Source organism: Colius striatus, chromosome 6, assembly GCF_028858725.1.
Source record: "Colius striatus isolate bColStr4 chromosome 6, bColStr4.1.hap1, whole genome shotgun sequence".
Classification (NCBI taxonomy): domain Eukaryota; kingdom Metazoa; phylum Chordata; class Aves; order Coliiformes; family Coliidae; genus Colius; species Colius striatus.
Genome location: NC_084764.1, coordinates 22,531,701 through 22,603,374, shown reverse-complemented (window position 1 = coordinate 22,603,374; position 71,674 = coordinate 22,531,701). Strand labels below are relative to the sequence as shown.

The 71,674-nt window shown below is 44.2% G+C and overlaps 2 protein-coding genes across 2 annotated transcripts; one reads left to right on the top strand and one right to left on the bottom strand.

Moving 5' to 3' along the window:
• The first annotated feature begins 33,547 nt into the window (after positions 1–33,547).
• FAM181A (family with sequence similarity 181 member A) lies at positions 33,548–34,408 on the top strand. The gene has a single exon (XM_010203850.2). The coding sequence runs from the start codon at positions 33,548–33,550 to the stop codon at positions 34,406–34,408; it is 861 nt and encodes a 286-aa protein (XP_010202152.2).
• Positions 34,409–36,531: 2,123 nt separating this feature from the next.
• Positions 36,532–70,973, bottom strand: ASB2 (ankyrin repeat and SOCS box containing 2). The gene is made up of 10 exons (XM_061997983.1): positions 70,903–70,973; positions 64,632–64,897; positions 62,950–63,054; positions 58,094–58,260; positions 57,289–57,444; positions 55,606–55,851; positions 52,440–52,611; positions 46,288–46,849; positions 42,367–42,520; positions 36,532–40,609 (listed from the first exon to the last, which is right to left on the bottom strand). Exons 2-10 carry the CDS (start codon positions 64,874–64,876, stop codon positions 40,473–40,475), a joined length of 1,944 nt encoding a protein of 647 aa, XP_061853967.1. The 5' UTR covers positions 64,877–64,897; positions 70,903–70,973; the 3' UTR covers positions 36,532–40,472.
• Positions 70,974–71,674: the final 701 nt, after the last annotated feature.

The following is a 71,674-nucleotide window of genomic DNA, read 5'->3' as shown; positions in this document are numbered from 1 at the left end:
CAAACATTTGAACTTGCAAAGGAGCCCGTTTGCCGAGATCTAACACAGGCAAAACCAAAAAGATGGTCTATCTACATTATGATAATAAAATTTACAAGGCAAAGAGTCATGATATTGTTCTCTTTTTGCCCCATTACTATCACTGCTCCTTAACAACAGTAAGTAATACCATGTTTTACTGATGTTGCTTTGCAGACGTTTCGAGTATTTACATTTTCTCAACTCAATTGTGTTTTGAAATGTTGTGCACCTCTACAAGAGCCCAGTCAGAGGTGGGCAGAGGATTTACTTTGTAATGATTGTTCTCAATACTAAATGCCATCTCATAAAACAATCACTCATAACTTGACTTCATTAAGCATTCTTTGTTTTACATCTTTAATTTATTAACCTTGGCATTGTCAGCATGTTGCCACAATCAAATGCAACTTATTTTATGTTGTGCAATGAGACCTGAGGGCAAATCAGAGATTTGAGAGCTGGGCTGTCATCTAATGGACCTGAAGCACCTGTTCAATGTAATGAGGCACTGTCCTAAATATAAGCATCCAGCAAGGGGAGGGGTGTATGTGATGGAGCTGACCAGCTATACAACCAGGTGCTTTAATTCCAGTTTCATCAAATACCTGACAAATTTTCCAGAGCCCAGACTGTTTCCACCCTTGAGCTACAGCTAAAACTAGAATTCACCATGGAGCTGTTTCAATTTTGCTTACTTGGATGCTGTTTTCAGAGGAGGAGAGAACTGACATATAGGCTTTGCTCAACATCTGCTGTATTTTTCAAACTGCAGATAATCAGTGGATAATGCAAAAATGATATAATTTGCATCAAAAAGATAACTGAAAAACCCCTTATACATGTTAGAGGGCATAATTTAGCCCTTTGATGTGACAACAACAAAAGAATATTAAGGACAAGTTCTGCTTTGTGTAACGTGCTGATAAATAGCTGAAGCCAATGACATCCTGCAGATCTCTGGCACCTTTTTTACATCGGCCTGCCTGAGGCCACCTCCCAGAGGTCCCTGGAGAGCAACATGGGATACAATAAGCACTGGACCCAGCTGCTTGGAAAGGGCAACTGTCTCAACTCAGGGAGTCAAAAGACCTGCTAAAGCCAAGTACACTTGTTAGTGTTACACCCTGAGAAACTTCTTTTCAATCTTATTATAGGTAAGGATACTGCTCAAAGCTATCAGAAGCAATTTGTCTCTATGTTACAGACTACAGACCTGATTTTGAAGGTGATGATTACATTGGCTTCCCAGAAGAAGCTCAATCAAGTCTGTGCTTATACCGTTTCCTTCCAAACTAGACAACATGGCAGTGCTGGTGTTATCTTATAATGCTTTTATGGGTATGAACTTACCATATGCCTCCTAGCTGGACTTCTCTTCAGTGGTCATGTGAGTCCAGACTCCATCAGAAGGAAGACCCCCATCTCAACTGGACATGCTGGCTTGCTTCATTCCTGACTTTCTGCATTTGAGCAAAGCAAACACAATATGCCACAGTGTTCAGGCCACATGAATGGCTTTTAAAAGCCATCATTTCTGGTATTATCTATGTTCAGGAGACAGCATGGTGAGAGTGACATGACTTAACCCCAGCTGGCAATTAAGCAACGTGCAGCCACTTGCTCACTCCTCCCTGTCAGTGCGGTGGGGGACAGAATCAGAAAAAAATAAGACAAAACTCATGGGTTGAGATAAAGATGGTTTCATAGGACAGAAAAGGAAGTGAAGAAAAAAAGGATATATAAAACAAGTGATGCATAGTTCAATTGCTCACCAACCAATGACCAATTTACAGAATGGTAGAATGGTGTGGTACCATTCTGTAAATTGGTCATTGGTTGGTGAGCAACCAGCTAGTTCTCTTCAGTCTGTATATTGGCTATGACATCATGTGGCATGGATTACCCCTTTGACTCATTTGGATCATCTGTCCTTGCTGTGTGCCCTCCCTGCCCCTTGTGCACTCCCAGCTCTCTGCCGGGAGAGCTTCTCAGCATGAGAAGCTGAAAAGTTCTTGACTTAGTGCAAACACTTCTTAGCAACAACTAAAACATCAGTGTGTTACCAACATTATTTTCATCCTAAATCCAAAGCACAGCATTGTACCAGCTACTAGGAATAAAGTTTATTCATTCTGAAATCAGGACAGAGAGGAAACTGTTTTATCTTCGAGGCTATGAAGTGGTAAAGGAAGATCAAGTCAGCTATTGTCATGTATGTGAACAGAAGAACAACACTTAGCCCTTTCAGTTATATAAATCACGGGTTTGGTTTCAATTTCTACACCTTTTCTACAGCCCATATTCTAAGAGATAACTGAGGTTTCCACTAGCTATTAGTTTTTAAAGAAAAAAGACTAATTCTGTTTTAAAAAGTAAAAAAAGGATTTCCTAAAAAAAACCCCAAAACAATGCAAAGGTCATTGATTTTATGGATAAATATGATACAGGATAAATAATGATACAGGAATCAGCAAACCCTTCTCATATCTAAGATACTCTTTTCCAGAACTATAGCCTCTTGACAATGTAATTTTATTACTGGATCTGAAACAACATATTCTGCTACTAGCAAGGGCCTTATTGCCTTTTCAGCTTTGTACCCATCTGACACCTATTTATTGACTTCATTTTGGTGCCTGGCCAGATTTGCCCTTAGGGTATCTCCTCAAAATGTTCTTTACCTTTTAATTGCACCAATTAATATTCCAAACTATCTATCAGCTATAAAGCTTCCAGCTGGAAACCTAACAATATTTTATTGCTAGTGATTTGCCCAATTCAAGCTATAAAACAGCAATCAGTGTTTTGATGACAAATAATGTGGGGATTTATCATAGAAAATAGTGGGCCTAACTTGGACTTCATCTACTGCTTCAGATCACTGCTGAGTTACGCCAGCATGCACAAGATCAACCTGCGAGTCTTCTGGCACTGGAGACCAACATAACTTTCATGGAGCCAGTAGAAGATCTGTCTGCAAGTGTAACTTAACAGAATCAAATGACTCCTCCTGTGCTTGTTAAACTCAATGGAAAATACCCACTAAATCAACAGGATCAGGATCTGCCCAGTTGGGGAGTCTCAGTTTAAAAAGAAACCAATTCTTCTCCTATTTCATGTGTTTTGAACTCCTCAGACGACTCTGACTTCAAAAGAATTAGTCTGTATTTACAGCTGTGTAAATGAGAGAAGAATCGGACTCCAGAGGGAAAGAAAGAGAAGCCACTAAGTGGGTTTGTGATTTTCCTTTGGAGAGATAAGAAAGTAGAGAGAGTGGTGTGTGCACTTTTGCTTTTTCCTTTTTTTTTTTCCCCCCACACAAGTATTTTTTTGCATTCTATAGTTTCTTTTATTGTTGGCTTTCAACCATGACTTGGTCCCACATACTAAAAATAGACTTGTTTTTAATATTCATAGCACTAGCTTATAAAAACTTTTAAGTACAAAGCCCTAAATCAGTAACAAAAGCTCTTTCCTATCTCAAGAGGAATGACTGATGCAAATAAGACTTGAAAGTTGCACAGATGTCCTCCTGAAGCATGTGATGAAAATGTCTCCAAATAATATAATGAGGGCAAGAGAAAGCTAGAGGAGACCAAGAGAAAGCTAGAGGAGACCAAAGGTGCTGCTGTGCCTGGCTGGCTGCCTCTGCAGCTACCACACCGTAGGAGACTGAGGATAGTTTTATCTGTTGTCTGACTGAAAGAGGAAGCTGCCTCCATGGCCTGCATAGTGGCCCTGTGCACAAAGAGAAAATCCTTCTTTCTCCCCGGTCCCCAACACACCACTTCTTAAAACAAATACATATCCTTGCATCTTTTGGGTTTTTTAGCAATAATCAGGGATAAAATTTGTTTTGCAGGATAAACTCTCTTCTTATTAGAAAGAACTTGTGATAAAAGGGAATGTAGGTCTTTGGACCTCAACCACCTTCATTTTCCCTGTACTTAGAGAGAACAGTAACAGAGAAAAAAGACTCATGGGAACAATGAGCTTGGGAACTAAATGGTGTGTTTGTCATTTGTTATTTCTTTCTAATAGCTAAGATAATTTGTACAAATTGCTTCACCTCATAATGCTCATCCTCCCTATTTCTAGACTAGGAAAAATAACGTACAGAAGAGGTAATTAAGAAAAATATCAGTGCCTGGTGGTGGGTATTGCCTGTCACTACCATAGTCTGATAAACTGCAGACAAATCCTGACCTCTTTAATGGGCGTGAGCTTTACCTAGTTAGGGGATGTTGGGGTTTCTTGCTTGTTCATGCCTATGGTGTGTACTGACATATTATGATCCTGAAATGTCAGGTCCCTCTGCTGTCTTAGTACTTCATCTAATGTACTTTCACGGTCCTTTGCTGACTTGTCTCAAGTAACACTGCAGCCTGACTGCAGATACAGAGTCCGAGCAAGGGAATTTAGAGCTTGTTCAGAGCTTTCCTTTCTTGCAAGAACTAATGCGAGTAATACAAGCTGGACTGCAACTGATGTACCTCGACATGGCTTTTTTAATCACTAAGGACCTGCACTGGCTTGTCCTGGTGACAAAACTAATTTCACTTTCCCAGTAACAGCATGGTCTCTTTCTTGGGATGTAACAGTGGTAAACACAGCTCTGCTCTCAGTGAGCCGAAGCAGTACTGTGAGCCCACAGGTTTAGTAAAATGCAGAGCAAAGAGTGAAACAAATTGGTTTGGGGTTTTTATTGAGGAGGAAGAGGTTTGATTTTTGTGATTGCTTGTTCTGTTTTGTTTTGTTCCTCTGCCCCATCCTCCCACTTTATAGGGACATTGGTTTGGGACATGAGGGGACTGAGGTATTAGTTGCTATTCCAGTTAATAATTAATAGCTATTTCTGAGTTGGATTTTTCATTATTTATCAAAACCCACAGCTTCACCAAAGCTAAGGAGTCTAATGAAAACTTACTGCTTTCGAGAAAGCCTGCCCTGGTTGAATATGTTTATGGAGTGCAATGAGAACGAACACCTGAACCTGGAGTGTTTCAGAGACAGGGTTCCCAGCCAGAAGGAAGGCTATTTAACTATGTTCACCTCAGCATGGGCCTTGCGAAACAGATATTATCTAGCAAGGTTACAGGTGCTGGTTCTGTTGGAACTTCTCAGAGATGGAGAAATGTCATTGGAGGTGGTGGAACGTGGGGAGAGATACAGAGCAAACCCTTGCAGCAGTTTCAGGACACTGCCCAGGCAGCACCAGCAAAACTTGCTCAGGCTGGAGCAGTAAGGCTTTGGCAGACCCATTAGATCAGCAGAGAGCAGGTAAGCAAGGATAGGCTCCCCTCAGGCTTGTGCTCCCTGTCATTGGCCTAGAGACCCCCTGCTCGGGCACAGTCTGTGGGTGGATATTTCATCTGCTGATTTACTTGATATGCTCTCTGGAGCGTGGTCCCTGGGAGAAAGTAACTTTCTCTTTAATCTTGGAAATCCTCTACTTAGTAAGTAGAAATACATTCTACTAGGAAGAACTTTGACTAGTTGTCCTGTTCTGCTAGCTGTCTCCGACTGCAAAAGCAAAACAAGGCTGGGTGCTCCCTTCTGCCCCACTGCTTGACTCGTGTGCCAGTGTCTGGGCAACTGATGCTCTGGAAAGAGGGTCAGTGGGGATGCACAGGGCCTCACATAGGCAGGAGTGTCACTTGTCTGCCCATAACATCACATGCTCGAGGCCCTAGCAAAATCACAGCCACCAACTGAAGGTCTTAATTTACTCACTGACTTTAAGAAATGAGGGTGGAAAACACAAAAACTATCAAAAGAGATGGGAATACCACCACCTCCCTGGGCAGCCCATTCCAATATCTAACAATCCTCTCAGTGAAAAAGTTCTTCTTACTATCCAATCTAAACCTCTGCTGGTGCAACTTGAGGTCATTTGCTTTTGTCCTATCACTCCTTACCTGGAAGAAGCAAACAGTTCCCACCTCACTACAACCTCCTATGAAATAGTTATAGAGAGTGATCGTATCTCCTCTCAGGCTCTTTTTCTCCTGGCTAAACATCAGCTACCTCAGCTGCTCCTCATCAGACTTGTGCTCCAGATCATTCACCAGCTTCGTTGCCTGTCTCTGGACACACTCCAGCACCTCAATGTCCCTCTTGTAGTAAGGCTCCAGAACTGAACATAGTACACAAGGTGTGGCCTCACCAGTGCCGAGCACAGGGAGACAACCACTTCCCTGGTCCTTCTGGCCTCGCTATTTCTAGCCAGCCTGATTGGGTGCCCCTGTGCCCAATCTCTGTCACGCAGAAACTGCTGGACTGTTTTGGCTCCAGCTGGGCAACTCACTGTTGGTGGGAGGATGGGTCTCAAAGTTCTCTTAGCCCCATGCACATAGACAAAAAAGTCATATGGACTCCCAGGCTGCAAATTGGTGTAACACGCAAGGGCATCACCCCGTGTCCAGGGAGGAATGTGCTTAAAAAAATGGGATAAGCTAGCCTTTAGAACATTGCAGTCTTGTTTAACTAGCAGTATTTCTCTGCAAATAGATAAACCAGGCAGTTCTAGAGGCAGTGGTGATCCTTTAAATTGGTTACTTGTTTTTGTAGAATGGCTTGCCACTGTTTTATGGAACCAAAAATGTACTTTCTGCAGCTGGTCTCCATCAATGCTTCTGAAAGTGTCAGACTATTCCCATGAATTATTCAGGACTCTTCTCCCCATAATTTTTATTCTGAAGTCCCTAAATATTTTTTGGTTTACTTTGAGGAAATCTCTTTCTGAGGTTTCTTTCTTTTCTTGTCATTTTCTTTTGAAGCCTTGAGCACTGCTGAAATAATTCCTTCCCATGTTTTTCTGTGCACCCTGCTTTTTAAATTATTTCATACAGCTTCATAGTTGTTAAAATCCCTGGCAAGGGGTGTTGTTATCAGGGCTAATCACCCACCCACGGGGATGTGAAGTACAAAGTGTAAATGAGCACCTCAGCTCTCAGAGGTAGTGTTAGCCAGCAACAGCCACACTCCAGGAACTGGCTTAGAGGTATTGTGGAATGTCTTCTTTTTCCACATAAATCATTTAAATAAATTACCACAATGGTTGGAAACTGCTGGCTGGTACTAAAATGTCTTAAATGAAGACAGAAAGATAAATATTTTAAGCACTTACCATCATGCCATGTTCCATTAGTCCATTATTATTTAATTATAGGCAAGGGACAGTGGCAGGGAGGGAGTGCAGGGGATTGTGAAAGGACTTTTTCCTTTAGATAGGAGGTAAGCAGAGATTGGACCAAGAGGCAAGCTGAGGCAATTAACTTTGAAAAGAGGCTGAAGGATGCTGGCATGTTTGTCCTGTAGTGTAGGAGTACCCAAGGTGGCTTGCTGGGGCAAGCTTTCCACCACATGGATCTCTGTGCAAGTTGTTTTTGTTGCTGCTTTGCCAGCTCCTAGTGCTGCTGCCACAGGAGATCTCCCAATCCTGTTCCTCCTTCACAAGGCAGGTATCAGCTCAACTGCACGAGCGAGATTTTGTATGGATCCATCCACCCACAAAATGGACAGTGGCACCTGAAGTTCACACTGGCTTTAGTCTGCCTACTTTGAGAAATGCACATTTTGCTTAACAACTAGAAAAAATAGCACTGTCTTCTTCCTAGTGAGGGGGGAAAAGGGTGCTGAAATGGGAATGCTTGGATGCTGCTACTCAAAAAAAGAGCAATAGGGCACATGTAAGGAGGGATATCTGCTGTGCTTGAGATGATCTCTTCAAGCAGACTGCCGAGTGTAAAAGACCAAATTCTGGACAATGTGGCTTAGAGATTGTGTTCAAAATGCTCCAAAGCCTGGGTCTTCCAGGTGTGGATGCTGTTTGTGGGCTTGCACAAAACTCAATACTTGGCACACATGGTTATGAGTCACAATTTATGGCTGATAAAATTACATGGGAAGGCATATTCTGTGATTCATGGCCAAGCTGCATCCATTGCACTTACTCTTGCAAAACAGCTGCAGGCCTCCCTGGCAGCAGCCTGAATGGGCCCTGCTGACACTGCTCTAGAGCCACTTCTTCCACTCAGTTCACTGTCCACCATCACCTTGGCATGGGAAAGGGCAGTACTACCAGTTCTCCATCACCCACAATTGCTTTATCTGCCTTGTGGCTTACATGCTGTACAGGGACAGCCACAAAAAGCCAGTGAGGTGCCTCCTAGATCTGCTCAGGTACCTCTGGCACAGCCTGCAGCAGGCTTTCCTCCTTTTCCATTTTCTGAAGCAGCTCAGAGCAGTGTTTATGACCCCTGACTGATGACTGGCAAGCCTGGCTGAGACATGAGCAGGGCTAGCATGCTGGCTTACATGCATGCAGGGTCCTGGAGAGGAGGTGGCCACAGGCTGGCGTGTGTTGGCATACCAGAGCGGCCACAGCAGATGTGAAGAGCCAACAGTGCATCTGAAGTGCTTGTAGTTGTAATAGAAGTAAGGTCTGGTGAGGGACACTTTAAGCATCAAAAGCATCTAGAAGGCAAAGAGCTTGGCACCTGGGACCAAAGGTGGACTGGGAGCCATCAACTCCCACCACTTCCTTCCAGTGATGGGAGCACTGTTAGGTCAGTCCAGGGCTCATTCTACACATTCAGACAACTCTCTGCTATATTCCATGGCAACTAGCAATTCCTCTGGGCCAAGTATTTCTTCTCCCTGGGTTTCTTTCATTTTTTCAGTACTTTCTCTACTGGGGAGAGGTCTAGATTGGGCCAGGTCCAGATGTAAAAGGAGGAGGGAAGATCTCTGGGGTCTTATAACTATTGGACAGAGCTTCTAGCACCAAACCAAGGTCCTGCCATTGGCATTGCCATTGTCCCATTTGGTTGGGACATCCCTCTTTTCTATAGTAGATAGTAACAGGACAAGGGGTAATGGGATGAAGCTGGAACACAAAAAGTTCCACTTAAACATAAGAAAAAACTATTTCATCATGAGAGCGACGGAGCCCTGGCACAGGCTGCCCAGAGGGGTTGTGGATCTCCTTCCTTGGAGGCCTTCAAGACCCATCTAGACATGTTCCTATGCAACCTGATCTAGGTGACCCTGCTTCTGCAGGGGGGTTGGACTAGATGTTCCCTAAAAGGTCCCTTCCAACCCCTACCGTTCTATGGTTCTATGATTACAGGAAGCTCCGTGCTCCTTTGTAGGCTCCATAGAGGAGACAAGTGTTACATGGCAGAAAGCCCTCTGTTGTAACATGAGAGTGTGATCACCCCATGCTTATGGAGGTGCCCTTTTAATAACTAAGGCAGATAAAAAGCTTTGGTCTAGGTATAAGTAGGCACAGCATATATATATAGTGTGCAACTTTCATAAGGCTCCTCAGCATAGGCAGGGCCAGTTTTCCTGCCATGTAAGCCATAGAGCAGAGTGGGCCCAAAAGCCGTATGGGAGGCAGGTTAAGGTTCACTACTGGAACAAGGAGGTTATGGAGAACAAAGACTTATTTACATCAAAGAGCAGACAGAAGGGAAGCTTGTTGAAAGTAAGAGCCGTTATTTGCTGTGAATCTTATCACCTGATGCGTCTATCTATGCACACACCCTCCTCCATGCTTGCAAAAGTCCTTCTCACACCCCCAGTCTTCAAGGAGGTCCTTACACTATCCACACTGAACTGTCTGTTACCCCTTCCTCTGTTTGCCTATGGTGGATGGATGAACAAAAGGCAGCTTGGAAATTCCTCTGCCCGGCTGCAGGGCTGGGACCCCTGGGAAGCTGTGGCAGACTGGTGTGGGGGACTGGCAGGCCAAGCTGCTCCTCTAGGGTCCCCAGATTAATCTCTTGGATGCTGCTTACTGCACCAAACAATCAATCCCAAGGTGTCACTCCTGTGTGAGTTCATTGAAGCAGCAGTTATTATTCTCTCATAACAGCAATGTGAGTGATCCCAAATACTTTCCTGTTTGATGTGCATAATGAAATGGGAGAGCTCAGAATTATGCACAGAAAAATGGTGTCTCTGTGTATTTAAATGAAATAGGGTGCATGAATTCACTATGATCTGAAAGCTCTGCAAATACTAAGGTACAACAGCCTCAGATGAGCCTCAGGACTAGTTGCTAATGGGTATACTTGAGAAAGTTTCCTTGGATTTTTCCCACTGCCTCTTCACAGCTGCAGAGCTCCAGCTTGAAAAGAACATCCATGCAAAAGGAGGTACACTAAAAGAAGCCAAAAGCTGTAGAAATATCTTCAGCCTAATTTAACTCTCAGTTGTGGGTCTGCAATTCTCATGGCTTCCCCTCCACCATGTAGATAGTAAACAAGCTCTGTCTTGGCTTAGGCATTGTTAATGATAATGATTATAGCAGTGCTGTAGCAATGAGCAGACATTTTTGTGTTGCACAAAAATACTAACTTTTCTATAGCATCATAATTTTGACGCTTAAAAGGCTCACTGTGGTCACAAGATTGCTATGATCATCTTCTCTGACTCCTTGGTTTTTTTTTTTCTTAATCATTTAATAGAGGATTGTATCTTGTTTTAATTTTGATAAGGCTGCAGGCAACAATCCTGGCTTTGCTATTTCTACAAGAAACTGGAATCAGACCTCAGTTTGTCAGATATTTGTTTACCTACAGGTATATAGGAAACTAAGAAAGAGCCCTGTAGCTGTGTTTAAAACATCTCCACCCCCTCTCTCAGTTGTGTATGTTGTTTTTATAAGCTTGTGCACAGAGATAACATATATCTTAATCTAATTTTTCATCTGTGCTAAGGAAGCATTTTCACCACTTGCATCAAGCACATGGGCCCTTCCTCCCGCTGGGCACCAGTTGCAGACTGCAACGGTGTGGTGGAGGTACAAAATGTGGTTCCAGCTTTTCAAATCCTCATGGCAGCTATGAGGGTTTCAGTCCAGTAGTGAGACATGCTGGTGGCAGTGTCAGCTCTCAAACCTTCCTGGTGGGTGAAACATTGCCCACCACAAAATGCCAGCACAAGGCACACTGGGAAGACATGCAGCTATGCGCTGTCACCACCCAGATAGCACCAGGCAAGTCCTGCCCTGCAGTCCTGTGGTGGGCCCTGCACATGGGCTGTGGCAGGGCTCCTCCAGCCTGCCTGCCCTCCTGCCATCACCAGCCTGTGCTGTGGGCTGCCCTAGCCCTGGGCACAGCCAAGCAAGACAGAAAGTGCCACTGCTGACCCATGTGTTCTTTCTGGCCCTGACTAAGCAAATCCCCAACTCCCTTCCCTTTGCAGGGTAACTTCTTGGTCCTAGACCAAGACCTTGGGAAGTGAAGTTCCTTCAAGTCCTGTTTTCAAGAGCAGTTCAGCTTGCTGCACATCCCCAGACGCAGGCAGAGTGTGCTTTAAAGACTGTCCTTCACTTCTAAGAGGAAAAGGTCATGAATATCAGTCACTCTCAAATTCAAAAGGCTGCTTCTTCCTAATCAAGGAGGTGAAATGTCGCTGACTGTTCTCTGCAGTGCTTCATTCTGAGAGTGCCAGAGATGCTCAGTGCTATCACAAGCACCCACACACCCTTAAATGAACGGGGATTGCTGGCTGACCAACAGGCTCCACAACCTGAGACCAGGTCTCTTACAGTAAATCCTGCTGAGCTGGACACCAAGCAAAAGCATGCTCATGTCTGCAGTGCAATGGATGTCACTGGAGATGAAAGACCAAGAGATAGAGGAATAAGGGACATACCTCAGGCACTGTCCTTACTCACAGTGCAAGTAGTAAATCATTATTGCTGTGCTGGCAGGAGCAATATAAAGAGAGCAAACTGAACTGCCTTTGATGAAAAGCCAAGGGTTGATGAAGACCCACAACTTGTGTCTCCCAAAAAGTGTAGAGCAGATATTAAGTTTTTCTATTTGCAGTGGATGTAAGTACTTGACAGACAGGTGGTGCAACTGGATAAACTTGTGGCTTGTCCAACAGTTTCTCAAAGTTCAGTCCCTTCCTCCTGCACTTTCAGGGAGTAATCACAGCTCCAGCTTTATACTAGTCTATCTGGGAAACACAGGCAAAAGTCCAAGCATAAAGCCTACCTGTGCAACTGAGGTGGGAGTCAGAAGACTTAGAAAAAGGGAATTATGAAAATGTAGTTGTTTTCTGCTCCTTGGATTCTGAGTGCTGGGACCTTCCACAGAGCAGCTTGGTTCAACCACCGGAACTCACTCTTTCCCTACCACCATTAGGCCATTCCCTATTGCTCAGCACCTCCAGTAGCCCCTTGGAAGACAGTTTATACCCATGGGAACTAGAGAACAGATCTTTGGTTTTTCCTTTCCGGGAGGCAAAAGCAACTTCTCCCCTCTTAGATGTTAGTGTGTGTCTTGGAGAAGCAGGAGATGTGCAGCCACTTGCAGGAGACCTCACAAGTAGAAAAAGAAGTGGATCTGCCTCAGCAAGGGAAAACACACACTGTATCTTGCATATTATTAGTTGTATTATTAGTATTGTTTTATATCTTTCAAAGAGTAGGTGCAGTGCTCAGTTGTGCCCAGAAGCAGCCTTTGTTTGCCTGACCGCCCTTGCTGAGCTCAAGGCAGCCAAGCAGGTCTCCCCTCCCCAGCCTTGGCAGCATTACTGAATTTCATGCAGATGAGCTGATCTCACACAGTTGCTCCTCATATGTGAAATGTGAGCACTTTCTCTGTCCCCCACACTTTTACCTTCTCCAAGGTTGCCAGGGCACGGGCTCGGAGATGGGCAGGGTCTGTGGCAGCCAGGTCTGGGTTCTCACACTGGAGCCACTGCAGTCTGTGTCCAGCTGAGACCTTGCCCTGTTCCAGTATTGTTGCCTCAGATTGTGCAGAAAGAAAATCCAAATGGATTCCAAATGGGAAATCCATATTCAGAGTGTCCAGTTTTGGGCTCCCCAGTTCAAGAGTGATGGGGAGCTTCTGGCAAGAGTCCAGCAGAGGTCTACCAAGATGACGAAGGGACTAGAACACCACTCTTAGGAAGAAAGGCTGCAAGACCTGTGGCTGTTTAGCCTGGAGAAGACTGAGGGGGACCTTACCAACATTTATAAATACCTAAAAGGCAAGTGTCAAGAGGAGGGTGCCAGTCTTTTTTCTGTAGCACCCAGTGACAGGACAAGCGGTAAAGGGCGCAGACTGGAACACAGGAAGTTAGTCCCTTGCTGTGAGAGTGAGGGAGCCCTGGCACAGGCTGCCCAGGGAAGCTGTGGAGTCTCCTCTGGAGATTTTCAAAACCTACCTGGGTGTGTTCCTGTGTGACCTGATTGGGGTAAACCTGCTTTAGCAGGGGAGGTGGAATGGATAATCTCTAGAGATCCCTTCCAACTCCTACCTTTCTGTGATTCTCTGTGCAATAAGGCAGAGCTTAAAGATCATTGTCTCTCCTGACCTAAAGCACTCTGGACTCTGCATCTGAGCAGCCTCTTCAGCCCAAACTGCGGAGAGGTGATTGGCAGCCACAAACCTCTGTCACATTGGACTGAAGCCAAACTGCAGTGCTGGTGCAAGCCTTGGTCTAGAGACGTACACTGCCCTGCCCTGACTTAGTCCACAGATCATATTACCTCATAATCTTTCCTGCTTATGTCCATTTTCTACCACTTCAAGCTATGATGGTTGAGCTGCAACATTTCTAAGAGCCACGAGTGTTAAAATGTAAATGCTGAGCTATGGAAACTTTTAAGTTGCCCTGAAAATGTTCCTCATTGGGCTGGAGAGCAGCTGCCCTGGCATTTGGCTGCTGGCTCTGGTATATCAGCTCCCACCTGTACTGTGGCCAAAGAGCAGCAAAGGGCTCAGGCCACGGCAGGGGGCAGCTACGGTCCGTAGGCTTAAGGCCACCTTGCCACGTCAATTGGTGTTACGGATGGATTGAGATCTCTAGACTGATACTGCAGAAAGAAATCCTCTTGGTTTAACATTAGCACGACTAAATTAGGTAGGAAATTAACTTTATCTTCCCCTACATCTTTTGCAAATGTTGTAAATTTTTTGAGTCTGTGAATAAATTGTTTTGTTGGTGTAGTACCTGAGGCTGGCTTGAGCCAGATAACCCATGATAGTCAGCCAGCAACGGGGATTTCTTGTTCGAGACTGTGTCAGCCCATGACCAGGGCACCTTTACCGGTGTTTTATCTCTGCCAGATGAAGATCCCCAAAGCAGCCAAAGGGACATTGCTTTTGATGCATGAGGGAGAGGTGAACGGATATTGCAAGGGTTAGAAAAGACAGAAGTCTTTTCTGGAGGTTGTCCTAGATGCTGGGACGCCAAAGTCACCTAAGGCGTTGGCAGCAGTTTAGTGTGGCCTGGGTTTCAGCTAAGAGAAAAGGTACATGGGAAGCTACTGCTACTGAAATTAAGTGAGAGTAAGGCAGTAGCTGCAAGGATCTGGACCAGGCTTCTCTGCCAGCAACAGTGAGAGAAGGGCATCCATCAACACCCTGGTAACATGCATATCCAAGGGGTCTGAGGAGGCCCAGCAAGGCCTTATATGTGGTCTGGTGTCCCCAGGCAATGGCAAAAGGAGGGTGCTGTCAAGGGAATTGCTCTTCTCGAGCCAATCAGGGTTATGTTTGTCTTTGCCACTTAAGTTGGAGCCAGCTGTTCCCTTCACTGTCATGCTACAACCTCCTGGGCCCCAGGATGGGGTCCAGCAAGAGGTAGGCACTGAAAAGTGACCCAGTGTTTTCAGCAGGGGCACAGAGACATGCACAAGAGGAAAAAATTCTCTACCAGCTTTCACCTTACCCCACCAGACACTCAAAAATTGCAGCTGCGCTCCCTCTGGCAGAGGATCTTAAACAGATAGCTTTAGTCATGTCCTTGAGATGATCTTTGCTTACTTTCAGCTTTATCTGTTATGAACTTTGGTTCCCAATCTGCATGAGTGTAATCACTTTCATCTACGAATGGGGAAGAAGTGAATTACAAGAGAGTGAACGTAGTCTTTCTGTGCTGAGATTTTTGTTGGAATGAAACTCCGCAGTATCCTCAGTGAGACTTCTTGAACTTCTTGCATTTTCCAGGCACTTAAAGACATCATGAACCACAATGTAATTGAAAAATGAGCCTGTTTCTTAGAAATGAAATGTAACCAATAGCCTTGGTCTGCTGACTTAATAGAGAAACTTAACATCATTATATCTATATTAATAACAAGGCCAGTCAGCCATTAGCAAGAGGAGTTCATTCATTGCATCTCTCTGACACTTTCCAGCTTGCTTTTTTTTTTGTGGTAAATGAGTGTTGCTTGTGCTCATTTTCTATTCAGATAATTCCCATTGGCAGGAAAAAACATAAGGGTGAGAGATCCTACTTTCTTCTCCTTCTAAATAAGAGCTGTTAGCAAGATGATGACAGAAATAATGTCACTCTATGATAGAGGAAAATGGAGAGGAGAGGAGAGGAGAGGAGAGGAGAGGAGAGGAGAGGAGAGGAGAGGAGAGGCCTGATCCAGAGCAGTCCAAGCCTTTCTAGCAACTCACTCCAAGCTAAAAAGAGGGTCACTGATGGACAGAAGCACTGAAGGACACAGGACACAGTGACAGACAGCCGAATTCTCTGGAAGCTTACTGTGCTTAGCTTTATAGCAAATTCCAAAACAAATCAATACTAGCCACATATTTCCACTTGTTTTTCATTCTTGTTTCAATTTTGTTTTGAATAAACATCTCAACATTTGAGAGACATGTCAGACAGCTTGGATGTATTTATTGACCAGATGCACTTAATATAATCTGCTTGGTATAGCACTGTGAAGGATCTGTTACATTTTCCTTGCTGGAAGATAATGTGGACTCAATAGGTCAGCTTACCCACCTAAAAAAAATCACAGCTCTGCTGGACACCAGGTATTACCAACTGAGCAAAGGCACCAGTTTTGTGGTAAATCATAGTATCTCTTCCCTGCTGGGGATAGGTATTTCTTTCTGGGCTTGCAGGACTTGATCATGTCTCCTCTTGCATCTATTTACCTGCTCCATGGGTACCAACAAGCCTTTGCATGCAATCAGTCAGCAGTGTTGTTTAATCAATTACCATAACTAAATTAAGCTCAGCTTGTAGCTTGATGCCTGTTCCAGACCTAAAGAATGATCTCTGTGTTCAAAAGCTTACCTGTTTTTTTCCAGCTGTATCAGCTGCACCAACAAAATTGATTTCTACACCTTTTTGCTTTGCTTCCATCTGTCTGAAGCATAACAGGGTGAAATCTGGCAAGTGGCAGTTTTAAAGGGAAAGCTATTTACCTTCTGATGTGTAAAATGCAGATGCAACTAAACAATGTGCAGACTTCTTTCGTATCAAACACAGAGCAATCAGGACTTTGTTTTTTTTTCTACAGGCCTTCCTGAAAATGGATTACCTAAATCTTCTGCCTGCAATCAATATCCCCACTACCAAGCAATCTCCAGAGAGCTAACAAGCATTCAGACTCTTAATGCTCACCACTAGTTGCTAAACACCAGGCTGATACGGCTTTTGTACTAGTGATTAAGGCTGCCTGCACACTGCAAACAACCTTTGTAAATATTTGCGAGGACCTCCAAATGTTTCTGGATCCATCCATGTTCCTGATCTATACATTAGATGCTTTTTCAAATATTTCTAGAAAATCCCCTGCCCTCTTATAAATTTCAGAGAAATGGATTTAGATGACTGAAGATCAGCCAATGCAGAAGATTAAAATAAAGGACAATGAGGTCCTGATATGTTAAGGCTTCTGTGTACAGCAGTTGCAAAAATAATGCTGAGTTACCACGTGATACTCATGTTTGAGCATCCAAATACAAAAGCAATTTTAGAAAAAAAAAACCCTCCTGGATTTGTTCAATTTTCAGTTGTTCAATTTGTTCAATTTAAAATTGGTTTACCGTGTTTCTCTTTTTTCTTACTCATGTTTTTATTGGTAACAGTTACTCCTGGGAAAGGCATTCAGATAATAAAATTGGTCTCAGTCCAGTGGTGACAATAAGTGTTTAAAAGGTTTCTAAAAAGCACTGTTAATACAAAGTAGTGCTGGTCACTTTGTTGGGACAGTTAATTTTTTTCCACAAAAGCTTTGTAAAAGAGAGATGTTTCATTCAGAGCATTTGGACTAGGTTTGCAATGACATTTTCAAACTCCACTTTTTCCCTGTGCAGCTGGCGTGCTGCATTCACCCATGGTGGCTGGCTGCACTGGCCTGGATGTAATCTTGTTTGCATAGTCAGTCAGACACAAACCTAAGAATAACTCTACTGTATGAACAGGGTATTCTTTACTTGCTACATTCCAATTTAAAGGTTTCATTCACCCCATCCAGAAACAAAAATTACACAATGTGACACAAGTGAATTGACATAAAATGAATTAACCCATTAGCTGTAACCTGAGTTACTCTATATGGTCCAGGAAATCAAACCTGGACAATTAATGACTAATTCTTAGGGAAAAAAAGGGTCTTTATTTCAGTCTCAAGGAGTTTCTGACCAGTATGCTTGCATAAATACGAGCTAAAGTAATAGAAGAGAAAGAAGAGACTCATGCATCTGTAACAAGCCAGTGAGGCTACGATGACACAAATTCTTGGTAGATTCAACCAACCCTGTCCTAAAGGTGGCACACAAACCTTAAACAACAAAACTGTTCAGGGATAGTTTTGTTCCTAGCTGTTCTGGGATCACACCAGGCCAATCCAGCTGACAAAATAACCCAGGCCAGATTCTTGATAGATCTGTCATTTCCAGTTTGGTCTGACAAGCTACTTGCACTGGTACAGACCCTGCACAGAGAATAGGGCCTGGTCCAGGGCATGGCACAGTAGTCTACACCTATTTAAAGCAATCCTGGTGACAGAAGTTGGACACTCACATATCTGTGTGGCTTTTCTTAACAAGTATCTGGATGCGATGGCAACAAGACTGCACAATATACCAGGTATGCTCAAAATCTTGGGACAATCTTCTCTGTCAGAAATCCTTTTTGTCAGCTCTGCCCTTTGAGTGACATTGCAGAATGAAAGTCTTTAACATGTTTCTGAAAACCAACTAGATTAATAATAGCAAATATTAAATCAAATTCCCAAAGATCATGAGACATTTCATGGAAAACGAAGATTCTTCTGAAATAATATTTCCAGCTGCAGAATGCTTCTACCAAGCCTTAGCTACTCAGGTCTGTTCTCAGTGCTTCCCTACCTAGAATTGACAAAATTCCCTCTGTTCTGCCAGAGTCCTCTAATCTTAAATTGTACAGAGAGATGCACTATGTTTTGTTGATATTACTTATTTATGTCTCTTTTCTACCTTTTTAGTGAAAGCTGTATCATTGCATAGCCATTTCTCTCTCTCAAAACATTTCTTTCAAGAATCTGCCAAGGTGCAGCTACAGAAAAAGAAAAGTTTGCGATGATGTATGAGTGTTTAGAAGAAGATCTGACAGCCTATGAGTTATCTAGGCCTGAAAAGCTGACAATTGGGTTCTAATGTTTGAAATTAATTTTGCTGGTTTCAGTACCAAATAAATCTTTGGAAATGTTCTGGGAACTGACAGGGTACTTCTTTTTGTGGAAAATAGTTTTCATCCATTCCTCATCTTTCATTATTTTCACCTATCTGATATTGTACCCCTGATATTCACGGTGTCCATTTTTTTTAGAAAACAGGGAAAGGTTACTTTCCATAACAGTTTTTTTTTTTTTTAAATTTCATAAGGTAGAGTGAAAAATGACTGCCTTTTGGCTGGGAAAAAAGAAAAATTCTCACTGTCACAAATCACTGTCTGCATTTTATGATACTATATCTCTCTGAGCAGCTGCAGTCAAGCATAGGGATTGCCCTTCTTCAGCAATATGAACATGTCCTTAAACAGCTGGAGATAAGCACAGTCAGAGCCCTACTGAAAACACACCATCGTGTAATGAGCAAAACATCTACAGCACCTTCTGTCTGAAATGAGTTTTACTGTAAGCTAAAGATACCAGTGTCCAAGAAAAAATATGATGTGATGTGGACAGGGGCCTCCTGGAAGCCTGCTGGCTCTTGCTTTTACACATTAGCAATCAAACTCACCCCTGGGATATGTTCATTAGACACAGATGCTTCCTTCCAAGTACAAGGGAAGTTTTTCTTATTCTTGGAGCTGAAACACAGATTACTTTAAATCAGAGAAAGGTGTAGGACTGTAAACAGCAGGGGTATTGCATGATATGGAGATGTAACAATTGCACAGTTGATGTATACAGATACTTCTTTATATTTTGCTTTGCTTGCTCAAGTTGATATTCCTGTGTTTGCATAGCAAAATTTGTCAAGGACTGCACGAGACAACATACTGTGCAGCAACACTGCATGAGCACAGGCTGTGTTTGATGTTTCATCCACAGGATGTTCTTCTCCACAGGATCCTGTATACAACCTGAGAGAGCAGCTCAGGAACCTACTGATTCAGGGAGATGTTTGGATCCAGACTCTGCCATGAGCAGAATCGTATTCCTGAATTGGTGGACAGCTGTGGTGCTGCTCAGGCTCCTACAGCTCCTGCTTTGGGCAGGGAAAGGGGAGTCACCTTGGCCACAGCTGAGCTGCCAGCACAAGTCAGGCAGTCTGGGTTTGAAATTCGAGGCACTGAGAAAGCACCCCATGTTCACCTACCCCAGATTTACTCTTTATGCAGAAGAAAGGAAGGAAAAGATGTCTTGTACATGATTGTGCTTCCCTTGATCCTAGGCTGTTTTGGAATAAAAAGATCCTGAATTGGCTTTTATTTCCCATTGGCTACAGTAATGTTAGTAGCAGCCAAAGAGCCCGCTGAGCAAATGATGGCTGCTACCACTTTCTTGCTCTGACAACCTCCCATGTGGAAACAGGGCTGGCTGGAGCAGGAACAACACTGCTGAGTCAAGACCCCTCAAGTAATTATCATTAAATGGAATTCTAACATAATCCATCTTTTCATGTTTTTCCATGCTGAGGCAATACAAACCCACCCTCCCCTCAGACTCTTTTGTAAATGAACCCGTGGTGTTTGACTCATTGAGACAGATGAAGTAGACCCTACAGCCAAACTTTAGGCTACACAACCAACTCTAACAAATGTTACTGGCCATTTTTCCTTTGTTGATCCTGCAGCACCAGGGCTGGGCTGTGGGCTAACCATGCTCTTCCGGCTCTTCCATGTCAGCAGCTGTAGGAAGATGCACCATTAACCTCCTCCCTCAACAACAAAGTTCCTGAATCCCCATGGGTTGGGATCAGCCACAGAGGTGTGCAACAGAGGGAGTTGAAATGAGGAGTCTGGATGCAGTCTTTGCTTTCCCCTTTGTGTTAAATTGCCCTCAGTGCCCCACTGCCCCAGGGCCCCCAAAAGAGGAGAGGCACCCCTCAGTGCAGAGAAGACAGGTTGATGGCACATTTTTTATTTGTGAGCTAGTGAGCTGAAAGGGGAAGTAATAAAAGTGTGTCTGGATTTACATGAACAAGACACTCATTGTAATGCTTCAGCAATTTTTAAAATCCTGATTAAAAACCTGGACTTCACTTCTAGCTCCAAGCAGGCAAGGACTGCAAATAAGACATTGCCTCTCTCCTCTCACTCTTCTATTGGGAGAATTTTACATAAATTAAAATTAATGCATTTTTTCAACTAGGTCAGTGGAATGTAAATGTTCTGTTCCAGGGAGGATTACACATCGTAACTCAGTTAAGGGATGCACAGTGCAGATCAATCTTGCTGCATTTATCAAAGCTGAGCTGTTTGTAGCAGAAAGCAACGAAAGTTTTCCTACCAAGCACTTCATTGCCATATCTGAAGGCTCATGGGCCTGAGGATAGGTATGTAACTCACTCCTGGGAAATCGCAAAATCTTTGGCTCTTATCAGTGTATCAAATGTGTCCTCAAATGTGGTCATGAAATCTGCGTGAACAAAATGAGACAGCAGAAATAGCCCCATCTCAGTGATTCTTAGCTGCAGCAGGAACATATCTCCTCTGTTTTTGCAAACCAGGCAGAGCAGCTTGAGATTCAGCAGCAAGTTGAGCAAAACTAAATTTGTGCTGCCTCATGAACATGGAGTCTGGGTGCTCCTACTACAAAGCCTATATCTGACCACTGCCAGCTGTGTACTGTACTCACTAATTGCCTACTTTGTTTATGTCTTAGACCCCTTAGTCAGCCCTGGATGCGCACACTGTGCCACTGAACTAGCGCATCTAAACCCTTGATGGAGCTGGTAAACCAGTGAAAAACAAATAATACAATTATATGACTCTCTTTCCAGCTTGGTTTTTCTCTTGGGCCCCACATCTGCAAACACATACATGCTCACATGTACCAAAATGAATGATCGCTGACTTCCAGCCACACTGGAGAACAGCTTCAGAGGTAAGCAGGCATCTATCTCCTTTCAGAACTGGACTGGGGCTTTCATTTTGATGGGCTCAGTGCTGTATACTCTGGTCTAAGAAAAGGTACTGCAACTGAGACCATAACACAACAGCAACTGAAACAAAATCACAGAATCATAGAAACACAGAACGGTAGGATTGGAAGGGATCTTTAGAGATCATCTAGTCCAATCCTGAAAAAGTGATGGAATCTTTCATGATGGATGACACCAGAATTATGTTAGCTCCCCTTAGAGCAGCCTCACCTTTCTCCTAAGAAAGCATCATAAGTAAATATTTGAGTTGCAGACTTCCTTTTATGAGCACCAAAACAAAACTGCTACGAATGCAGAATAGCCCCAAACTTGCAAATAGTAGGTGGAAGGAAATGGGACTTTGTTTTTCTCATGGTTCTTAGTATACCCTTTCCCTGCCTCGCACTGCACCATCATATGCAGGATATAAGTTTCCATTCCTTCAGAAAACAAATGATCTAGTGAATTATATGGAAGGTCTCTCTAGTGCAGTATCACACCTCACATGACAGCTTATGTGGATATTTAAGGAAGGCCACAAGGACAGGGGAAGTACACAGTGATCTGTACCTGATACCCTCTACTGGCTTTTGACCATCAACATTTTCAGGAGTCCATAAGGTACAAGTTGAAGGTGGATTTTTCAGTTTAGTAATGGCCATATATAGCATGACTTTGTCTAAGTCTTTGAAAAACTCACTCACACATTGGCAACAAGTCCCACAGTTTAAAGCATTGTGCAGAAAATTCTATCCTGATAGTTTAGACCTACTGGATGATAATCCAATTTGTTATCCCTAATTCTTACATTGGACGAGCACAAATTAACCTTGTACTCTTTACCTTCTCCATGCTGTCGGTGACTTTATATACTTACATCATGTCTCCCAAGTTGTGTACTTTCCATGCTGAAAAGGTCAAATTGTCTCTCCCCAAACAGAAACTTCCAAAATTCTGACCATCCTTGCTACCTGTTCTATATCTTTTCTAAAGTTATTAGCTCAGTACTGTAATATTGTTTTCTATTTTATTGTGTTCTCTCATTCAGTAATTCCCACTCTCCAATTTGCCTTTTGTCTGTTGCAGGGCAATAAGTGATGTTTTCAGAAACCTCATACCTTGAATTTCAGTTACCCAAGATCTTTCTTAAGTGTTGCTATCTAAAGCCCATCACTGCAGATGTATAAGTAGAGTGATTTTTTCCCTAACTGCCTTACTTTGCACTTGTCAATACTGAATTTCATCTGGCATTTCACTGTCAGTTGGTATTATAAGCTCCTTCTGCAACAGTCAGCTTTAGCTTTGATTATTATGAATAATTTTTTATCATCTACAAACTTTGCCAGTATTCACCTGCTTTGACATGCTACATACAGAGATGGTGAACTGCACCGATCCTGGCACTCCCTTGGGCACTCCTGGTAAATCTGCCTCTTGTCCAGACGAAATGTTGGTTTATTTATTCTGTTATTTATACAACTACCTATTACACTACTCACTTTTGTTACTCAGAGTGGAGGCTGGTATAACCTCTGCACTGGTAGCTCAGCAATTTCGTGTTTGACCTCTTTTAGCACATCTAAATCATGCTTGTGCTTTGATCCACATAAATTTATTCAAGAAGGTCTGCTTTCCAGAGTGCTTCTCTTTGACCAAAGATATTCCACTTCACCATCAAAGCTCCACCTCTGGGAATAATGCAAGTGTAATGACTTGTTTATCAGAACACGTTAACTTTTTGTATCTTCTAACAGAGCTAATCCCTAAAAGAAAGGCCATGTACACCTATGTTAAGCTCTTAGACTGAGAGCGATTTTCCCGCCAGAGGAAAGGAGGCCTCAGGACTCCTTCAGCATCTGAAATTTTAGTTCTCTCAACTACAGCTGGAGAACTATTTTAAATATATCACATTGTAAACCTGGAGTGCTGCCATTAGCATTCTGCTGAGAACGTAACACATGAAGTAATGTCTTTCTAAGAACTATTGTCCAAGAAAAGGGAGTAGGGGAAACTGACAGCTGCTAATCAGTCAAGGGGGTTGGACTAGATCATCTCTAGAGGTCCCTTCCAACCCCCACCATTCTGTGGCTCTGTGAACCTAATTTGGCACCTACAGAAATCCAGGTCCAGCCCAAATTCAGCTTCAGTGGGAGTAATGAGCCCAGAACTGCTGTAGCAAACCCCTAAGCTCCAGCAGAGACTGATTCTGATCACTGATGCTTAATATTGTCTTTGTGACTTGTTCAGTTTCTTCACTGCAGTATGTACTGCAGATACCATTTTCCCCTGAAACTCTTCCTGATGCTCTTGTGAATGCATATTGGTCCCCAAGAGCTGGGCTTGAGCACTTGGAAGGTGCTGAGCACACCCAGGCACCATTGGACCAAATGAACTTTGAGGCTGCTCAGGGTTTTGCTCAGGCATCTTTAAACCTTTCAGTTGCACAAGGGGTTCCTGAACACCAAGGCTCACCTGCTGTTTAAGCAGCAGTAGGGTATCAGGAGAGCACCTCTCAAACACACTCCAGCATCACGGTGTAAAAAGTGAGAGAGGAGCATGTCAGTTTTCCTCACTGGATTTGCTGTCAATAACAACTCACCCATGACATCGGCCTAGCAGGCTGAGCAGCACTGCCAGGCACGGGCCAGGCGGGCTCCGCCGGGCACAGGCACGGGCCGCGCAGCCCCGCCAGGCACGGGCCGCGCAGGCCGCGGACGCAAGGCGTAACCGGCACTGAGCTGAGGGTGCGGGCGCGGCGGCGGCGGGGCCAGCGGACTCCCACAGCGCCCCCTAGCGGCGCCTCTGCCCCACGCGCCGGGCCGGGCTGCGGGGCCCCGGAGCACGGTAGCCGTGCCCAGGCTGCTGGCGCGGGCGTCGTGCTCTCAAGACAGGGTGGGAGTCAGTGCCTACTTTCTCTTCCCGAAATGCCATGATCCAGCCCTCACTCACAGCTGGTTTATCGGGACTCGAGCTCTCCTCCCTCCGGCTTCACGGTACAAATACCGTGAGCGCACCCCTGGGCAAGGCACGTGAACAGATGGCTATTCCCTGACAGACAAGCGTTTTCCCAGCTGCTGGCCATGTAGCTATGTTAGCACAGCCTTTGAATCAAATCTGAGTGATGGAGCACGGGCACAGGCTGCCCAGGGAGGTTGTGGAGTCTCTGGAGGTCTTCAAAACCCACTTGGACACATTCCTGTGTGACCTGATCTAGGTGGACCTGCTTCTGCAGGGGGGTTGGACTAGATAATCTCTAAAAGTCTCATCCAACCCCTACCATTCTGTCATTCTGTGAAATGCATCACACTGAGAGGCAGACCTTTCCAGAATTAATCCTTCTTCTGGCCTCTACAAAAACCTAATAGCTTTCCAGGAGGAATCAGACACGGTATATGAAATCTTTTCTCTAAGAAATGAGAGAACCAAATGGGCTAAAAAAGGTTTTTTGCGCTTGTTCTCTATAGTTTAAGGCCATTTAGTAATAAGTAGGAACCTTCTCTTGTTCTCTTTGAGCTAAGTTGCTGAGCAACACATATTGCTCTTAGAGCGTAAGGAAAAACCATTTGTTTCTGTTTATTAGCTGAAGGGAAACCCCAAAGATGAAAAAATCTGTGCTAAAATGCAAATCTCTACACTGCGGGGATCGTGGTAGGTTCAGAAGAATAAGCCAAAACTCTCAAATATTTTCAGCAAAATGGAATTTTAGCCATTTTTAAAATATACCTCTGTGATGTCTAAGCCAAGGGTCCCTGGGCACCTCCAAACAGGGCACATCCAAATGCCTGAGTACTTTGCACAATCTGCACTCCTCAGGTTTAGCCCTGAGGTGCTCAGCACAAGTGTTCACATTTGGGCACCATCTGGGCAGTGGGAATGACAGCAGCCAGCACTGTTTCTCCTGTCCATGTAACAATAATTGCCTCTCGTGGGGAAGTTTCTCCATCCATCCACCTTGCAGAAAAGTGGGCACCTTGTCCACAGGCTGCTCAGCACATGCAGTGTGCTGTTCACACTTTCCAGCATTCAATTCCCAGGAACCTTTCTGTGGATTCCTAAGGTGACCCTCAGCAGCAGCTGGAGCCCTTTTTGCCTTTCCACACTCCTTTGAAACATAAGGACAACTTTAGAGAAGGACATTTCCAAAATTGGGGTGGAGGGATGACACTGAATTTGGTATAGGCTAGTGCTACATCTTGGAGCAGTTGCTGCCTACAGAGTTGAATTCCCCAGGGTATGAACAGTGCTGAAGTTATGAGTCAAGACAGTGGACAGCATAGAGAAAATTTAGAAGCCACTCTAGAGTTCTTGCTTGACTTTCTGAATGGATAATTCTGCCAGCTAGGCTATACACTGAGCCTTTACTCTCGGATCCCTTTGGAAGGGGCACTTGGGGCTGGAATTGCTTCCAGGCAGTTCCTATGTTGCAGACTGCCAGAAGAGTTTGAAGATCTGGTCCAAGATGAGGGATGTAACTCATCAGCTACTTCTATCTGTGATTACAGTAATTTTCTTTGACAAAAATGGCCCATGCTATTTCTAACTTTGTTTCTTAACAGAGAGAAACTAAAATAGCAGTTAAGATTAGTTTTTACTGCCTATATCAATGTTATGTATGAAGTATCTCATATAATCATGTGTCTGAGGGTAGAGAGATCTATATAGGCTGGATGGCTGGGCCAAGGCCAGTTCCCTGAGTTTCAATAAGGCCAAGTGCTGAGCCCTGCACTTGGGCCACAACAACCCCCAGCAGCACTACAGGCTTGGGGAGGAGTGTCTGGAAAGCTTCCAGGTAGAGAGGGATCTGGCAGTGTTGGTTAACAGCAGCTGAACATGAGCCAGCAGTGTGCCCAGGTGGCCAAGAAGGCCAATGGCATCCTGGCCTGTATCAGAAACAGTGTTGTCAGCAGGAGCAGGGAGGTGATCATTCCCCTGTGTTCGGCTTTGGTGAAGCCACACCTTGAATACTGTGTCCAGTTTTGGAACTCTCTCTACACGAAGGGCATTGAGGTGCTGGAGAGGATCCAGAGGCGATCTACCAAGCTAATAAAGGATTTGCAGCATGTCTCATATGAGGAATGGCTGAGGCATCTGGGGCTGTTTAGCCTGGAGAAAAGAAGGCTCAGGGGAGACCTTACAGCTCTCTACAAGTACCTGAAAGGAAGTTGTAGCGAGGTGCAGGTCGATCTGTTCTCCCTAGTAACAAGCAACAGAACAAGAGGAAACAGTCTCAAGTTGCACCAGGGGAGGTTCCGGCTGGATATGAGGAGGAATTTCTTTACTGGAGGGTTGTCAGGCATTGGAATGGGCTGCCCAGGGAGGTGCTGGAGTCACTGTCCCTGCAGGTGTTTAAGAAACAGGTGGACGTTGCACTTAGGGAAATGGTTTAGTGGTTAATAGGGCTGGGACAAAGGCTGGACTCGATGATCTTAAAAGTCTCTTCCAGCTGAAACAATTCTATGATTCTATAATTTGTGCTGTACAGACACATTCTGAGCTGGGACTGAAATGCCACAGAGACACAGTATGTTACAGCTTCTGTAGCCCATTAACACAAGGAGAGGAAGGAGACCAAAGACACCCTTCTTGCTCAGACAATCCCTTGATCACCCTTAGAGGGAATGCAAAGGACTTGCCCTGCTCTGCACTCTGCAGGGCTTTTCAGCAGCACTGTCTGGAGATGCGACGAGAGAGGCAGGCGAAGGGAAAGGTGAGGTGTGTAACCACCTACCCGTGCCTTGCTAGGAGCTGCCTGCCTGCAGCCTGATGGCCAGAGCACTGAGGGGTTCAGCTCCAGGCAGCACTGCCTGCACCTTGTCCCGTTGCCCAGAGCTGTCACTCTGCAGGCGCAGCTCTGACCAGGCCACAGGACAGGGCCATGTCCCACTGTAAAGAAAACAAAGGTGCAGGAGTGACAGGGATATGTTTCTGGCTTCACCCGAGCTGGAGAGCCTGACACTGATTTTTCTGTAGAAGCGCCTGATTGCAGAAGTCCTCTCCAAGAAGTCAGAGCAGGGAACAGGATTGTGAGCCTGGCCAAAATGTGGGCAGGAGAAGCATTACTCTTCTGGTCTGGCCTGGCTCTTCTGTACTGTGGCCTTGAGATCCAGACTCATGCCCTGTCCAGAGATCATTGTACATGGCAGTTTTTAAGAGCAGGTCTTCACCATTTCACATACTTGTATTTATGTCTGTATTTTTTTAACCCTTTTTGCAGCACTATTTCTCATCAACAGAAGCTCCATGTAGGGTTTGGCACTGAATTCATCACTGATCTTGAAATACTTAATTACTCCAGAATTATGTAAAGAAATCTACATTTGGCCCTGCTGCTGTTTCTTAGTGCATACCTGCTGTGTGGGGAGGCAGGATTTAAACCTCCAGAAGGACCAAACCAAGGCCAGGCTAATTTTTAGACATTATCTAATTTACCAGAAAGTGAGGCAGTGAAAGCCATGATGGGCTTTGATCATACCCAACTAGGGAGTGTAATATTGGGTATATGGATACAATATTGCCATGGGTGAGGTTTTTTTCTGTCTCAAAAACCAAAATTTTCTTTAAAGAAACAGCTGTGCCCTGCCTGCAGCCTGCAGAAGAATGGCATTAGTCACGTGCAGTCCGACACGTAGCACAGTTGTAAAGTTCTCTCTGTGAGACTGACAGGAGCTATTCACGTCAGCCCCTTCCACCATCTGCCTGAATGGCAGTCTGCGGGGTAGCAGTGGCCCCCCCTCGCCACCTCTGCGCGGCCTCAGCACTTGCTGGCTGCTCAAAGTCTGTCCCCAAGTGCAGAAAATCGGGGACTGAAAGCAAAAAGAGGATGTCAGTCAGGGCAAAGCAGATTGTCAAGAGGGAAAAAGAAAAAGAGGTGGAGGGTGGGGGGGAAGAGTCAAACCTTCCTCTGATGGGAATGCCAGGTTGTGCTTCTCTTGGAAGTGAAGGTGTTGGCTTCAGTGGGGGGGACAACTGGACAGCACAAATATGGGGAAAAATCCAGTATTCTCCATCCTTCTTCCCTCCTTCAGCTCAGAGGACTCAGCTCCAGGGCAGTACCAGGCTGTGTGAGGGTCAGGGAGATATGTCCCAGGCTCATGAGTTCAGAGGACAACCTATTTGGAGGCCTGAACACAATCAGTGCCGACACTTTGAAGGTCAGACTGGATGGAGATAGATTAATTTTCATCCTATTACCTATTTTTATTTCTCATTTCTAGACAGTGATATCTTTTCTCATGGCAGAAATTTCTGCGATTAGTGCCTGAGATGCATGTCTTAAAGCTACTACAGTCCTTTCCCAATTCATTCACTCCTGAAATCATCCAGTTCTTTTAGTATGATGCTAAATAACATATTTTAATTTTATACCATTGGTGCATCATTGACATCCTTCCACTTAAGTTACTGTCCAAAAGAAATCTAAAATCAGGAGCCCAGAGGAAGAGCTTTAGTGGTCTTTCTTCAACCCAATGCTTCTCTCCAGACCAATGCTTCTGGTTTCAACATGAGCCATCATCACCTCCCCTCAGGCTCCTGCCTGTCTTTAAAACCCTTGCTCTCTGTTTTTATGAGTGTGAAGGCAGAGCAGAGGCTTAGGAAATAGCAGGTGAGTGAGAAGATATCATGCAACTGAAATAACTATACTTTTATCTGCCCTTAATGGACAAAGAAAAGGTGATTCACAGGTGAACCATCTGGGAAAGTTCTAGCTTATTTTCTTCCTATGTTTCAAAATAGTTGGCGCCCATTTTCCCTTCATTTCAAGGTGCACACTCATTAAGGTCAATGAGGAGTCACAGAACTGTGACCCAAATGGGCAAAACTAGTTGACATTTTCCACAAAACAATGGAAATGTCTGTTTTTCTTCTCCTCTAACAAGCAAAACCTCTAGGGAATTTCTAAAGAAACTATTTTGGCCATTTTTAAGATGCCTTATTTTTCAAGCCAAAATAAGAAAACTTTTGGGTTTGTTTTTTGTTTGTTTTGATTTGGGTTTTTTTTTAATGAATGGAGGTTTCCTAGTTTTAACATGCATAGAGAACAGATGATGAAAACAGTGCTTACAATACGGGCAGTGCTTACAATACATACCTCAGACAAATGGATATCAGAGGGCAAGAAGCTACCAAGAGTTGATTTCAGTCTAGACCTGACCAGAAAGTGTATTATGCAATATGCAGAGTTGTCATCCTGACAGCAGGGTGAACCCTGTAATGGAATCTGTTGCTCAGGTTAGGATGGAAAAAAAGCTCCATTTTAGTGGAGGAAAAAGAATTTTGAGTAAGTTAGTGTCAAAACAGGGGCTTTTGTATCATCTCTCTACCACTCAGCTGTTCATTGAGCTGCTCTTTGTTTTACAGACCATAACAGCAGTGATTTGGTTGTTCATGCTATTTGAACCACTCAGAGCACTTAGGTTGGAGGAATCCTCATGCCAATTAATGATGTGCATTGTAGTTAGTGGGTCTACTTGCACGAGCCGATCCAGCCTGATGCCGGAATACCTCTGCTGAATGCGCCTCTCAACCTGGAAATAAGATGTGAGAGGTTTTGGTGTACAAGTGGCTAAAAATTGACATCACTTATGATAAGTGACACTTTAAAAATATTTCCCAGGTATTTTTTCTGTAAGAAAATCTTCTCTCTGCTTTATTGAGTCTTGAAGGAACTCCTGCATGTTTAGGAGAGCCTTGGCTACAACTTTGAAGATAATGGATTTATTCTTGTGCTTTGCTTTAAAAAAAAAGGAGTTAGAAAACTTTACATACCAAAAATTCCCAAGAAGACAGCTGTCAGGGAATGACATGTTGGATATGAAGTGGCTCTCCAGCTGGTCCCTGTCTGCATGCTGGGAAGGCATGTGGAGACATTTTTTCAATTGCTGTACTAGTTTGACACGTTCACAGTGGAAAATGATGTATCATTCTTGAACCTTTGGTTGGTGGACACTTCAAAGTGCATTGGAACCTCGGAGAGGAGTGCACTATTGTTAATTGTTCCTTTCACATGTACATTGGGATGAACATGGCAAGAGCAGCGAGGAACAAAAGAGCTCCGGTGGCCTCTTAGAGAAAACTCTGTGCAGCTCAACCTGAGTCTGACCTTGAAAGGGTGGGTTGCTCTGGTTTTTAAATCCTGCTTGCTGGTTCATTCTCTTCCAGCTCCCCACCGTTACCCATCTGCAGGGGAGTGGGATGATGAAGCAGTGAAGCACAGTGAAGCCTGGGGAACCCCTCCACTGCTGCCATGTGGGGCCCACATCCTGGGCAACCGTCCTTCCAGGAGGGGACAGGCACAGCTGGAGTCTGGGGGCTTGGAGAGGGCTTTGGCAATGAATATTGGAGAAGTGCCAGGTTTCCCTTATCCTCCGGTAAGCAGACAAGCCATATCCATCCTCCTGAATCTAACTGACCCACCAGTCTCAGTCTCAGAGCACAGCCCAGGGACTCTTGAGTCCCAGTGATTTGGTATAGGGTCTCATAATACACGGCATGAGTTTCCCAGGCCTCTGAAGACACAGTTCATCAACATCCTGAGACAATTCTTTGCTCCCAGCTACCTGTCCCCTGTCTCTTTGTTTCTTCCTCTCACTCCCTTGGGCTATGTCTGTTGAGGGATTCCACTGGTGTCCAGGGTGGGTTGAAAAGCTCATGAACAGTAGGCAGTTTGTTCCTGTAAACAGAGATATGATCCCTTTTCAGCAAGCTAGACAAAACCTCTCTCTGTAGCTTCAGCTACACAGAAGGACCTGTGTCAGGTAATAGAGAGTCCAGGCCCCAACTAGTGATCCTGACATAGATGTTCAAGCAGGTGACTGGAAACTGCCTATTCCACAAATGATCTGAAAAGGAAAAAAAAAAAAGATTGCACAGAGATTTGCATGCTGGCATGAGGAAGAGGATAGAAGGTGCAGGCAGGGCTAGCTGCCCCAGGTCTCCTAGGGAATGATCTGCTTCTGAAATAGAAACTGGGAGGAAAGAGGAATGTCTCCAGTGGCAAAACAGCCACTGTGTTACAGCCCGGCGTGGTGCCAAAGGCTCTACAGCACATTCTGCTGCAGGATGTCCTGGCCCTGGGATCTGCTAAGACCTGAAACACCTGAGCTTGGGCATAAGCATTTGTGCCCAATGGGCACTCAGGCCAGAGTGGGAGAAACGATATGAAAAGGGGTGGTAGCACTGGGTGCACCAGTACAGGGACACTGAAGAGTCATCTGTGAGGACTCTGTCCAGTGTTTGGAATAATGGATGTAGTCTGAATCTTGTCCTCTTCTGAGGAAAAGCAGAACAATAGAAATATAGTAAAATAACCGCAAAATGTAGTTGTTTTCAACCCTCAGTGTTCAGGCCTTTGATGCCTCACATCAGTAAGGCAGATTTTACTTGCAAAACAGCTTGGACTTCAGTCCCTGCTTTCCCCAGGGCATGCCTGTGTTTGGTCCAGAGTTGGCAGCATCTCCCTGACAGTGGATGCACACGTCCCTCTGCACTATTCCCATCCCAGAGTGTTGCAGGCTGAAGAGCAGGAGCTGGCACACATGCTGCCACCAACTTCACATCCTCAGTGTGTCCAGTGTGTGCTGAGTGCTTCTGCTCTTCTCTTCCTCCAGCTCTCCATTTTACTGTGCTATTAAGTTATTGCCACCCCTTAGGGACAAGCCTGCGAGAAGGCGGAGGGCTTGCATAACTCTGGATCAGTAAAGGAAGCAGCTCAATTAGCATTTCACACGCCTTTTCTTCCCTCTCTTCTTACCTTCCCTGCAGCGGGCATGCTTTCCCCTTAAAGGATTGTCCTGTTTCTGCTCCTTGCCAGCGTTGGCAGGGTGACAGTAGTCGAGTGTGCAAACTTGTGCTATTGTCCCCAGGCCAGGGGGAGTCATGGAGACCCACTAATATGACACAGGAAAATGTTTGCTGATGGCAATTCTATGGGCTTTGTCTAACTCTTTCTCCATCATGACGACTCGATTTAAGTCTCTAACTGTTTGACTACAGATGCAAGAGTACTATCCAACTCCATCCTTTTGTCCTGGTAGTTTGAATGGGTAATTCAGCTTTTGTGTAACTCAATTGAGGGGGCAAACATAAAGACAAGATTCTTCAGCGCTCAAGCTCCCTTTCCATGGATATCTGCACATCTCTTTAGAGATTTGTTCCTTTCCTACCTTTTTCTGACATCATCTTCCCCTTAAAAAAAAAAAGGCTCTGATGAGGAACGGTTAAAAGTAGGCTAGCCTGGTCCCCTGTACCACATTGTCCTGTGTCAATGAAGCATGGTTAGTATCAGCCCCCAGACAGCTTTGGAGAGCGCAGAGAAAAGGGTGTCTAAACTTTCCTAACTCATCCTCAGCATTTTCACTTTGGATTGTGCCGTTTTTAAAAAGAAGGGCTTTGATAGGGGCGAAGAGGATAGGGAGAATGGTAGAAATCGTGGGGAAATGATTGTATTTATTAGCTGTCTTTCTGTAGCCGTCCCCATGGTGACAATTTGTGATGGCAAAGAATGCGAGGAGGGGAGGCTGATGCCTGATTGGGATGCTTTGTATTTGGCAAAGTGGCTTCTGATTGGCCTGGGAGAGCCCCGAACTCGCTGGAGTCGATATTCATTCAGCTTGCTCAAGTGCTTGCTAAACTACGTCCAAACAGTGGCGGGCCCTGGCTGCCTTGGCCGAGGTTGGCAGTGTGTAACCCGCCTAACAAGATTAGCGGGGAAGGGGCTCTTCTCCACAGCGACGCTGCAGCCGCCAGCACCGGTGAGAAAAGCCGCCGTGCGCCGGGTGAGTGTCCGCCCTTGCTTATAGGGAGGCGGGAGCAGCTATCCCGGCTTCTTTCCACCTAAGCACTATTTAACAAGATTAGGTGCTGGGCTGGGAGGCATTCGTGAGCCAGTCCCTGTGCTGGTGTATGCTGGGGCAGCAGTGCAGGGTGGTAGGCTACAGGTGTGCAGCCACTCTGCTGGGAGTTTGCCAGCCCGGAGGTGAAGTTGATGGACAACTTGTTTCTGTAGCTGAGAAATTTGACATGTCGCCCCACTTTCCCTCCATTTTCTCGGTGGTGTTTGATCTGAGGTTTCCCGCCCTTAAGTCCGTCTGTCGTGTTTTGCAGGTTTGCCAAGGTTTGCCCAAAGGCGGATTATAAACTTTTCATGGGAAACTCTGCACAGCATATCTGCTGAGATGGCATCAGACAGTGAGGTAAAAACCCTACTGAACTTTGTCAACTTGGCCTCCAGTGACATTAAAGCGGCTCTGGATAAATCGGCCCCTTGTCGCCGGTCAGTTGACCACAGAAAATACTTGCAGAAGCAGCTGAAGCGATTTTCGCAGAAGTACTCACGGATCCCCCGGTGCCAGCCCAGCAAGCCTGCCGAGTGTGGCTGGCGCAGGGGAGCAGAGGAACGGGGCCGTGGCCCCCAGCCCGAGGCACCTGACCCTGGCCCCCACGGCAGGGCTGCTGCTGAGAAGGTGCTGCAGGCGGGCGAGGCAGAGGAGACTCTCGCCAGGGAACGCGTTTTGCAGGAGCAAAACCCTGAGGCCTCCAGGCCAGACCAGGTGCCCATGAGGAAACGACAGCTCCCTGCCTCCTTCTGGGAAGAGCCACGGCCGGTCCAGAGCCTGCCAGCCAGGGTCTTTCCTGAAGGGCTCCCGTCCCCCAGGGACCCTCTTCTCTATGAGGGGAAGAAAAGCAAACGGAGCCCAGACATTGCCGGCCCAGAGAGCTCCCCTGAGCCTTCCTCGCATGCTGGTGAGAAGGACCCTGCTGAGGTCCTCTCAAGCCGGGTGGGCTCCTGGACCTGCTGCCCTTTCCCCTGCCCTGGGCCAGGGGTATACCAGCCCCCGGGTGCATTGCCTCCTGCGCCCTTCCCGGGGCTGGGGCTGTGGACGAAGAGTGCAGCTCTGCTGCCAGCAGAGGTGCCGCACTTCTGCAAGGAGGCTGACAGCGTGGGGCAGAAACTCTACAGGCCTGTGGTTTTGAAACCCATCCCCACCAAGCCCACCATCCCCTCACCCATCTTCAACGTTTTTGGCTATCTTTAGCTAGGGGGGTGGCAGAGTGATGCAGAACGCGACAGCTCCTGAGAGTGAATTGAAACACCTGGTCAGGCACTAGGTGTGAGTGAGCTGCTGGCAACCTGGTGCAGCAGGGGGAAGGAGGCCAGCAGTTGCACCCTCTTCCTCATTGGCGGGCTGGACCAAATTAGTAACTTGGGAAGCTACAGTTGGGAAACTACTTGGGCTCTACTATCTCCTCTCAGTACACGGGTGTGAATTGAGAAAAAGCCTTATGAAGCTGGTGGGATGGAGTGTGAGGCAAACCAGGGCTCTTTCATCGGCAGGGATCGTCTGAGTCGTGCTGAGCAGGTCTGCGGGCAATTCATAGTCACACTTGTAACACCTAGGAGACCTCCTCCATGTGGGAACATCTCTCTGGGTTTGCCCTGCAGCAGCAGCAGTAAGATGAAATGAATTAAACCCATTCAAAGATTTTTTGTACTTTAAATTAATTGCAGAGAAGTCAAGATATTCAGGTCACTTCCTTTTGCATACAAGAGACTGGAAAGATAGTATTTAATGTAGCAACCTCACTTGTGAATTGATTTAAGCTCTTCTTATATGTAAATACTGAGAAAATTAAACGAGAAAAAATAAGGGAAGAACAGAGGTAATTTTATTTTGATGATTCTGCAAATGCATTCTGTTTATTTTTGCCCCATTGGGTAGACAAAGTTTTGATTTGCAACTGGTGGGTAGATATGAGGGCTGAAATCTCTGCCTGTTCAGAGTGATGTAAATCAAACGTAATTCTTCTGGGGTTGGGAAATTAGCTAGTGTTAAGCTAGATGCAGGATGAATTTCCACATCAAGGATTGTTCTGCTTCAACAGAACAAATAAGAAATTGTATTAGTTGAATTCAGACCCATAAAATATTATAGAAAGAAACTGTATAGAATAGTCTGCCTTGGTTTCTGTCTCACAGACATCTTTTATTTTGCCTGATTTTAAGATGCTATCATAAGACCTGTCTGCAAATTACTTACCCAGTATCTTCCCAAGTATTTTAACAAATTTGCTTTAGAAAAGTTAATATAGGATTTTAAAAAATCTTAAACCCACGGAGAAAGTGGTGCTAAGACACAGAACACAAGATCTGTTGTATGCCTATGTATCTATGTTAATGTTGCAGGCCTAGGTTTCTATTCAGTTACACTGTAGTAAATCACTGAGGTTGAGAGTATATTGGTGGTGGTGGTAGTGGAAAGGGCCAGAGAATGGATACCTGTGGTCTCCCAGTGTCTGGATCTACTCTTGCTGAAGAACCATTGGGAATTCATCCTTTCCCCAGACCTCACAGTATATCTCATCAATGTTTACTTTTATGGAAACAATGGCTGTAATGTGTTAGTCCAGCAGGCCAAAAGTAGAAACAGAGATGCCATTCATTGCTTGCTCACTGCTGACAGTATTTAATACACGTATCAAGCCTGTATAGACTGCTACAGGGGAAAGGGCAGGAAGTGGCTTTGGTAACACATACCTGCAGCTACATGCAAGATGCAAGATGGTAAAAGCTGATCTAAGGGTTAAAGACACAAGGTTAGCTCTTCATTCAGCAGCCAACATACAAATATACTTAGATGTCTCTTTTTTGAAACAAAAAAATCCATGAGGACACGGTCCCTTTTGCACAAGGAGACTTACAAGAAGGCAAAGGCAATACCTCCTTTTAAGTTAATGGAGGCTGGGGGAGAACTATGGCTCTTTATTTACAGAGCTGTAAGCAAGGAAATTTTTACATGGAAATAGGGGTACTTTTTCATGCCAATAGCTCTATGTCACTGTTGTATCCCAAATGAAGCCAAATGCTGAACTCTCTCAGTGCTGTCAATGTACAGCAGCCTCCTTGGCGTTGGTCTAGATTTCCATCTGGGTGACCACAGCAGGTCGTGGAACAAACCACGGGTAATTCCGTGGTTTCTTTGAACAAGTGTTTCTGCTTGAGTTCAGAAGGGAACTCTGAAAGTGCTGCATATTGCACTGGAAAATGGATATCTATCAAAATTAAAATACTTGGCAAAGTGGATAGACTCTGTAGAAATTTTATTTTGAAGAAATCCAGAGGAAAAAAAGAGAGGTAAAGTCAAATTTCTACCTTTTGGATATTAAGTTCTTTGTCTTCTTCTTTTAAATTGTTTCTTAATTGAATACAAGTTGCTGTGCATTTTCCATGTAGTAGAATAGAATGTTTTTAAGTTACAATGCAGGATTGAACCAGACAGATATTTATGCACTTACCCTAAGATTTAAACTGATGTTATTTTTAAAAATCCTTGAAATCCTTTGTGACAAGGAAATTCCCTCCCCAGCACAGGGCAGGCAGTGGGCCTTGCTAGGGCTCTGAACTGGAGCAGCAGTGAAGTAAACCATAAATGAACAGAAGACAATGGTTAAGTATATTCAAAATCACTGAATGGGGGTGTGTGAGACTTCCCAAAAGATTTTCAAAGAATAGAAACTCTGTCTCCTCTCTAGCATTACTTACCGTTCTCCCACCCCTGAGATTAACATCAAAATTATTAATTGTTCAAGCTTGGATTGATTCAGACTTTTCCTGGCTATCTTATGTGTTTGGTTGTTGGTATTCTGGACAGCTGATAGCTCTTCAGAATCTACTTGCTTATTCATACTTTGTTTGAAAGATGGAAACATAACATTCAAGAGCCGCTATTTATTACAACAATGCAAAATTAAACTGTTAAAACCAAAATAGCTTTTATAAATAATGGGAAGGGAGAGGTAAGTGAAAAAGCTTTCATACAAAATGAAATAGAAAATCAAAAAAGTGCACAAGAACATCATGTGAATTGCACATGTTGCAGTAAAAAAAAAAAGTACAGTAACCTGGTCATGAAATATTCCTAGAACATTTCACATACAGCCATCATCTCTTAAGGAGTCTATCTATCACACTCAGTAAAAACAAGCCACTTTACCTTGCACTAGAACTACTGATCTGCTTACAAAGCCTGGTTTGTTTGGGTTTTGGAGTATCTGTCTTTTCATAGTAACTTCTCGATGGACGCATTAAATGCACATTGAATTTGTGCAGATTCAGTATTGTGCACAAAATACTGTGTCAATGACTGGAGTGGGGAGGTAGTGGGCTTCATTTCAGTGCAAATAAATGTAAACCATGAGTGTGAAGATTTGTTGTAAGGATCAAGCAGAAAGGACTTAATAACATTGTAATTACCAGATTCGCCCTCTAGTAGAGTCTTCTTTCCTCAGTTTCTGTGCACAGTGTGCCCTTATCCTTCTTCCAGTTGCAGTATGTTCCCATCAGACCAGTGCTCTTCAGCTCAGTGACTCTCCCACTCAGGATAGATAGTGGAGAGCAACCAGGACATGGGTCTCCCAGTACAGATGAAGGTCTCTTGGTTGAAAGAAGAAATAGTCTTGCCATATTTTCTCCACTCAAACCCAGTTTAAACTTCTCCAAGGACATGAAAGAAATTGTAACTTGCAAGACTTTTGCGTATGAAAAAATGTTGGCTCAGGAGAAATTCCCTGTTTGGGATAGCTTATGAAATCCCACCCTTGTAGTTATACGTGCAGTTGGTGATTGTGAATCCTTCTGTCAGCCAGCGGTCACCAGGGTTGTCATTGCATACCACACAGCCCGTGTCAGTATCAATCATCCTCTATGACTGCTCTGTTACACTCATTTAATTTAAAGGAATTTTCTTCTGATCTATATCAATATGAGTAAGACCCAGACCTTCACTGCTCAGCCCTGTAAAGTGAGAGACGCATGAACTCCACAGGTGGTTTTCTATCTCTCAAACTATTGCTTACCAAGGCAGGGCTTTCACTGGCAAAACTGATCTAAAGTTTTCCTGTTTCCCATCCCTTTCCCTCCATCAAGTATTTTTCCAACCTGAAGAAATTCCTTGTTCATGCTGCAGGAGATAAAGAGCTAGATCCTAAATGGTTAGTAATGGAAGTCACTGGATGAATTTTCAGTGGTGGAGGAATCTCTCTGTCCTCTCCAAAGCTTTGCAAGAAGATCACTGTTCAGTGTGAAATGAAACTGTTGGTTTCTCCAACTTTTGCCTTTGGCAAGGGGACATCTGTAGACAGAGTGCCTGTGTCTGTAACCAATTCTTCATCTGCTTACATCCCTGTCCCACAAATACTGAGCACATTTCACACAAAACCATCTCAGAATCTGTACTTGTGTGCCCAGACAGTCTTGTATGTGTGCAACACACTTTTAGTCCTGTGTTAAGGTATAAAATGCCACACAAAGAAAACTCGGTACAATACATTTTGCCTGCTTACATTTCTATCTTGTTTCATGAGTGCCAACAAACAAAACCAGATCTGTCAGGTCTCTGGTGGGGAATCCAAACAAACCATGAGGCACAACTCCTTTGTCACCTGAGGTAAGAGTGAGTGTGTTTCTAGCATAAGAAGATGCATTCCAAATTTGGGGTCTTGCATCCTTACTTAGGTGCCTAGTTGGGAATGAGACACTCATCAAATCAGTGGTTCAGCAAGTCACACCTGCCAACTGAGCTGTAGTCACTGCCACTAAACATTGATGGGCTCCTTGGCCTCCCCAGCTGTGAGGGAATGTGACTTGTTAAAAACTTCAGTAAAAGAATTTCACGGACAATTATAGCGGTTCAGCTGATGGATGGTAACTCGTTAAGCTGCCATGAATCAGTTGTAGATCTGAGCTGTAAATAGGTGACCTAATTTTCAAAGAAGCTGAGATAACTTTCATCAGTGTCAAAAGGAACTAATAGATACTTCAAATTTCTGAATTCAGGAAACTCAGGGCTAAATCCTAAGACTTTTATTCTGCCTCAGTAGTATCTAACAACAAATGTGGCCCCATTGGGTTAAGTGGAACTATACCTGGTGCAAGCAACTGGGCATTGTTTAGGCACCTGAATAAAGATTTGGAAGCCTAACTCTGAGTATTCATTTTCATACATCTCAAAGTCTGACTTTGATAATTTTGAAAGAATCTTTCTTTTCTTCCAGTGATGGTATTGTTAGAGCCACAGAGACAAAGAAATAAGAGAGGCTGGATTTTATAGGGAAAATGTCTTTCTAGGGGAGGAACAGATAAAGTTGGTTTAGCAGTGTTGCCTCTCCCTGTATACCTCATCCTTCTCCTTCACATCATTTTTTATTCCTGCTCCTCTAGGCCTTTGTTCTGTTCTGACACCAGCTTCATGACAGAGTAAAGCTACTGTTTACAGTGCAGCTACTTCTAATATATACACACACCAAAAAAAGAAATATTAAAAAATCTCAGAGTTGCTTTCAATCCCTGGTTGAGGAAATTCTCTCGAGCCGAATTTAACCTACTTCTTATTGCAAGCGTAATACAAAAGTGAATGTATTCACTGTGTGCAAATACAATTCTTACATCCCTTTTAGATAAAACTCCCCTTGACTTTTAAAGGAATAGCATTACTGCATTTTAGTCTATCAAAAAATTATGAGATTTGAATGTTCAGAAATCAAGTACTCAATAAGAAAGGTCCAAAAAATGAAAGTAAAAGTGTTAGCAAGATGGTGTCAAAGTATCAGAGAATTAGCAACCGGCACACTTAGTAGAAATCCAAACAGTAGAATATAAACTAAAATAAAAATCTATCAGTGATGGCAATGTGATTGTTTTCCAAAATATGTTGACTCTTGAAAATGTCTGAATTGTGATCACAGCAAGGATGCTAAGCTCCACGACAGCCTCAGGATACTTTTGAATTCCTCACTGATACTTGCTTCAGCACTACTCATTTTTCAGTGTTGACTTCCATTTCTTGCTCTTTGCAGAACAAGCTCTGAGGTGAATCACGTGTTTTCTCTTGGAAAACTTAACAACAGTCATATGTTTGGCTCTCTGTCTCCTCTGTTTTCTTCTTGTCCATGTTTCAGAAGCATATTTCTCTTAGATTAGTCATTGGAGGGTGCTTGACCAAGCCAGCAGCAATTCCTCCCCATCTTGCATGCTGTGTGCCCTTGCCATGCTGACAATGCTGGGTGCCATGCTGGGAAGCCGCTGTGTGTCTGGTATGCCTGGGCTCACTGTGTGTAATCATGCTGCAAGTACCGAATCAGTCTATCGGGGAGAGGCAGGGTGTCAAGAAGTTTAATGCGGTTTCTTCCAACCAGGCTTCGGACCTTGACACGGCAAAGATGGGAAAGAGGTCGTGGGGGCTCTGAAATACAGGCAGGTCAGAAACATTGCATCATTTTGGTTGGAAAAGACCTTTCAGGTCAAGCTCAACCATTAACCTAACACTGCCAAGTCCACCACTAAACCATGAGCAGAATGGTTTTAAACTGGAGATGGACAGCTGAGTTTGGCCAGGCCAGTGACAAGAGGAAAATGAGAGATGGAATGAAAAAATAAGGAGACTTTTCTGTAATGGAGGGATGACACATCTGGCATCGGTGGTAGCTCACCTATTCTGAGGCATGACACAGGGAGGGACATGGGGCTGGAGGATGGGGTGCTGTATCCCATCTCAGCCCTAGCAATGGGCCTCGGGAGGATTTAAATAAGCTGCTTCACAGTACTCAGCCTTCCAACTGCAAATAAGTGTAATATGTACCAAATGTAGCTTGGTGCTGGAGAACTAATTCTCATAATGTTTATGAAAGACTGGATTCTGAGGGAAAGGAAATTTAGGAGAGCAGAATATTAGTAAAGGCTTTAAAGGCCACTAGTGGCTGCTGGGCTGCTGTGAAGATGGTCACACTGCCTGCCTGCCTGACCTGGCTTGACTGCACCCCAGGTACAGCCAAATGGGCCTTCTTGCACTGGCAGTGCTCATTCCCAGGGAGTCAGATCCACAGCTGGTGTACAGCTAATATCACAGAGACAGTGACACCGTAGCAATTTCCAGTGCCTCATACCTGACCCAAATATAATTCAGTCTCAGAAGAGAAATCTTATCAAGTTTAAGGGATGAATACTTAACCCTCAGCAAGTTCCCTGATGACACCACACTGGGAGGACTGGCTGATTCCCCAGAAGGCTGTGCTGCCATTCAGCAGGATCTTGACCAGCTTGAGATTGGGCAGAGAAGAACCTCATGAGGTTCAACAAGAACAAGTACAGAGTCCTGCATCTGAGAAGCAACAACCCCACACAACAGTACAGGCTGGGGGTTGATCTGCTGAAGAACAGCTCTGCAGAGAGACCTGGGAGTCCTGAATGATAATAAACTAAACATGAGCCAGCAATGTGCCCTCGTGGCCAAGAAGGCCAATGGCACCCTGGGATGCATCAAGAAGAGTGTGGCCAGCAGGTCAAGGGAGGTTCTTCTCCCCCTCTATTCTGCCCTCGTGAGGCCTCATCTGGAGTCCTGTGTCCAGTTCTGGGCTCCTCAGCTCAAGATGGACAGGGAAGTGCTGGAGAGAGTCCAGCGCAGGGCCACCAAGATGATCAGGGGAATGGAACATCTTTCATACAAGGAAAGGCTGCCGGACCTGGGGCTGTTTAGTCTGGAGGAGACTGAGAAGAGATCTTATTAACATTTACAAATATCTAAAGGGTGGGTGTCAGGAGGTTGGGACATCCCTTTTTTCTGTAGTAGCTAGCAACAGGACAAGGGGTAATGGGATGAAGCTGGAACACAAAAAGTTCCATTTAAATATAAGAAAAAACCTATTTCCCTGTGAGGGTGATGGAGCCCTGGCACAGGCTGCCCAGAGGGGTTGTGGAGTCTCCTTCCTTGGAGGTCTTCAAGACCCGCCTGGACATGTTCCTGTGAGACCTGATCTAGGTGAACCTGCTTCTGCAGGGGGATTGGACTAGGTGATCTCTAAAGGTCTCTTCCAACCCCTACCATTCTATGATTCTATGATTCTATGATTCTATGATTCTGTGATACTAAGAGGAGATGGTGACTGAGTTTTTCAATCCTGCAGCAGGACTATTTGTGCCAGACTCTCTCGTGGGTGACCATACCTGCTTTTTCTTTAATGACAGACCAGTCCTCATAGCTGTCAATATGCTCCTTGAGCCGGGAACAGAGCTGCACGTTACCCACGTAATCCAGGAGAACATCAATGATAGGCCCAGCCCAGCGACTCATCTCTGGAGTAGACACCATTTCACAAAACTGTAAGGAAAAATAGATTGACTACAGTCAGTGGGATATGAATGCACTCATGGAAACTGTAACGATAACAATAGCCCTGCTGCCTTTGGTGGTCCCACCCTTCTAACACCTGTGAGGGCAATTACCAGTTTCCCTTCAGAAAACTTCAACTAAACCCTTTTTTTTTTCTTTCTTTATTTTTTATTTTTTTTTATCATATCTGAGGGTAGAATCCTCTCTTTGCAACCATGGGAGGACACAAATTCCTGGTGAAGTTCTGGCTCTGGAGCATGGAAAGGATGTCAAATTGTTTCCAGGGTCCAAAGGTCCTACTTTTCCAGAAATGGGAGGGCAGAGGAGCTTTGTCCCAAGCCAGCGAGAGAGCTGCTGAAAGGTCCATCCAGCCTAGGGAACTGTGATCCAGCATATGGGGTCTCTGTCCCTTCCTGAGAGGGACCCTATCAGGCAACTGCACACAAAGGATGCTTAGGGAAAGAGGGAGATTAAGCTTAACACAGTACCTGTGCTTCTTGCGTATCTGCTAGTATCTGTAGCTTTTGGGAACCAAACACCTTAACGGAAACAAGTCTAGGAAAATCTCTGCACAGATGAATCCCAGGTGGTTTTATTTGCACGTGGGAGGACCATCCTGGGCCTAAGACAGAGGCACCTTCCTTATTCAGTCTGGATCAGGCAAATATTCTGTTGCTCCCAGGGCAAGCTGCAGAGTATAGGGGGGCTACTTATGGAGATACTGAAGAATGGACTTAAGGACCTGACTTTAAGCAGTCTCATTTCAAAAAAGGTAATGACTTCCCACTTTAATCTAAATATTTATGTTATTTCAGACAGCTTCATCTGTCTCTGTTTGGGTGTTGCATATGAGGAAGATATCTGTGGACTTATCTGCATGTTATCTGTCAGAAACTTTAATAAGAATTAAATCATGCCATGTGGATAAGGACTCACACACAGCCAAACCTAATTGAATGATGGTGACTTAAGTACCGTCCATCAGCTTAGTCATTGAGGCTGTCTGCAGGCACAGTTCAAACAGGAAAGAAATTGCACCACCTTAAACCTCTTTCAGTTTAAGCTCCTGTAACTAGATCAAATTTGATTATTCATGCATGAGCCTTAATGCAAAATACTTTAAACTTCTCCACGAGTACTCTTATTCAGAAATAAAACTATGTTATTTCACCTAGGAGAGAATAAAGCTGCAGAAAATGGTAGAGCCATTTTATTCAAGGTGAGGGCACTCACAGAGGTGTCTACTACCTTTTTCTGTCCTTCTTCTTTTGTTTTTCACTGAGCATCACTATATAGTGTTTCTCCAGAGAATGAGATACAGTAATGTTGGGAGGATTCAAGTGGACAACTCACAGTTTCCTAACTGGACCACTTATGGGAAGTTCAGTTTAGTACATTTGGCTGCCATTCTCCAGTGCATATGCCATTGCCATGCAGTTACCGATAGGATGTGCAAACTGGAGATTCACACTGCCACCTCCAAGCAACAATTCCACTTTGTCAGAGTTTAAATGAGGATACGTGTAGGGCAGTAAAACTCTGGATCTTATTACTCTCCTCTTGTCTCCACCAGAGACCTTGCCAGACTTTTCTCCCTTTCCTATTCACAAACTCAGTCTACAGAAGTGTTTTCCAGAATAAAAATGTTCAAAAATATGTTGCAGGAAACAAAGCACAGCAAACTGAAGCAAAGTAATGCAAAACTGCATTACTTTGTCTCAGGAACAAAGTGACTCTGCATGCAGTCTCAGCAGGCCCCTGAATGCCCTCTCGTGGCAGTAGGATACTTCACGGGTTTGACACTGCAGTTCTGGAAATGCAGAGAGAGACAGCAACCAATTTTTTTTATGTTCACTTTCTCCAGGACACATTAACTTAGTAGTAATAGTAATGATTTTTAGTTATGCACTTTTCAAATCCACTTCCAGTATCTCACAGTCTTTAATCTAAAAAGGCTAATCAGTCAGATTTATTATCGTTACATAATATTATAGATGAAAGTAAAAAATGCAAACCTTTCGTGTGGAGAAGGCTATAGTTTCATAAGATCCTCTATATTTCAGAACATAAACTGTATCACAACTATATTGTGAAGCTACACTGCACAAGCCTTGATGTTATTAGCCAAATTCCTATCAGTAATAAGCATAAATAAATAATATCTGAGGAAAAGGATTGCATTTCCTTTGCATGTGTTTGTCCCTCACCAGTGTCTCTCTAGGCACAGATATAATTTTTTACAGCCTTTGTTACATCTGCTTCACGTGGTCTGACCGTTGAGGTGATTACTTTTGTTTGTGAGTGACTTAATATTTTGTAGTAGTAGTAGTTTTACATGAGATATGGAGGGGGAGAATAAGTAAAAACAGAATTGGGTTTGAGTGTCTAGGATACTTGAGAGAGCTACAGACAAACCTTCTCTCCTTGCCTTGTAATTCCAACCGTCCATTGATCCTGCTGCCACATTACAGTGCAAGAACTAGAGAGGATATATTTTATTTTATTTTTTTAATAAAAAATATGGTACCCTGGAGCAATTTTGCTGTGACAAACACTCTCAAGAAGTCAGCTCTGTTTGAAATAGATTACTTTGATGGACTCTTACAATCCTCCTAAGATTTCTTTTTGTTTGTTTGCTTCCCAGACGTGTTACTGGATAGTAAAGTCCTTTGGAAGGCAAGGCTGATAAAAAGATCAACATTTTCTAGGATCTTTAAACATTTCCTGTTACTCTTTCCACCATCGAGGAGTATTTATTGGTGACCATCTCTTTGGGCTAAATGACACTTTTGTCTGAATCCCTCAAAGCTATATTTAAACTAGATAGAAGTTTATTTGTTTCTTCCCTAATTCTTTGCAAAATAAGAAGTATGATGTGCTGGGATTTCATTGTTATGTTGCATGTTTTAGTGCAGCGAATTTTGATTGGAGGGTCAGATTTTATTTGAGATATATTGGAAGAAGTCAACATGCAGAGATCAGAAAAAAAAAAAAAAGTAATCTGAAACACTGCAAAATCCTTTAAGGGACTGAGAGTCCAATTCCAGCCCAGCTGCACTTTGGAAAGGATTGCAATGATACATGTGTAAAACCTGGATATCCAAAATGTGTAAATGGCTTTGAAAATATGGTGTAAGGGACCTAAATCTCCTAATCTCTTTTGAAAAGTTGAAATATAATGCACAGTCATGTAGCTAATGTAATGATTTACACTCTCTTTTACCCAGTAGACTCAGAAATGGCAACTATTTATATTCACAGTTTCTCCTCATAAAGTAAAATACTAGATAAGTTTAATTTAACCAGGAGCTTAAATTTCCTGTCAGATAAAAAAAATCTTACAGGGCAAATAAAGCAAGTAAGTTTTTACTGCTCAGGTGCCCAGGTTTTTACCGCCTATATGTTACTGCCGATATGACACTGCCTGTCAAGGAAACATGCTTCACTCCTGGCACCTCTGGTCCAGGGGAAAAGAATACTGTAGATCTGACAGCAAGACTGTCAAAATGGCTATAATTCACTGCAAACTCAAGCTAGAGCCACAGAAGTTGTTGCCTTCCATCCTGCTGTCATTGAACACAGACTTGGAATGTTCACAGGCTGTTATTGAACTATTTTTTTTTTCTGCAAATAAAGGAGGAATAAAGGCATCTTCTCTCACAGGAAATCTGGGAGAAAAGACTCACTGAAGCTGTCAAGATATGTGAGTAGGAGATGTCCTCAGAAGTACTGTAGGCAGTCTAGGCAGTGCTTACCTGTACTACAGTTGGCTCCTTGGAGAGTTGAGGATCATTAAGTCTGTCCCGTCTGTAATTTAATGCAGGGTGTGGGCCGTTTCCGTACTGACACTCAAAACAGGATCTTGCATCACAACCCAGATCCAGGAGATACTTCAGCACAGAAAGGTACTTCATCGAAAACATAATGGTAGCTGGAAACGCAGTGGGATGGCTTGATATATAGGCATTGATGTTTGCACCGTGGTCGAGGAGCAGTTTCATGGTCTTCAGGCAGCCATGGCGGATGGAGATGAGCAATGGGTTAATGAGGTCAACATTGGGGTTGGCTCCAGCTTGCAGCAGGAGCTCCGTGGCATAGATGTTGTTGTTAAAAACAGCAAAATAGAGGGGAGTGGTGCGTCTGTCCTCGTAAAGGCAGGACCGTTCGTTGGAGAGGGTGGTGTTGACGTCGTAGCCGGCATCGATCAGCTCTTCCAGGATGTCATCGTTGTTGCGTTCAGCCGCTAAGTGCAGGGGGCTGATGCCGCTGCGCTTGACACGGGTGCGGCTGGTCACCGGGATCAGCATGGAGACAATCCTGCCAGGTGGACAGGCAGTGAACAGTAGTGAGCTCTAGGGGACCTGGGGGATGTACAGCTGTACAGCAGATCACAGTTGTGTGGTTGTGACTGTAAGAGAGAGCCTGCTAATTCGGGCACAGGAACAACTCTCTCTCAGAGATACCAGGGTGTGAACTTGAAAGCAACTAACTCCCCGTGCTTCTTCTTTCCCAGAAATGTGATTCGTGTCACCCTCTCTTTCATGGAGGAACAAATCTTTCTGTAATTATTGCCTATAAGGTGATAATTCTATGAGGTAGTTCTATGATGTAATAGCAGCTACAGGGGCAGTTACAGTGGAAGAGACAATGTGCCAGCACTCACCTACACTGTTGCAACTTTTCTTAGGTGTCACAGCTTGAGTGTCGGACACCCAGCCAGGATCCCCGAGATGTCCTACACCTTTGTCATCATGCTGTGGGTAGGGCTGAAGGAACAGACATGGCATGCAGTCTGAGGTGCCAGCAGAGAGGCTGTATCTCCCACCTCCATCCAGGATCATGTTATTGCTCAATGGAGAAGGGTGGCAACACAAGGCACTGGTAGACCTTGTGGTTCACAGCCACAGCAAGAGGCTTGAGACTACAATGGGGATGAAACCAAACCTTCCTTGGCAAGACTGAACTCAGATAAACTATACATTTGGCTCCCAGGTTTCCTCATCCCATTTTACTATTCAATTATTACACTGGATTGATTCCCATCCTGGAGGCCCTCACTGTGTGGCTTTTGGCTATTAAAAAATCCATGGGGCTATCAACATCCACCTCAGGTCATGGGAAGCCAAAAAGACAATTAGGAAAAGGGAGAAAAATAAATAAAAAGAATTTCTGGCCTAGTTTCCATGCTTTAGCCCAAGGAGAAAAAAATTATTATTGGAAACTGTGATGTGGCCTTAGACACAGCAACATAAATCAGGTTGGTTTCAGTATTCAATGGGAAGTTCAAATATATGATGTACAGGAGCCCCGTTATTGCAAATCCATAATCATTTTCGGTGCCATTAGAGCTGCATGACCAGTCCCATGGGTTAAACTCTCATTTCCTGCACAGAAAGTTGAGTGCTTTAGCCAAGGTACTAGGCTGATTCTGTAAAGACAGACAAGTTACCCTTAGCTATTTCCAGAGACTAGGGACCATCTAACCTGAGTCTGCTTACTATCTCAGGAGATGCCTATGCTCCCTGTCTGTGAAGAGCGGATGTCCTGGTTTCAGCTGGGATAAATTTTCTGCTAGTAGCTGGAACAGAGCTATATTTCAGACTTGTGCTCAATATAGCATTGATAACACGTTTTGGTTTTTGCTGAGCAGGGCCTACACAGTGTCAAGGCCTTTTCTGCTTTTCACCCTGCCCCATCAGCAAGGGGGCTAGGAGTGTACAAGGAGTTGAGAGGGAGCATGGCCAACTAGCCCAAGGGATATAAAGTATATATACTGGGGGGAGTTGGCAAGGAGAGGTAGATCACTGCTTGGGCATCAGTCAGTGGGTGATGAGCAATTGCATTGGGCATTGTTGTAGGCGTCTGGAAGATCTCGGGTTGTTGTGAGAGGTGGAGAGTACAGAAGAGGCGGGCACGGGGTGGAGTGAAAGGAGGTGCTTGTGTTAGCAGATACTGTGTATGTAGTGATCTTGTCCCCTCAGCGGGGGTGGGCTGAGTGATCCGTGTGGGCAGCCTGGTGATGTTGCTGGTAGCGGCAACAGGCATCACTTGTTGGTTGGGATATTTTTCCCTTTTTAAAAAAAAAAATCTCTCTTTTTTTTGAGCATATTCCTTTTCATCACATTATTATACGTTTTTTACTGTTGTTTTATTTTATTTCATTTTAGTTAGTAAACTGATCTCATCTCAGCTCACGGGTTTTACTTTTTTCCTGATTCTTCTCCTCACCTCACTGGGCAGTGGGGGCAAGCAAGCAGTTGTGTGCTGCTTAGTTGCTGGCTGGGGTTAAACCACAACACAGGGATAGCTAAAAAGGAACTCCTGGGAGCCAGTAAGCTAAGCACACCTTCTCCTTTTCTTCCTCATCCCATGCAGACTCCTCTGTCTAGCAATCAATAGCTTTTCTAACACAAAAACTTGCAAAGCTCAATTTCCTACCATGCAGTAGTATCTCCTTTAAAATGTTGCATATCTTCAGCTTCTTTACAATGACTGGACCCAATGCTGAGCCCTCAAATATATTTACATAATCAACCAAGCCAAATATAAACACTAGTCTCAGGAAAACCTTTGCAATGCACTGAATGATCCTGTGAAAGACTGAGCCTCCAACGCCTCCAGGAGCTGAAATTAGAGTTGAGATGTTTAACACTTTACACAATTTTGTTCCTGTTTCCATGATGGACTGTTGCTATCTCCAGGTTACTTCTACATCTAATTTTTAAACAAAAACTCTTTTAAAATTATGTAAATATTGTTAGAATTTAAACCCTTTTGAAAAAAATCTTCCCTCCAAGCAACCTCACTTATATTTCAGTGCTGTGACACTCACCAGAGAGCGGGAGGTTTGGGTGCTCGTGAGCTGGCAACTTCCCACCATTAGCAAATGTTCTATAAGAGCCATAATAACAAAAAGGGCACAGAGCACTGTGAGGACACCATGCCAAGCGCTAGCATTAGTCATCCCATGATCAACTGTTTTGAAGATTTAAAGGTCTGTTTTGTTCTTTCCCTCCAGCACATGTGCTTCAGCCAGCTCTTCACATCTGAGTTAAAGAGGCACTGCGTCAGTTCTGTCTGCAAAGGGAACAACCTCACTGAGGCTCTGCACACAAATGCTGCAATGTCCCAGACCTCAGGACACTCCCTGTACATTGGATTTATTTTGTGAGGAAAAGCAGGAAGCAGCAAATTTGTATCAGAATTTAATTTTCTAGCTTGAACTCTCTTCTGCAGCCTCCAAAGTGTGTTGGTTCAGTAAAATGGTGCTTCCAGCTCTGCAGTCTTTCCTGCCTGTCTAGAGAGAGAAGGCAGCTCAAGTGAAGGCAGATGAGGATAGACAAGCAGACCACATCCCACACCTGTCACAAGGCTGAGCTTTGTATACAGTTTTGAAATAGTGATGAGTTTCCTCTTAACCCTGGCACTTGCCTCTGTGATTTCTAGTTAGAAATTATATGAAGGAGCAAGAGGCAGAGCATCCTTAGTATGAGTGTGCCAAGAGTTTCTTGACTTGTATTTACTTAATAAATCTGTCCACACTTCACAAAGTCTTCCCTTTTCAGCATCCCATTTCTAAGGGGGAAGGAGTTAAATGACTACTTGTGATTGTCCTACAGCTGATGAGATGACCCTTATGAATTTCAGGTCAGTATTGATAAGGTGTCGTTTAAAATAAACAAACACCAAGGAACTAGGGCTGACAGTTGAGCCTCGGGACCACATTCTTGGCTTTTTTATGGTAGGGAGCCTTTGTGCTCTGGCAAAAAAATTGAAGCATGGAATTCTTGTAGAATTACGTATAAAATCTGCAGGAATACAAAGAGAGGTCACCGTGAAGGGTGTTATTTTACTGAATACCAAAGGAATTAAGAATGATCAGCCAATTGGGTGAAAGCTTTGTCATTTTGATAAATATTTATAAGAGAAGATCTTTCTCTTTTTTCCATCTTTGGCACTTGGTTTACAGCAGATGTGCACAAAAACGTGTGCTCAGCCTTTTACAAGTGAAGAGTTTGGGCTGAATTCTGGTGTCATTTATGCTGCTGGATGTTGGGAATGATAGATATAAGATTTTAATTGGGCCCTTTCATTCGTAACACGAGGATGGACTCAGGTTTCAGAGTTTCCATGTAAATTCTTTTTCAGGTTGGGGTGTGCAGGTATGCAACTATTCAGAGGAGGAAAAGATTCAAAGAGCAGGTCCAGACTCTCTATATAAATTGAATTCAGATCAGTTTACTGGACTTTCAGATGAACTTTTTTGAAAGTGAGCAACTGGAGCTGAGTTCCATCTCTGGCGTGTTTCTCATCTAAAATGTGTTTGTTGTCAAGGAAATGTCTTTGTAACTCTAAACCCAGAAAAAATTTAGATTCATGCCTGCATTAGTGTATGCACGGTACTGTTGTACACACTGTAAGCACATAAACCTCTGACATAAATTTACACTGGACTGCCCTCTAGAACACACAGCATGCACTAAGAAGCAGGCTAACTTTGCCTACAGAAAAATAATATCCTCAAGTCTAGCAAAGTGATTTGAGAAGCTTAATTGGGATTCCCAAGGCACACCGAAGTGCTAAGACAAAAGATGCTATGAGAAGGTATAATGCTGTCAGAAGTTTTCATTCCTGGGACACTGTGAAATTTATAAGAATCTGCTCTAGCAATTGTCTGCAAAGAAAGCTTTGCAGACAGTCTTTGCAGTTGGATATACTTTCTCCTTTCACTGTTATTGAAAGAATTTTGATAGAAACTGCCATTGTCAGAAGAGTCCACTACAGTTAACAACAGGATCTGCCACTGCAAAGTGTGACTGTATTTTGCAAAAGTAGCTACGGGCTACTCACCCTTCCAGCAGCAAAGAGTTAAAGGCAGGAGCTAAAACTTGCCCTAGGATCTAAGGAGCTCAGGCTCAGAAGAATTCTGCAATGCCCCAGGTATAGGAATACAGCTAGGTGCGCACTATTCACATGACACTGCAACAATCCCATCCCTTGACAGCATCTTCTAAATTGTTACCCTTTATCACAGGCTATAGGGTTTCTCCCCTTCCTATGAAAACCTCTATCTCAGAGGACTTGTAATTCTACCCAGTTCCTGATTATTTTTCCATTAGTTACTTTTCTCACTATTTAAAGTATATTTTCAGCTCTATCTCAAAAACATTTCATTTGAGAAACAAACCACTGGATCTTTTTTATGCATTTGCCTGTTACATTTAAGAGTCATTTAATCACTTACTAATAAAGTATACTTTCCAGACTGTGAGTAAATCTTGTACTTCTTTTTTTTGAAGCCTTTCCAATTTCCTGAAAGGTTTTTGAAAGGGAGGATATCAAAACTGGATACCATATTCTAGCAACAATCTCACTAATGCCCTAGAGATTCACTTAACCACTTCCTGCTGTCAGCATCTGAATTATTGTTAATAAAACCTGAACACACCAGAGATGAAGGCAGCATGTTCTGCTTGTGCAGAAGAGTCATGAAAGGCTCATGTAGGAAAATTACTGCAAACTAAGCTGTTGCAACAGCTATTGAGGACTAACTCACAGGCACATACCTCTGATGCTTTTCTAGTCCATCTCAAGCATATCTTGCGAAGCTCAGTTTAACCTAAGATGCATCAGGTTATTTAGCTGTAATAGGTGATTTCTTGGCAAAGTTAAGGAATCTTTCACTCCACATTCCTGCTCACCCCATCTCACCTCACCCTAACCTGCAAACGCACTTTTCAGTTTATAAGTTCCAACTTGAGCTCTGCAAGCAGAAAGTCCACTTCTCAACTAGAAGCTCTCTTGCTCACAATGCTCAGAAATAGAACTGGGACATTACATTCTCCTTTTCATACAGACTATGGATTCTTGTCTGAGAGACAAAACTATGAAGTGAACTAAAACTTACTCGCAGATCCCCTTTTTGGCTGCTATGTGAAGAGGTAACAGGCCATCCTTATTGGCTTTGTTAGCATCTGCTCCGTGGGACAAGAGAAACTCAACAATAGGTATGTGTCCATTTTTACAGGCTTCATAAAGAGCAGAGGCATTATCGCTGGCTTGAGTATTTATATCAGCACCTAGGAAGGAAGAAAGTCTTTGTAGTACCAAAAGGTTAAAATCAGATGGAAGTAGCATACTTTGAACACATACATGTCCATGACACTAGAGATACAGGGTGTGTGGGATGTGAACGAAGTTGTATCAGAGGTGATAAAGTTATATCAGTTGCATCATACATTTCCACAGGCTTTTAATGCAATGTAAATATTATGAATTCCATTTGTTTAGGTATTTATGTATTATATTAATTACATGAATTACAGTTATGTATGCAATTACAGATTTAGCCTAGTCTTTTCTTTAGACACAATAACTCCGTTACTATTTATGTGCTTACACAATGCATATACCCTGTTCCTGAGCAGCAGTTTAGACTATATGATTAGAATTGCAGAATCGTTTAGGTTGGAAAAGATCTTTCAGATTAACGAGTCCAACTATTAACACAGCACTGCCAAGTACATCACTAAACCATGACACCTATGCACCACATCTGTACATCTTTTGAGTGCCTCCAGAGATGATATCTTAATGACTTCCCTGGGTAGCTCATTCCAATGCTTGATAACCCCTTAGATAATAGAATCACAGAATTTAGAGATCATCTAGTCCAACCCCCCTGCAGAAGCAGGTCCACCTAGATCAGGTCACATAGAAATGTGTCCTGCTGGGTTCTGAACACCTCCAGAGAAGACTCCACAGCCTCCCTGGGAAGCCTGTGCCAGGGCTCCCTCACCCTTAGAGTGAAATAGTTTTTCCTGATGTTTAAATGGAACTTTTTGTGTTCCAGCTTCATCCCATTACCCCTTGTCCTGTCACCAGATACAATAGAAAAAAAAGTGATGCCCCAACCTCCTGACACCCACCATTTACATATTTGTAAATATTAATGACATCCCCCTGCAGTCTCCTCTTATCTGGACTAAACAGCCCCAGATCCTGAAGATGAAGTTTTTCCTTGTGTTCAATCTAAACTTCCCCTGGTGCAATTTGAGGCCATTTCCTCTTGTCCTACCACCTGTAACTTGGGAGAAGGGACTGACCTCCACCTCACTACAAACTCCTTTCAGGTGGTTGTAGGGAGTGATCTTGTCTTCCTTCAGCCTCCTCTTCCCCAGGCTAAGCATCTCCAGCTCCCTCAGCCACTTCTCATAACACTTGTGCTCCAGACCCTTCACCAGCTTCATTGCCTGCCTCTGGACACGCACTTCAGTGTCTTTTTTGTAGTGAGGGGCCCAAAAACTGAATGCAGTACCTCATGTGGAGCCTCACTTAATAGACGCTCTCAAAAAAAATCTATGGTTATGTATTTATTATAGATATTTATACACATTATGAATACTTTATGTATTCACACTGTAAATATATTTATACTGTATTTTAATTCTTGTACATATCCAGGTTAAAATAGGACTCTATAACTTGATATCTGCATGGTACTGAGCAACGACTCTAATCAGCTTGGGCATGCCTTAGTCAATGAATACTTAATTTCAAAACTCAACATCTGTTTGCTACACAAGGGTTCAAGTTAGGCTCCAAATGGTTTTACCAGAAAAAAATTATTAATGAGCTATTTCACTTTTTGTGTTTTTTCCTTTTTTTGGAGCTCTGATGTGAACTTAGCTTAGTAAACATGCAAGAATGAACTGAGACCTAATAATTTCTGGACATAAACAATTTGGAATCTAACTTTTTCTGTGCTATATTTTTAAGGCCTGAAAGCTTGGATTTTGTCTACAATATACTGTACCATGGTGTCATCAGGAAGTCTGCTTTATGCATATCCTAAATGGGAATGACAGTTCACTACAGTTTTACTTCTAAACTCCAATAAAGAAGCCAATCAGTCTGTTTGATCATGAAAACTCCCTGCTAAAGAGAACTTTTCCCTGTGCCCTCACTCCAAATCAAAACATCTGCCCTTTGAAGATCTTGTAGGAGAGTTGCAGTGACAAAACATAACAGAGAACTACATTCCTAATAAAAAAGAAATGAGAAAGAAAACCTCTTTATAATGAACATTGCTCACTGTAAACAATGGAGTGGTATCATTCCTGGGATTCTCAGAGGAGCTTTTCAGGGCTTGAAACAATTGGCCATTTTTATTGAATTGTCTCGTGTATTTTTCTCAAAATTGAACTTTAAGTATAATATCTACCAAAGTTGAGATACAAATAACATTCTGGCTTAGTTTCTAAAATCGTAGTCAGCATGATGGACTAAGTGGTCATATAAACATGACTTGACAATGCTCAGCTAGACAGCATAACATATTTTTTTGTTTCCCAACTCTCATATCTTTCCTAGCCATACTACCTACTTCAGAAGTTTTTCTTATCTTTGTCACCATTTAGCTCATTTCACAAATGCAGGACTAACTCATACCTACATTGAAGATATTAGCCAACAGTGAAATTAAAATGTGCCTTGGAATAGTAAATATGCTTCAGAAAGCTGTTCTAAGCAAGTGGAGCTATAAAAGGTAGGTTTGGTGTGAACTAGAATCAAATTCACTCTGTTGATATATGTAAACATATACACATAGAGTGAGTTTGCTTCTCCTTCATAAAAATCCATTACCTATAGAATAGCATTTTATCTGTTTTCAGTGAGATTCATTACTGGAGGAGACCTAACCTTGCCCATCACTGCACATGTTTATGAGCATATGGGGTTGGCTAATGTTCAGTTTCTGCCATCTATTACCACCTACAGCTGTCTTTTATGACTGATTGGATTTTAGGCTACGTGTGCCGTGCTGTGGCTTTTGAAAGCTGCAATTAGAAAGCACTGTACTGATTCCCAACATAGATGACCATGAATGAATGTTAAAGAAGCACATGTGTCTAGACCACAATCTCTGAAAGCCCATACACAGTTCAGACATCTGGGGCAACAGGGTTTCAGCACCCCCTCAAGCTAGGCCTTGTCTCCACACAGAAAAATGGGAGCTTCAAAATACTAAGAATTAAATGCGAAAAGGTATGTAACGGCACAACTGTACTCACCACATTTTGCGAGGTATCTCAAAGCTTCCAACTGCCCACTCTCAGCTGCCACAAATAAAGAAGTGATCCCATAAGCATTTGCAGACTCAATCTTTGCACCTCCTTTCACAAGGATATCAATAATCTCCAGGTCATTTCGGGAAACAGCCTCATGGAGAGCGGTCCATCCTCGACTGCAACGATGGTTGGTATCGGCATTGTACTGTACCAGGAGTCTTGCAGCCTCTGCATTCTTGCGCTCACAAGCTGGTTTAGAAAAAGGGAAGGGATTCGGTCAGGCTTGTTAAAAGGTTCGAGACATTGCAGTATCCATTTCATGTGGCATAAGCAATATAATACAACTAGACCATGGAGAATAATACCAAAGATCCATCTAGGTCAAGATGAAGGCCAAGGCTGTTGACAAATGACACTGGCACTCATAAAGCATGTGGCACTGAAATCAATCTTCATTTGGCACCTGGAGGAGGATAAGTGTCCTGTGCAGGACTCGTGTCGACCCTGATATTGAGGGGAATCCACTCCAGCACATTTGTACCAGCTGGACACTTCAGTGACAGAGGGAGGCAGCAACAGAGAGGAGACAATTTATGAAGCACAAACATGCTACAGAAATCACATGACCTGAACAGTTTCCAAAGATACACTCTCTATCTTACTGCCTTTAACCACAGATAAAGCGCTACATTGGTAAGAAAATTTTAAAAACTCAAATCCAATAGTGACCAGAAAAGCATCCTTAGAAAACAGTAATAGTATGAGTGAATAGCAGTTTCTCAGCATTGAACAAATTACAGTGCAGGGTCATCCTGAACTAAAGATATTTTCTTAATAATTAGTAGTATTTTTTTTTATTTTTATTCCACCAATTCATTCCATTGCATTTTGAATCCCAAAATCATGAGGCTTCCCACACACCTTTAGGATGGTAGAATAAATATCACATTTACAAACCTCAATTAGCATTTGTTGCACCAGGTGCAGAAAGGTAGGATATTTTAAACAGTAATATGTGCTTTTTAATGTTTTAGAGTGCTAAAAATAGTCATGGCAGGAGCAGTCAGTTAAAGGAGGGTGGACATGAAGGTGCGAGAGATCAGTTCCTCCTTGGATTTTTTGTGATATCATGGATGTAATGGTATTCTGCTAAAGAAAGTGTTCTTTCTAGCCAGCAGCAAAGTAGTATGTCCATGTTAAACACTATCTACCTCACTGTATTGTTCATAACTTTATGCATCTCTCATAGTACACGGCCTGGGCTGGCACACACAGTATGAGTCAGTGGCATGTCTACAGTAACTGAACTCCCATATCTAACAGCTACTTAGGTCCTACTGTTTAGAAAAGCATACATATTTCTGTACTATCGAGCTTTCCATAAGTTTGGGACATTGTGCAGACACACTGTGCTTAGAGCCCTACTAAGCATCACATCCACCACGCTCAGCACCACATCCCAGCCTGCACATTGCAGAGCAGCCACTAATCCTGCCTCTGGTGGGGATGGGAAGAGAAGCTGTGGCATAGCAAGTCAGACATAGGAGACAACGAACTACTGCAGAAGGCAGAAAATGGGAGCTAATCACAGAGTTTCACCACCACCTCCCACATCACAAGCGATTCTGCAGCTCTGCCTTGGTACTGCCAGAAGAGCTCAGCACTCCTGGAAAAGCAGGTGCTTACCTTTGTAGAGTGGTGTTTCCCTGGCCTTGTTGGAGATGTCGGGCTCGGCTCCAGCCTGCAGCAGCGTGAGCAAGCAGTCCAAGTTGCCTCGGCTCGTGGCTAGGTAGAGAGCTGTCTCCTCGTTGAGGGTGCGCTGGTCGATCGTGCCAGGGTATGCTGTGAAGGAATGGTGAGTCCAAAGTCATTATGCCATGTAGCACACAGGTATCTGCAGCATTACCACCTTTCAAAGTCCTTAGAGTTCTAGGTGAGTTTTTGTTGTTGAGTTCTTGTCTTCCTTTTCCATGAGTAAAGTTAAGAATATACTATGAAGTTACTATAACTCAGAACAAGTATCTAAACTAGTCCCTGGCTTAGATTAAAATGTTCAGTCTGTTCCCTATTGATGCAGAAAGCTTCTGAGCAACTGCTCTTCAGTAGCAGTTTGAAAAAAAACTTGGTAGTTAACCACCTTCAAGCACCAGGAAAGAGGTGCTGAGCCAGATTTCCAGGTAGTGGGAAGCCAGGTGATTGCTGTTGACAGCTCACAACAGTTGAGCTCAGCTATGAGGCTCTGCTGTGAGAAACCCAGGGCTTCCCAAGACCTATCCAGGTATCCCTTTCTCCTGAAGATCCCAACTTTGAGAAGCTTCAGTCTGGAAACCTATTCTCAAAGAGAAAATGAAATTAATATACACCGAGAGGGGTTAGGAAAAAGCTACACACATAGTCCCAGACAAGGACTGGACTGCTGCTAACTCTGTGTTTTAGTTTGTTCATATTCTTCTCTTCAGTTTTGTAACGAATTCATTTTAACTTTACTGACCTTTTTGCAACAGGCTCAGACAACCCACTTGGCCATAGTATGCAGCTTCATGGAGGGGTATCCAGCCGTCCTTATTGGGTTCAGAAAGGTCTTTTCCTGATTTCATCATGTTGCATACTGCTTTTTCATCTCCATCCTTGATCGCTGCCACTACAGGGTCAAGTTCTCTTTAAAACAAGATTAAAACTTGATTACCACTTCTTTCATGACTAAGAAGCTTTTTGCAGCAACATCACTGTATCATTTGGCCAAAATAGTGAAGCCATATGTCCTATATAATACCTATTTTTGGTCTTAAGGTGTCTTCCTACATGGCTCGCAAAGGTGAAATTTGTCTGCTCTAATTTGGGCATCCAGAACAAATCAGAAGTATCACTGTCTGGAGGTGCTGGTCTCCTTCCTCTCAGTTTAAGGCAAGTGTAGGTGTGACTAATCTCTGACATAAACAATTTTATCTATCTGGAGTTGGGGGAAACTAGCTCTACTCTTTCTTTGTACTCTGCCATGCGTGTCTGTGGTTGTCATAACTATATCTCCCTGTCATTTGCCATCCCATGTGACAAGGTGGTTTCCATATGAGACCTCTTAAATAAAATCAACTTTGAATAGAATTACCTCTGGTCATCCCTGAAGGAAATTTTAAATTTGATTTGCAGATGGCTTATCCTTAAAACAGAAATGCTTAATAAATCTTCCTGTAGTATTTTAAGAATACTGCTGTTTGTCTTTTAAAGCCTGTTGGCTTGTTTTCAGAAGTTAGTTGGTCCTGTTATGTAGAAGGGAGAGCTCTACTTAGAATGTGTGAACATTAGAGTGTTGATCTGGGGTCTCCCTGTGTGCCAGGGAGGATTAAAAATTAATCCACCCATCCAAATGAAATTCTGATCTGCCCTTCACAGCCATGCCCCAGAGATGCTCAATTGTTAATTCAGCATTGAGTACTCAAATTTTCAGAAATAACCACTTTGGACATTATAGGACTTAAAAATGTGTCTTCAATGTCCAGTAAGACAGATTAGGTTTTGGGTGCTTCTGAAAACTGGGCCTTTAGAAGCCTGCTTGGGAGCAGACCCATCAGCTCTGTTGATAAGTCCCCTCTTGCAAACCTTGCCAAGTTATCAGTTTCCCAAGTAACTGCAACAGTCAGGGGGCTCTGGAACCACAATCAAGAGCTGGTGCCAGACTGTGAAGTGGTTCATGTTCTGGTCAGTTTGAACCCAGAAAGCCACTGTCAGGCTTCACAGGGCCAAACAAATTCTCTAGGCTCAAGGAGTAAAAGGAATTTTAAAAAATATTAAGGAAAGAGGAAATATTTTAAAGCCTATTCAGAGTATAAAGGCATTGAAATGTGTAGAATTGCTAAAAAGTATTAAAGTAGTGAATATAACAGACAAAACAAAAATAACATGAAAGTCATGGGGTTTTAGTGCTACCTTATCCTAAAGCTTTCAAGAAGAGGCTCACTGAGAAAACTGTCAAAAAGCCTAATGGGTGCTCTGTGCCACCCAGACATGAGACACAAGAGGCAGCCTACAAGTGAGCTGCTTGTGCCTGTGCTGAGCTGTGCTGGGAGGAAGCAGCCACAGCTTCCTTATTCTGAGGCACCAAATGGCTAAGCTCCAGGGCAGCAAACACCTCAAAGAAAGAAGCACTCTTCCAGTTCTAACAGGGACTTACAAAAAATGAATGTGGGCTGTATTTTAAGACAGATAATAAGAGGATGTTGAAAACACAGGATACTGTGGTTGGGAACTAACTTGAAAGAAAACCTTGCAGCCTTAAAGGTGAAGAGACTGGGGAGTGAAGTGCATGTCTCAGAGAGAGCATTGCCAGGGTAGGAATACAGTATGGGATGAAGGTCAGTGGTGATAGGAACAGCCAGAAACTCTGATTATGACAGCAGATCTAAAGTACCACAGCAGAATGAGATCAGAGACAGAAAAATATGGGCAGCACAATGCTCCTGCAGTCCTCAAAATGCAGGCCATTGGTGCAACCTCTGTCTTTACAGCAAGTTACAGGAGCAGCACTGGATTTCATTGCTGTGCAGAGGCTGGACAGACCAAAAGTCTGAAGTTCACATAGGTGTCATTAATTCCAGCTTGCCCAGAGGTTCTCAATCTGTGCCATAAACACTGAAACCAGCACTGGAAGAAAAGCCACCAAGATGCTTCTGTGAGGGTAAACTCAGGGCCTGGAGTGGAACAGACAAATGGAACGTGTGCCAAGGGATGGGAAAAGACACGATTTACCAGGTGGAAAAGCATTTAGTGTCACTTGCTGTTTCTCTAGAGCTGCAAGCAGTGCTCTCAGGACAGCAGTCACAAAAATAGCAATGCTGGAATGGGGGGAGATAAGGGGCACAAAGCCAGGCGTTTTGCCTGAGGCATTAACAACCTTCCAGGCCACAGCCCATCCAGTAGGAATCCACTGACCCTGTGATAACTGCTGGGATGAGGTCCCGAGGGACACTGCTGTATCTCTGTACTATTTAGAGTACCCTGGGGACTAAATCTAAAGTTGATATTTTTTTATAGATTGTAGATTTTTATATAGGCACTTGAGCTTTTCATTGAAGTCAGCTAACAGGAACAATTGGCACGCTGGCTGGGAGAGGAGGCAGAGGTGGGGGACCTTCGTCTTTAAAAGTCTCTGGCACAAGGCTGCTGAAACCATCTGTTATTCTGTGCAAAGGTTCATGTTACCCATTCAGGGCTGCTCACTGAGACCTCAGGATTTAGGCAGATGATAGAGTTACCAATGCTGAAGGAGTTGGTGCATGACAGGTGGGCCATGGCAACAGTCTGTGCATGGGGCTGGCACACAGCAACTGCAAGGTGAATCACGTTAGCTAACACCTCAGCAAAAGCAGAGGGTACCTTCCGTTTGTGTTAGGGTTAAAAATGTGTGGAGAATCAGTTACTGCTCTGCTTAAGCCCTCAGATGTTGAACGAAGCAAACTTCTGTCAGGCTCCTTGACCTCAAATGACTCCTGAGTAAGACAAGGGGGTTTGCTGGACCAGGCTGTAGATTCTTTAGCCAAGAAAATTCCAGATCAGTACAGAAAGTTTAATGACTCTCCATGTGAAAACCTTGTTTTCTGGCTGGCTCACGGTTGACATAAAAAACCCAACACATTCTGCTGCTTGGATTTCATCAGATATAGAAAAAAACAAATATTAAAATTATGGAAGGAGCCTGAAGATCTGATGAAATCTTAACCTTACAGATGACTCAGAAGAATTACCGCATTTCAAAGGCCATTATCCAAGACAATAAATACTCATGGCAGATGAAATACATGGTGGAGTCAATTCTGAGTGCTGCAGAAGAGGTTCAGTGGAGCACAGGAAGGTTCAGGAAGCTCCTTTCCCTGGCAGCCTGTTGAGATGCCGGCAGTGTGAAGGAATAACATCTCCCTAGGCAAAACCAGCTATTATCCCTGCATGGCTTTGAGACCCAGGGCTAAAAATTATTCATGCCATCACACTTTCCTGTGGCTTCCCAGACATGTTTTTGCTCTCACCTGGCAGCAAAGAAGGGCTAGCTTATCAGCTTTATCCCAGCCTGGTGGGCTGAACCCTACTGAGCTATGTGATGCAGAAGAAAAGCCTCCTCTCAACTCACTGAACCCAAAGTAGCAGAGAGACAGGAAAGGTGTGCAGAGCACTTAATGAGAGAATGGGATTTCAAGGTGGCTAAGGGGAGCCAGCGGGTAACAAGAATGAAGAAAGCTTCAAATTTCAGCAGAAAGAGGTTTTCACAATGTCAGGAAGGGCAGTATCAGTGGAGAGGCAGGAATAGAGTCTGGATCAGCCGGGGTGCAGGGTGAGGTGAGGGAGATTGAGGAGTTTGGTGAGGAATGAAAGGAAGAGGAGTAGCAGAGGGGTAGTCACTCTAACCATGCATACAGGGAGGGACTTGTAAAAATGGATGAAAGAAAGTGAATTTGAATTGTGTAGACAAAAAGGCAGGGAAGAGTTTTCTGTGGGACACAGAGAAGTGCTGCCTAAACACTTTCCTCCATCTGACAGCTAAAGGCAGGTGCATGCATCTACTTTGCCCTGCAGAGAGATGGAATAAACCCATCACGGTCCAGACATTTCCTCTACACACAGGCACTGGGGCAGAGCTCAGGCCACCCCCTTGCATGTCTGCTTTCCTCATCCACAACTGTGTTCACCTATGCTTATTTATGGTCTCCAACAACAGCAAAATGTGGCCAGGAGGATCAAAGTCAGTCATGCTGGTTTGCTCCTAGGGCAGGTAAGATGTGGTGCAGCTCCTCAGAAGCCCTCCTCAATGTGACAGGACAGTGCAGGTACTTCTGGGAACAGGCACAGCATCTGGGAGCATTTCTAAATTACTTTGACGGACTGGGCTTTCTCACCCTGTTTCTATCCTGTGGTAAAATGCTTGTTTTCCCCACTCTTCCTCATGACTGACCCATGAACTGAATACCGACACACTCACTATCAGCACCTGCCTGCCTCATGAAGCGTGTTGGTATGGGAGCTAATGTATGTAAAGGCATTCCTTCCCTGTTGTCCTTCTCACCTCAGGGCTACTAACTGACCCAGAGACCCCAGGACACGTGCGCTGGAGGGATGGAGAAAGATGAAAGGAAAAAAGTGAACAAGGGAGGTTTGAGGTGGGTCACCCACAGGAGCCTGGGCATGGTCTGAGGCAGCTGGGAGATGGGAACAGCAGGAAGGCAGCAAGGGTGCAGGTACCAGCTAGACCTCCTCCACATGAACACCGCCATTTCCCCCCACCAGACACCCATTGCCACCCAGAAGAGCTGGCTCAGGGGGTCAGCAGGTAGCAAAGCAGGAAGGGGAGAGGGAAGCACTTACACAGGCTGGGATGTGCTGACCAGGCTGCTGTCGAACCTTCGCCTGACCCCCCAGGCTGCCCCCGAGCCGGATGGCTGAGTACGGCCTCGTGGCTGTGCTGCCAATCTGGAGTGGCGATGACAGGAATGAAATAAGGAGAAATACTCCGAATAGGAGAAAAGGGTCATGGTGAGGCAGAAAGAGAGACAAGCATCCACAGAGAAGGAGCAAATAAGCCTGCTGGTCAGGGCTCTGAATAAAAGCAGATGGCCACGGCTTGCTCTGTGCTGCATTCAGCTGCTCCGTCGGCTTGAGATTATTTTTGGCCCTCTGAGGAAGCGTCAGGGGATTCGAATGACCATATAAGACAGCAGCGAGGTTAACCCTACTACCACCACACAGGAAGCAGGCACGGGGTGAGGTGGCAGTCATCACCTCCAAAGTGCCACGCAAGCGAGTCGGAGGCGGGTGCAAGGAGAACCCAGGGCCCCTGGATGCCAGCTCCATTTCCAGCTCAGCTCTCCCAGGCAGCAGAAGAGTTCAGCAATGATATAGATCTGGAGCTACAAGCTGGAAATGTTTTCCCTCTGGTGGGAGATTGAAAGCTGCTGAGCTGAGGCAAAGGCAGAACAGGTTAGTGCACAGAACTGCAGATGCTGCCTTTTGCCAAAATAGCAGGTGGCAAAGGAACCCCCAAGGAAGACAGGACCGAACGGCCAGGGAAGCCCTTATTCTCCCACACCTTGGGTCCCTGTGGCAGAACTGACAGTAAAGTGCATGGTTAGAACACCGAGAAGCCACAACTTTTGGAGGAAGCAGGACTGCCTGCTATACGGCATCCTGATTCCACAGCTATGAAACATGCTTACTGCTCATCAAACTGTCCCAGTTTCCCAGCCTTGGAAAGCCAAGTAATCACAGGTGGTAATGAGCAAAGCATCAGAGGATGGTGGAGTTACAAGAAAGAAAGCAGAAGGACACTTCAGTTACTTATAGTTTATATTAAAATATATATATATATATTTTTCCTTGGTTTTGGGTGACTTTGTAGTCTTTTCCCTCCCCTCTTGAGAAATCTGCCCTTTTAAAAATGAAAGTAGAACAATGTCTGGGTATGAAACTGTCAGCAAGTCTGTACTCACAGTACAGCATCGCAGGGAAGGAGGATGCACCACACATTGGTGTCTGGGGCTGCTCTTGGCTGAGAGTTGTGTGACTGAGCTCAAGCTCTGCTCTGAAAGAACTACATCCTTTGAAGACTGCAGTATCAAGAAGACGGCCAGCTCACACTGGTTCCTCTACTTACTTTTGGCCTCTCTCTCCTATGTTTTCCTATAATAAAGGCTGTGCTCCCCCTCTAGCAAAATGTAAACTGAGCATACAGTGTGATTCTGTGGGGGAAAGGAGTCTCTGGCTTCAGCAAGGCCTCTGTCATTTGGCAAAGCTTGTAGCAATACCCCTTTCTTATTTGATTTGTTGCTTAAAACAGACAACATCAAGAAAATTCCCATTTCACTATGAGGTTGTAAATCGTTGACCTCATCGGATTTATAGCAGACTCTGGCTTTCAAACTTAATGACAGACTCAAGGAGCAGCTGCTCAGTGAAGCTAATTAGAAAGCACATGTTCTGACAGGGGCAGCTGGTTTTCTCCTCCCATTGGGGTGGCTGTTGGGACGAAGGCAGCTCAGGCAGGCACTCACCTTTGCCAAGGGTAGAGGTGGTAGGGTGGGTTGTGGCTACCGGCGTGGCTCGGGGTGGCCACCTCACTGGGGCCTGCCACCATGGATTTCTGGAGGCTCTGGGCAGCTGGCTGACCCACAGGGTCATCTTCCAAACTCCGTTGGATGGCCATCTTTATAAGCTCATCTTCACTTAAGCTACTGTACAGACTGTATTCCTCACAGCCTATTGCTTGTCTCTGAGTATTTGCTGCTGTGGTAGCCATTGGGGTTTTTTTTCTTTTTTCCTGTAAAAAGAAATTGTGATCATCAAAATCTGGAAAATGAAAGAAAGAAACTCAACTGTCTTGTGTGTTGTTCAGCCTTGCCTCTTCGTTAGACTGACCAGAAAGCCTTTCAGAAACCCTTCACCAGGGAAAGAATGCTATCAGCTAAAGTCTGCGTGTAAGCTTCATGAACTAACTCCTTTCTATGACATAGAAGTAGCTGATTTAGTTGGAGTCTGAAAAAAGGAAAGGGAGCTGCTGCAAATGAGGCAGGTTTTTATCCACTTATTCTGGTTACCGTGACTCAAGGGAAAAACAAGTAAAGGAAATCCCCATAAGATTAAAGAGATACAGCTTTGAAATGTATTTATTTAGAAGAATGTCAATGGGTGTCTCTTTATATTGTTGTGGGGTTGTTTTTTTCATTTTGTTTCTTGCTCTAATTGCAGAAAATTAAGGGAAGAAGTTTGTCTCTTTGCTGGTTTTCTGCACTGGCAGGTTCTCCACCACAAACTATAGAGAGGCTTTGTGGAGTAATTTTTTCCACCTTATCTGAAGATCTCTCGAGCAACATGCAAAGCTGTTCTTTGAGTGACTTTCTGTGCTTCACTCAGCCAGGAAAGCAACACCGCACTGCTCAGTTCCACTTCTGATTTTTTGCTTTTCACACGTCAAAGTTTGAGGTCATGAACTTTAAGACTTATTATCAGGCTCTTTAAAAACTGGTTGTTGAGAGTTGGAAATGAGAGAAGGAAGAAACATCAGGGTACACAGCAGTCACAGAATGACTGAACCATCACCGCAGCGCAGACTCACTAAAGACAAAGACAGTCCAAAATACTGCAGTATTTCCAGCAGTGATGGGGAAGTAGTGATGCGGTGAATGATACAATGTTTTAGCAGGATCTCATGTGAATTCCGGAGAGAACTCTGGCCACCAGTGCTCAAAAGCCAAGGGCTTATTTCAGCAGAGGAGATGTCTTTTTTAAGAAGATGACATCCAAGGTGAGATAGGATAAAAAACCCAATGGAGAACACTGGGATAAGGAGCAATAGGTACCAGCTGCCCAGGAGGACAGGGAGAGGACAGAGGAAGACAGGGAGACAGCAGAAGGGGACTGTGGAGGCATGTCCCCCAGTGCAGAGGCGTGAGGGGCTGTCTGGGTGCATCAGTGAGGCTGCTGATAAAGCTGCCTGCCTGCACTCTGGGGCTGTCAGTCCCCATCCCAGTGATGGCCCAGCAGGGCTGGTCCCCAGGTCTCACAGCTCTGCCCAGCCTGGCTATGGGCCCTATGGAGCTGGGACGGCAGGGCCACTCAGTCTCACACTGCCCAGGACCCGCCTCTCCCTCACCAGCATCGCTGAGAGAGGGAGGCCTTCGGCTGCCCGCCCCTGTGCAGCTGCTCTGTGCAGCAGCCTGGGGCTCTGCCCTCAGCTCACCACGTTCCCTGGGCAGCCTGGCCTCCTGGGGACCCGCATCCACAGCAATAGCAGCAGGGCCCAGCACCCCCAGCCTCACATCAGGAAATTGCTCTGCTCTAGCAGTCCTCCCTGCTCTGTACACAGCCAAGAGACAGTCCTGACCTGGAGGAAATGATGGCTCCCCAATGGCAGAAGAGTTCAGTGTAAAGGGAAGCCCAACAGATTACAGATTGACTTTTAACAACAAAGGATGTATTTTTCAACCATGAAAACTGCCAAATAAACCTCTTCTGTTGTTGTAAACAATGCGACACATTTTCATTGGTTTTATTGTCAACCAGATCTCTCATGGCTACTGCTGGTTACCTTCTGCAGTGAGAGAAAGCTGGTGTCTCTTGGCTCTGCTGTGATCCTTCCTGTCTCAAGGAACCAAGTCCAGGCATAAAACCCCTCACAGCTCCTGCACAGAGCCACAGCCAGCCAGCTCCATGCCCTAGTGCCACGTGCTCCAGTACCTGTCCCTGCCTGTGCTCCAGTCACTGCTGGCCAAGAACCAGCACACAGCTTTGTTTTCCCAGCAGTTCCTGCTGCTGCTTGGCTTGCTCAACTCCTGGAATGCTGGGCAGCGCTTCCATAGTCTGTCACCCAGGGTACTCACTCAGTAACTGGTGTGCTGCAGATGTGTGAAGTCCACAGGCTGGAGTCAGAGGGTTTGTCTGAATCATCTGGTGCTGCAATGCCTAAATGTAGGGACCTGGTGACTCAGAGACCTAAACTAAGCAGTCAGTGGAGAGGGCAGGGTCTGATCTTAGGCTCCTAATGGAGGTGATGCACAATGACTCTGGAGGAAGCGAGACTGGAGAGGAAACTGCTTCTCTTTGAGGACAACATACACCTGTGGGGCCTGAGACACATATTCTTCCTTTATCTTCCCCAGCACCACCACCAGCATCCTGATGGCACAAGAGGCTGAACAGACAGTGGGTCCAGCCTCCCTGTGCTGCTGAGCGGGGTGTCAGAGTCTGCTTGTGGGCAGTCAGGGCTCTGAGGAGTGCACAGGAGACCACTGCCAATGCGACTCCCCACTCTGGCACAGAGGAGCTAATGAATTTAGGTGCCTCACCGAATCCCTGGTGGATCTAGGTACAGAGGCCATTTCTGGACATCTACTCCTCCCTTCTTCTTTTGTTCCACACCTTGTTAAGCCGTGGGAGGGGAAAGAAAAGTTTTGAGTTTGGAGATCGCTCCAACTTCACCCTCTTATTCTTTGTAGGGGTTAACTGGGTCCCATCCTCTCGCAGAGCACAGGGAGAACCTCCCCTGCATGTTGGTGATCCTCGCTAATCTAAATATTTTGACAGGAGTCCCACGGAGTGCAGAAACAACAGTTTTGGCTGCAGTTCCTGCCACTGACTCATCCTGCGGGAAGAAACTTCATAGGGACCAAAACAGAGAAATATTTCAGTTCTGCTTATCTCACTGGCACAATCCTGGTGAAGGTGTGAGGGTCACATCCTGGGGCTGCAGGAGCTTTTAAATCCATCCTGAACCAGGGGACAGCCTTAGCTGTCCTGAACCCTTGCAGAGGCTGTTCTAGTTGGGCTCAAATCCATCCTGGCATCCCATTGTCTATCTCCCCTTGCTCAGACTGACCTGTGTGACATGACACTTTGTCAGGAGGCATGGCACGTGCTTCCTCCCTACAGCCCTGTGTGACAGTCCAAGTGGAGCCAAGCAGAGCCACCACCCTTTTGTCTGAAGCTGTGTAGCCCCAGGGCTCAGGCATGGGTTGGAGTTGTTCCTGTAAGAAGCCATGGTGGGCCAGCCAAGCTGTGGCAGCAGCTCAAGCACATACCCTCAGCTGGAGGCTAATGCAGCACAGCTCTTTTCAGGGGATTTTCTTGCCCTACAGCTGAGATCAGTGGCATCGCCTGGTGCTGATGTGGCTACTTGGCCATACCCTGCTCAGCCAACGAAATGGGGCTGAAGTTACTCCATCTGGGGCTGATGATGGACTACCAACTGTGGCTTTATGAAAACTCACTAGACTAATACTCTGTAAGCAAAATATTTTCCACCTTCTGTAACAAAAGTGTGGGGGGGAAGGAATCTTTGTTGCTAGGAATGGTTGAATAAGTTTGAATAAGTTAGATCCGGCCAAAGTGGTCTTTCTAAATGGACCTTGAATCTATTTGCTTGCTCTAAGCTTCCTTACTGTAGTTCTAAAGTATTGAAATCAGATTTATAAGTTAAATACTCAGTTTACTGTTCACCTAACTTCAAGTTTTGAGGGAGATTTAAATGTTTGCTGTCCCCTGCATTTCTCTGGCAGCCCTAGAGCCCATCCTCACACACAGGTAGCACACAGCATTGCATCTGCTGTAAGAGCAGGACCTGATTTTTAAAGCTGTTTGTGTAGTGTTCTTATTCCTTAGAGATTGCTTTGCCTTTAGGTCTGAATGGCTTCACTAGCAATCTCTCTTAGAATCATAGCATCATAGAATGGTAGGGATTGGAAGGGACCTTTACAGATTATCTAGTCCACCCCCCCTGCAGAAGCAGGTTCACCTAGATCAGGTCGCATAGGAACATGTCCAGGTGGGTCTTGAAGACCTCCAAGGAAGGAGACTCCACAACCCCTCTGGGCAGCCTGTGCCAGGGCTCCGTCACCCTCACTCTTGGCAGAGACATGTCTTAGGATGCTGCTATTTGTGCTGCTAATTAATAGCTCAGTTTCACAAGATATTCTGGATCTATGTTTATCATCATTTCTGCATAGGGCCTGATCCTAATTCTTAATTTTGCCATTCAGTAAGAATTTGTTTCTTTAGATGTAGAAATCAGGCCTGTGCCATACAGAGGCAATTTACTGCATTCAGCAATCAGGAGATAAGGTTAGAAGTAAACTGCTTGTGTCAGAGTCAGGCTGTGATATTCTGACCTGCCTTAATGAGCAGCTGTACCTGGCAGATTCCTGAAACCATCAGTACTGCTCACCGGGGTGGCTACTAGTAACCACTCACATTATGCCAAAAGCTGCAGACAAACATTTAGGTTGCTATTATATTTGGACTACAGGCTCTGTCAACATATAGCATTTTGGAGAATGGGCCCCTGATCCTGAGTGGAACATAAATAAACAACAAGGATTACCACTTGGCTTTGAACATGCAGAACCCCTCTATTCAATACCATTAGCATCTGAAACAATTGGCCCCCATTGATAGCACTTCCTTAAAGAAAAGCTTAGGGAGGCTGTCTGTCCTCCTTCAATAGACCCCAGGCAGCAGAATTAGCAGAATTACTTATTGCTGTCAGAGGAGGGTGGCAGATGAGTGACAAGGTCATTAAGGGAGCAGAGCCAGGGACTCTGCCTGCCTTTGCACTGAGTTTACCACAGTCAGCTTATAACTCAGCACAGGACCTCAGTATTTATGGCTCAGGCTGCAATAAACCACACTTCTAAAACCCAAAACAAGTCTTCAGAAGCTGCAAAAGAGACAGGTGAGCAGTGTGCTTGTTTTCCCTTTTGCAAGGAAGGATTAAGCCACAGCCACTGCAGATACATGTTTGCCTTTCTGTGTCTTTGTCTCTGAAAGCAGCAGAATCACGCACAGGGGGAAGGCAAACATAGCTGGAAGTCTTCACAGCCAACCAAGCCCCTCTGTTAGCTCTTACAGCAACACCTTTCAGGCCAGACACTCTGCTGGCAATGGAAACCAGACCAACTGCAGCACTTAATGTATGCATATTTTTGCTGTATTTTAGGTCAGTTTTCAGGTAAATCTTTGCAGTTCTCCAAGTATATTATACTAGCTAGCTGCTACTGGGAAGCAAATAATTTTTTAAAAGCAAAGGTTCCACTGCCCATCAGATCTCAGCCAATGCTGAGACATCAGAAGAATGACACCTCTTGGTGTCTGGTTGCGGCAACAGGCGAACGTGCTTTGTAATGACAGCTCATGCAAACTGCTCAAGTTCTATCCCCGTGCTGAAGGAGCAAAGCCAGGCTTCCCAAAGGAATCCTGCAGGCAAACAAATCTCCTTGTCCAGCCCCAGCTGTCAAAACAGGTCACCTATCAGTCCAGTATATGCCATCAAATCATGATTCTGCTCAGATTCTTTACTGGAAGTGCATATACCCACAGGCTTTTATTTCTCCTCAGAAAGCATTAACTCACACAGTAACCAGTGCAACGTTAGCTCCATGTCATGCAAACTGGAAATTTATAAAGGAAAGAAACTATTTGCTGATGTATTTTTTTTCCCCTTCACATTGTGCCTTGCACACTACATCATACTTGGGCATGTTGCATCTACAACACTTATTTCTGAGCAAGCTATTCTAGGGGCAAAGATGTAAGCGTCACCTGCAACTGAAAGAAAGAGAAGGAAATGACAGAGCTACAAATCTGCTTAACACAAGTGAGTGTTTTATAGTGTATATCTAGAAAAACCCAACTCCATAACAAAAAAGCAAACCACAAAAACTCCCAAGACTCTGTTAGGGTGTAAGGTTACAAACTGCTATAGGAATTAATATTTGCATATAGATACCAGACTGAAAATGCTAAATAAATTCAAAACATGCATATTTGCATTACCTTTTTGTTCTGAATAACAAGGGTAGTAATACTGTTGGAATGGGTTATCTCCTTGATTAAGTCTTAATTCAGAAAATTCTTCCTGGTATTCGTCTCCCTGCTTTGCCTGGACGTTTCGATCAACTGCAGGATAGCTTGGAAACACTCTCGCTTTGAAGCCTGGAGTTTATTTCTGGATCACCCCATGATCAGCGAATACAAGCCAAACTATAAGTTGTTCTGAATCTCAGATTTCCTGTTTGAAGACCCGTGGCAGAAACTTGTACGTATGCTAAAGTTCTTCTTTGTTGTATTATCTGAAGAACTTCATCAAGCATCCTGTAGCTAAATGACACAAAGCTGGCCTTTCTATTACATCATTATTTATTGTTCCTGACAAGTAGACCATATATGGACATGTTTCTGGAACCTAAAGAAGAAAAAAAATTGCTGTATAATTTTGAAGTAAAATATATCCTGGAGAGCTTTACTTACTTGAGGAGAAAGAAGCGCTATTTACTTTTCTTTTAGCTGCTTCTTGTAAAATGAAACAGCCAAACATTACATGGGTATTTTTGTTGATGTTTTAGAGGGTTTTCATATTTTTAATGCTGCAAGTTGGAGACTTCAAGATTTCAAAAGATGGCACAAGCAGATGTGAACCTGTTCCAAGTACTATTTGTAAGAGCTTGTTAAAGAACTGCTCACGTGCCACATCAATGTGAATGACACATAAAGACTGTAAATGTGGAACGATAGTCATCTTCCCCACACCTGGCAGAGGGCAAACTGG

Excerpts from the sequence above, each read along its gene's own strand:
- FAM181A (XM_010203850.2), top strand. The coding sequence starts at position 33,548 with ATGGCATCAGACAGTGAGGTAAAAACCCTACTGAACTTTGTCAACTTG.
- ASB2 (XM_061997983.1), bottom strand. The coding sequence starts at position 64,876 with ATGGCTACCACAGCAGCAAATACTCAGAGACAAGCAATAGGCTGTGAG. Across the intron at positions 57,445-58,093 it reads TCTGAGCCTGTTGCAAAAAG|CATACCCTGGCACGATCGAC; the intron begins GTCAGTAAAGTT and ends ATTCCTTCACAG. Across the intron at positions 42,521-46,287 it reads AGGAGCCAACTGTAGTACAG|TTTTGTGAAATGGTGTCTAC; the intron begins GTAAGCACTGCC and ends TTTTCCTTACAG.